Here is a 71,312-nt window from a genome sequence, read left to right on the forward strand (position 1 = left end):
ATTACCAAATGCTATTACAATGATATAAAATAAATTTGTAGCAATTAAAAACAAAGAAAATATATTGGGATGGGACCTAGATGGGACACCCCCATCTCGCATCCCATCCTGTTCCAAAAATATCTTGTCCTGTCCTGCTTTCGTCCCTTTCTAAAACCTTGGAGATAGGACTGTCTTGTCTCAAAATGATTGGGACAAAGACAGGACACGAGGACAGGACACTATTGAACATCTCTAGGAAGAAATGAAACAAACATGAAGTTAACGATTTCACGAGTATGCTTAAGGTATTTTTTTCTGATACGGCAGCATGAAGTGGAGAGTCACCATTTGAAATATCCTTGCCTGAGGGGATTGGAATGTCCAAGAGAGGATGAAGAACTTCCCTAACGCTTGTTGGGGCTGCCAAATACATTGGCGATTTACAACCATAATCGTAGTTCCATGTGCAATAGGTGGTAATATCACTTTGCTTATCTACAGATAGAAGGAAACAAACCACAGAAGAATCCTTGCTCAAAACAGCTTCGTGCAAAGCTGTCATCCCATAATTGTTGCGTAACATTATAAACTCTACGTTATCCATAGATACAGCCTCCTCCTCCTCATCAACATCAAAAGTCAACATGAAATGTTTTTCCATGGTGAGAATGTTCTTAATCCGACAAGATTCTTAGTTCTTGCTGCAACATGAAGCGGAGTATTGCCTTTCATATTTGTCGGGTACAAAAGCTTAGGATGGTGAAAAGCATTAAGCCTTAAAACTTGTTCGCTCCCACGTTGGGCTGCAACATGAAGCAACGAATCACTTGTGGGAGTGACATGGTGGCCAAGTCAACCTTATTTTCTTCACATAATTGCTCCAGTACATAAACAAATCTATCTGCATCTGCATTTTCATCAGAAGCCACCTCGTGCAACTCGTAATAGATAACATGTACCTTGTTGGTATGAAATGGAATATCATCCTCAACCGACGAACTGAACTGCCCTTTCATGAGTTCATGCATCTTCTCGTTGCCACGAAACTGTACATAATCAGACTGACGCTTGGTCTCTTCCTTCTGCTCTGAAATATCTCCCATCATTTGGTTGGGAATCGATTCATCAGTAGCCACATCTAAGGTAATTTCACCAGAACTTGAATCGCCCATTGCTGCTAGCTGGCTGGAAGCTTCATTAATCAATGCAACCCAAAATGATAAATCTCTCGTAATTGAGCACCAGATTCAACTAAGATAGTTTCAGCAGTAGGGAAAGATTTATGCTTTATTATATGCATTAAGTAATTCAAGTAAATGCAACTATGCAGACAAGTCACATGATGGTTTGCAAGAGGGCACGCTAAGATATTAGAATATCGTGGGATCACATTCATTATGATTTTTTTTTTTTTGGGTCATCTTATGAATTCATTTTTTAATAGCATTCCGTTAAATATCAGCCCGTGATATAATGGTATCTACTTCCGACAACATAAACTTTAGTGGACTAAATTAAAATCCATCTGTGCCTTTCTACACTACTAGTTAATAATAATAATAATAATAATATATATATATATATATAAAACATAAAGATACATTATCTATTATACTACATATAAGCAATTATTGACTACAGCTGGCAGTTATTACACAATGTTGTATTTAATCAAGGAAGAAATCGAGGATAAAAATAGGGTTTACTTAATATAGTCTTCTTGCCTATATATAGATGGTGGCATTTATGAATATAAACAAAAGAGAAAGATAACTTTACTGTGATCTGCTAAAATATTCATATTACCTCATCTTTTTAATATGAGATTCCAATTCACATTATATCTAATATTTATTCATTTTGCCTTCAAGTAATCCCCATGGTAATTGCAAGTGTCAAGGAGTTACTATCAAGAAGTAATTTAAATGCACATGATTGATAAGGGTATTCTTGGAACATCTAGTTATTATAAATAATTAACTTAATTAATTTTTTAATATTCACAAATTAGTTATCTAATTCTTATATTAAGAACTGAAAATACTATAATCAACTGGATATCATTATCACGTGATGATAATGTTTGATGAAGTGTGTTATGACTAAATTGTCTATACACTGTCCAATTGTTTTTATGAGAGATAAATAACTTATTTATCAGGATTAAGAAATACGATTAAAAGTAGTTGAAATTAATAAATATATCAGACGTATAAATTTATTTAAAAAAAATACCCTCATTCGATAATTGATTGGAGGCTTTTACAATTGGCCTCATTAATAAATACATCTTTATAGTGAAAATAAAAGGGGAAATTTTAATAAATAATCCAGACAAAAGATCGCTGTTTCTTATATAAATAGGGCTACGAGAATCCTTCCAAATTCCCTTCAATAAAATACTAGAAGTAGTATTAAATATCAATTTTCTGGCCTCTCTATCTCCAATGCATGAAACATTATTTAGGCTGTCATACATCAAACATTATCAGCTTGGTCTCTCTCGTTTAGGGTGTTGTATATCAATGTTAGTTCTGATTATCACAATAGTTAAAATTACATATCAAATGCTTAATGTTAATTTTTAATTGAAATGGCATATAATTTAAAAATAAAAATTCGTCATAACCAAAATCGTTAATTTTAACAGTAGCTAAACATAAAATATTAGGGTCACTAGTTTAAAATTTTATCAAAACATGAAGTATTAGGGTTTCTTAATTAAAAATTTTAAAGGTTAAGGAAGTTATACACAACTGACTCAATGTTTAGGAGGAGAAAGTTTTGTGTGTTGGCCTACATTTAATCATTTCAAGAGAACATATATAAAATTATTGAGATGATTCGTATTATTTTTTTTAGGAAAAGGAATTGTAATTAGTCTTCTATATTATTTAGGTAAATCTTGTACGTATATGGAGGTTTTAATTTGTGCAAATTTTCACAAAATAATTAAAAAAATATGATATTTTAATTACAATTAATAACAAGTATCATTTCACCTGTTACAAATAAATTATTCAAAATAAAAAAAAACTTATTAAAAATGACAATGTTGTCGGCAAAAAACAAATGCACATAGCTTAATATTCCAATCATAGATTAAAACAAACTCACATTTTTTTTCTAAGAATGATATCAACTAAAATCAATTACTAGAATGATTTCCAACGATTAGAACAAAGAATCTGCGTTACTTAAAGTCAATTACACATACAACACAGATAGTTTATTATATTCCTTGGTCAAAATAAAAAATAAAAAAGATAGTTTATCATACTATGGGATACCTTTGATCTTGTTAAGGTTCTTTTTTTTTTTTTTTTAATAAGATTCATTTCAAGCATAAACTTTATCACTGCCAGCCAATAAAAACAGTATAAGAGCGGCATCTTCTTACAAGTTCATGAGCTCACAGGTAACGGGTCGTCACATTGGAGGCACAGATATGCTTGAAAGCAAGCATGTACTCTCCGGTCAAAAAAAAAAAAAAAAAGCAAGCATGTACTCAGAGTTAATCAGGCTGAATTTGCAACTGTGATTCCTCAATTGGTGGTGAACGACAAGTCGTTTTTTGAAAACTCAACAAGAAGAACAAAGTGGCTAAGCCTGGAGAAGGAACCATGGCGATGCAAGGATTATTATTTCTCTCCATTGTGAGCATTGATACTTGTGAGACTTCTGGCTTTGTAAATAGTATATATAAAGAAGATTATGCGGGAACTAATAATGTTCATATCTTTCTAGTCTAAAAGGGAACGCGGGAACAAATATGGTTTATGAGTCTATGTGGTAACTGACGAGGTTGTAATTTCATGATTTAGAGGTGTTTGAGTAAGATGAAAACCATGGTTTCAGAAGTGCTTTTACGATATACGAAGTAAATATGTGAAAGAGTTTGTCTCAATTTGTGAAATAGTACTTCTGAAAAGTGATTATTGAGGTATCCAAAAACCCCCTTAGTTACATATGTGGCTTGTGTACGAGATAATGTCATACACTAGTTATGGACAAACCCAAAGAGCACCAAATGTCTTCCTTAAGATTTTTTTTTTTTTTTTTAGTGTAATGCTGTAAGTTTAAACTCTCCATAAAGGATATATTACCTCCAGTGCTTAATATAAAAGTTAGTTTGATATTTAATTTGGTCTTAAATATGAGATCCTAATTCGTTTTATCTCTCATATTTATCTATTTTTTCTAAGATAGTCCTTCTAGTAGTTACATACATCAAGTGGTAGTTTTAGCTAATAATATACATGATTAACAAGGGTATTTTAGGAAAGACAATATCTATTTGTTACAAATAATTAACTTTAATTTACTGAAATTAATTAACTAGTAATTATATTAAGAATCAGATATAGTAATATATACGTGAGCATTGGGGGGGAAGTCCACAAAAATTTCATACTATTGTCATATGTATGCAAGCTCGAATTATAGATATCTTTATTTTAAGGGATGTTTAGATTAACTTTTTAGAAGTAATTTTACAGTGTTTGAAGTATACATGCAAAAAAAAATTTTTATTTCTACTTACATAAAAATACTTAGTTATTTCTTGGGTTTAAGAGACATGCACACAACTCTGATGAGTGTTTAGATAAAACCAAATCATGGTTTGGAGAATAACTTCTGAAGAATAGATTTTGGAGAGAATAAATTTTATGAAGAATAGATTTTGTGAAAAAGTGATTCCGAGAAGTGAGAGTGTCTAGATAGTTGTTATCAGAAGCACTTTTTATATATGCAAATTACTAAAAAAGACATAAATTAATATGATAATTACATAAAAGATAGATTTTATGATATATTTTAATTTGAAGGAATAAAATGGTTAATAATATATTTTTACCAACATAATTAATAATACATAAGATAATATAATTAATGAATAATTAATATGTGTATATATATTTATAAAATATAAGATTAATATGTTTATAAAAATTAATTGAGAGATGTTAAAGTTATATTATTGTTGAGATCTACTCTGACAGGCATAATCATACTTTCCAATTTGAGCCAAAAACAGAATGGATTCACTTCTCCTGAAACCATGGTTTTGGATTCCAAGACCATAGTTTTGGCCCAAAAGATGGTTTTAGATTATGACATCAAAACTAATGCTGTTTGGGTGACATTCCACCCAAACCATGGTTTTGCCTTCAAAACCATGATTTTGAAAGTCACCCAAACATGCCCGAAATATTTCTACCGAAATATTTCTACTTCCCGCTCAAGTCAATATATTTCCCTTAAAAAAAAAATCCTTGTGTCATTTCCCAAAAGCGTATTGCCAATTGTAACATGGACCCATTTAATTAAGAAATTGGATCATTCTTCAATTTTAATCCTTACCGTGCACGGTACTATTCACTCGTCAGTGTACCCCCGTCATTATTGCATGCAATAATAATGCATGTGCAGGGCAATAATGTACATATGGAACCCATATGATCGGTCACCATCAGGATAAATGCTGAAGACGTACTGAAATTTTAAAACCCCATCAGAGCTGGGACCACCACTGACGTGGAAATGCACAAATTTTCTTTGCCTTTTTTTTCTTTTTGCGAATAAAGGAAATGCACAACATCAATAATGGGTTGTTATACATCAAAAATTGCCAAATAACTGAAGTAAACAAACATATCCTACTTGCTACTCAAATTTGTCCACTCCCGTGCTAAAATAGACATCGTTATCGTAGATGAACCCTCTTCACTAAGAGTTTTAGCAGCAGCGTCTTTAAACACTTGAATTTTTCTTCGAAGTTCTCTGCCTTCATCATCTTCCATTAATATTTTCACAACTCTTGCAACTTCCTCTCTCGTTACAATACCATTCTTATTCCCGTCACCTTTCGGCCTCAATGCAACCTTAAATTGCTCAGTTAGCATCAAGGAATTCATCCTCTGCTCTGCAAATAATGGCCACACGACCATTGGTTTGCCATAGACGATAGCCTCGAGCGTTGAGTTCCAACCACAATGAGTCAAGAATCCACCGGTAGATTTATGTCTCAGAACTTCAATTTGTGGGGCCCAGGATGGGACCACAAAGCCTTGACCTTTGGTTCTCTCTAGAAACCCTTTGGGCAAGAAGTGGAGGGGCTCCTCCTTTTGTGCACTCAAATAAGCCGAATTGGCCACTCCACTGGGAGCCCTCAAGACCCACAAAAACTTGTGGCCACTCATCTCTAACCCAAAGGCCAACTCATCAAGCTGCTCTTGTGATAATGTTCCACCACTCCCAAAAGAGATGTATAGAACTGAGTTTCGTGGCTGATTTTCCAGCCATGTTAAACACTCTGAATTAGATTCATTTATGTTTGTCGATCTTGTCTGTATAATAGGCCCCACAGCATAAACCAAGGGCCAGTTTTTATTACTTTCTTGTAGAGTTGTTAGTACCTCTCGTTCCAGATCTACGAAGCTGTTCACTAAGATTCCATCTAGCAAAGAAACTTTTTTGCATCCATGAAGGACTGTTTTATAAGCTTCACTCGATCTTTCTTGAAATGGTTCTGGGAGATCCTTGCCTTGAAAGCTTATGCAACCTACAGAAATTTTTAGATCGATGTCAATGCAATCTTCAATTCAACATAAATTTAAGTGACTTCGTATGTTATTAAAAAACAAAAAAAAATTGGCAACCTGGAAGTTTCAAGGGTTGTGACAAATCTCGGAACCCAGTAGGAACCATCTCGTGATCTTCATCAAGCTCTGGAAAATGGAGCAAGAAAGACAGAAAAGTTGTTGGTGAAGGAAAGAAAACATAGGATTTGAGTTTGAGTTCTTTTGCCAAGTCTATTGCATCTGTTGAGAACATATCAACAACCATAGCAACAAGACGATGAGTTGGAGAACCGAAAGAGCTCAAAGCATGACGGAGTGATGGAAGAGAGAGTGTGACAGTGCGATAAATTTGTGTTACTGGGTCTTCAGCTTTGATGTCTTCCAAGTTGATATGTGGAAGAATAGTGAAGTCTATGTTTGGTGGGAGAGATTCCAAGATGGAATTCATAGTTGGAGAAGGAGGGCCAAGCGTGGGGATGAAGAAGGCGATGTGGAAGTGAAGGTGACGAACGACAAGTTGTTTTGAGAGCTCGATAAGCGGAAGGAGGTGGCTGAAGCCTGGAGCTGGAACCATGGCAATGCAAGGCTTCTTTTTCTCCATGGGAGAGTGATGTAACTTGGGATCTTGGGGAAATTGGCAAATAGACCACACTTTTCGTAATGATGGATGCATTTCTATTGATGGCTTTTTATAGGCTTTTTTTTTTTTAGTTTTTTATCTTTCTTTTTGTTCACATGTTTAAATAGAAAAGAATCATTTTTTCTCTTTGTATGTTAATATAGTTGATGATGCATTTCGAGCTTTCACCGACAAAAAATCTAAAGTGGAGGGAAAGCAGAAATATATATGATGGAGATTTCTCTGAAATTTGAGTGTACACATATATACAATTTTTGGTCCCTCGAGTTTGGATAAATTTTGCTTTTAGCCCATAGAGTGTCAGAGCATAGATTTTGGTCTCTTAAGGGACAAAATAATCTAATTTTTATTAAATTATAGGAATTAATACTTTAAGTAGAAAGAAAATTAAAGGATCAAAATTTATAGTTTGAAACTTAAAAAACCAAAACCAAAATGAGGACAAACTTAAAGGATCAAAATTTGTATTAAGCCTAATATTTTTCACACTTCATAATTTTAAAATGCTTCGGAATTGCATATGATGCTATATTGATGTTAACTTGCCCTTAATTTGTCGCTTTGGAGTTACTCTAAAAATTAACCGAATTAATGCAATATAGTGCAAAACTCGGGTCGTTTCACTTTGAGGAGCCGAAAACGAAATTAAACCCTAGTAAATAAATGCAAGTAATCTAAACTATAAAAAAAGATTTTGATTTTGAAGAATTGCTAACTAAATGCCTTGAATTAAACTTAAATTAAAATATTTTTTTTGTTATTTTTATATAAAAAATGATTGAAATAAATGAAGATGAAAGAAATGAAAATGAGACACACAAGTAACAATGATAATAATCAATCCTCCAATTCAACAACGCAGGCAATCCTCACTCCAAAAGATACGGGAGTTAAAACAATGAATTAAGAATTATAATCAAGCTTTTAATCCAACAACCGAGCCACCTCGAATTGTCACAAAATATTTTCCCAAAATCCTAATTTACTAACTGCAACCAGAATAGTAAAATAGAATTAAGGATGCTAAAAACCAATGCTTAATTAAAATTCTCAAATCCAAAATAATAGAATTAAAGCTAGCAAAAGACAATATGATCCAAGATTCCAAGCCACCTCAGAAAATCACAATATATTAACTCCAAAATCAATACAAATGTCATAACCACAACATCATAATTGAAATCAAAGCTATAAACAACTCAATGTTAAATGCTAAACAATAATCCAGCCACAAAAATCTTCACAGATAATCAGATTTAACAATACAAAATTTTCTAATAGTCAGAATAACTATCCTAAGACCTAAGAATTGTTAAACAATTATTAGACAAGAAATTAAAGCAACTAAAACTCCCCTTTGATGATCCAAACTCCTGTCATTATTATTGAATTAGAGGATTAATGAAGCTAGCCACGGACTGCCATAAAAAATACTGCCATATTCAATACTCTGTTACAAGGTTCCATGGAGGATACTGTTCACGCTTAATCCTTCACGCTGCTGTCTCTCTGTTTCTTTTTCTCAGCGCCGTCCAGCTCGTGTGTGTCGCGTTCTGCCGTCAGCCCGTGTTGTCTGTGTGTATCCGCTCGTGGGTTTGTGAATAATAGGTTTAGTGGGGTCTTGTTCACGCCGCCCGCGTCTTCTCCCTCAGCGCCGCTTCACCCAGCTTCCCCTGAAGAAGAAGATTCAATTATTAGATATTAGGTTGGGGGGCAAAACGTTGCGTTTTGCTCCTCCTTTTATTATTATATTTTTTTAAAATTTATTTTTCTTTTATTTTTTTTAATATTTTTTTCATTTTTTTAATTTTCATTTTTATTTTTAAATCTTCTAAAAACCTGCAAACAAAATTAAAAAATAAGGTAGCATTAATTGTCCTCAAAAAATCACTTACTCACAATTAAACCAAAATATAACAATTTTGCCCCCTATAAAATAATAATTCAAAATAAAATAAATTAAATCAATTAATAATCAATTAAGGCTAAAAAGACTAATTAAGTTGACAAAACCCATATAAAAGATATCAAAATATATAAAAATAATTGAGTTTGTCATATATGCATGAGAAGGTAAGACAAAAATAAAAATAAATATGTATATAAATAAATAAGATTCCTACATGTGCATGGAATGTGTTTAGCCATCGAGAAAATGACATGAGCAAGATATGTTGGAAATTCAATTATTTACGATAATGTTTCTTATCTTCCACAAATGAGAATAGCCACACCATACATTATATACTACCTACTGTCCTTAATGCAAGCATGATGTTGTAAGTTCGAATCTTCGGTTAAAAAATACAGTGGAAAAAAATACAGTGGAAGCATGAGTTATATAGATGTCTTTATTTTAAACTTACAAGGAAAAACACACTTGCGATGTGGGCTTAAGGGAGACAAAGATGGTAAAAATTTCTGGCTGCCACTCAAATTTTTTCGAACTCAATTTCTGTCAATATATATTTCCCTTAAAAAAAGTCCTTGTGTGTCATTTCCCAAAAGTGCATTACCAATTACATCAGCGACCCATTTAATAATATTATGAAATTGGATCATCGGCCTTCAATTTTAATCCTTACAGGTCACAGTAGTGTTCATTCGTCATTGTCCTCCTTGCATTATTTATTGCAATAATTAATGCATTTACAGTGCAATAATGTACGGAACCTTTATGATCAGCCATCGAGATATATATTACAGGAAGATGTCCTGAAATTTTAAAACCCCATCAGAGCTCGGACCACCACTGTACTGACGTGGAACTGCACAAACTAACTTGGTTTTTTTTTTTTTTTAATTTTATTAACGGCAGCAAAATGATCATTAAAAATTGCAAAATAACTGAACTAAACATATTCTACTTGCTACTCAAATTTGTCCATTCTTGTGCTAAAGTAGACATTGTTCTTGCACATGAACCATCTTCACTTAGGGCTTTAGCAGCAGAATCTTTAAATACTTGAATTCTTCTTCGAAGTTCTCTGCCTTCATCATCTTCCATTACTATTTTCACAACTCTGGCAGCTTCCTCTCTCATTACAATCCCATTCTTATTCTCGTCACCTTTTGGCCTCACTGCAACCTTAAATTGCTCAGTTAGCATCACTGCGTTCATCCTCTGCTCTGCAAATAATGGCCAAACAATCATTGGCTTGCCATAGACCATAGCCTCAAGTGTTGAGTTCCAACCACAATGAGTCAAGAACCCACCAGTAGATTCGTGTTTCAGAACTTCAATCTGTGGGGCCCATGATGGGACCACAAACCCTTGGCCATTGGTTTTCTCTAAAAATCCCTTGGGCAAGTAACTGAGGGGATCATCCCTTTGTGCACTTAAATAACCCGAATTGGCCACTCCACTTGGAGCCCTCAAGACCCACAAGAACTTGTGGCCACTCATCTCCAGCCCCCAGGCTAGCTCGTCAAGCTGGTCCTTCGACAAAGTTCCACCACTCCCGAAAGAGATATAGAGAACTGAGTTTCGTGGCTGATGGCCCAACCATGTTAAACACTCTGAATTAGACTCATTTATGTTTGTCATTCTTGTCTGTATAATGGGCCCCACATGATAAACCAAAGGGTGGTTTTGATTACTTTCTTGTAGAGCTGTTACAACCCCTTGTTCCAAATCTACGAAGCTGTTCACTAAGATCCCATCTAGTAAACAGTATTTTTTGCATGCATGAAGGATTGTTTTGTAAGCTCCACTGGATCTTTCTTGAACTGGATCCATAAGATCCCTTCCTTGGAAGCTTATGCAACCTGCAGAAATTTAGATGTTAACACAATACCCAATTCAACTTGAAATACTTCGCCCCGAATTAAAAAAGATGTCTTTTGGTGTGAGAATTCAGCATATATTTATTTTGGAACCTGGAAGTTTCAAGGGTTGTGACAAGTCTCGGAAGCCAGTAGGAACCATCTCGTGATCCTCATCAAGCTCTGGAAAATGGAGGCAGAAACACAGTAAAGTTGTTGAACAAGGAAATAAAAGATATGACTTGACCTTGAGTTCTTTTGCTATGTCTATTGCTTCCATTGAGAAGTAATCAACAACCATAGCCACGAGGTGATGAGTTGCAGAATAGAATGAACTCAAAGCATGACGAAGAGATGGAAGAGAGAGTGTGACAGTGTTGTAAATTTGTGTTTCTGTGTCTTGAGCTTTGAGGTCTTCCGTGTTGATTTGTGGAAGAATAGTAAAGTCTATTTGTGGTGGGATAGATTCGAAGATGGAAATCGTAGCTGGAGAAGGAGGGCCAAGTGTAGGGATGAAGAAGGTGATGTGGAAGTGAGGTTGATGAACGGCGAGTCGTTTTGAGAACTCAATAAGTGGAAGGAGATGGCTAAAGCCTGGAGCAGGAACCATGGCTATGCAAGAGCTCTTTCTCTCCATTGGAAGAGTGATAGCTTGGGAGCTTTGGAAACTGGAAACTAGAACACACTTTTCTAAGTGATGGAATATGGAGTTCTTTTGATGCGTTTTTATAAGATCTTTTTAGCTAAATTTTTTGTATATAGAAATATGGATGATGCAGATTCAAAGTTTTACCGACCAAGCAGTGAGAGATAAAATATGAGACCCACATAAATTATTCATTAGATGTGTCATACTCATAAGTCTCTTTCGTTCACTTTGCACACTTTGCATGTGTTCCTTATAAATGATACTTCTCGGATCCTTAATATAATACATAATTAATTAATTTTGATAGATTAAGGATGTTAATTAAATTAGTTAATATGATTTTTTTCCCCTAAAATACCCTAAAAATTTTCCTAGTTTCCTTTCTATCTATTTTACTTGATTATTGTTAAGGAAATATTAAGAAAATTAATTTATAAAAAATTGATAAATATATGAAGTAAGTCTTACATATAGGACCAACATCAACTCTTCAATCAAGTCCTATAAGAACCAGAGGAGTATTACAATTCATTCATTTCTATAATTCTTTTCATGCACTGCAATATGTATTGAACCTTTTTAGCTTGCCCCCATAGGGGAAAAAAATGCCACCCCAACTTATGACACTAATTTTAGTTTTTAAGATTTAAGTAATATTAGGAACAAATTATTTTATGATAATTGAGACTTATCATGTAAGTAACTGGCGGAGAAGAAATTTATCCGAAATATAATTTATTAGGATAAAAAATATGAAGTGATAACAAACAGTATTAATGGCAAAAATGAGATAATAATTATATTGAAAAAAGTAAAAAATAAACGATATTGGAAAAAAAATAAAAAACGTTTTGGAAGGAAAAAAGAAGGAAAAGAAAAACCTGAAGAGTTTTAAAAAAATAACAGAAAGAATGAAAATGATAAGCCAACAAGAGTTGGTCCAGTTGATAAGAAATTGACTTATAACTCACAAGGCCATGAGTTTCAATTCTGTTGCTGATGTGAGGACCTTGTTTGTAGACAATCTGTAAATATTTCTGTAAGCGTTGTATGAGCGTGAAGGCATATTCTGGCCCAAAAAACTCCTTGAGATCCAACTTGTCTAAATTTTATTCATGTCTTACCAAAAAATAAATGACCAAAAAAAAAATCAAAAGGCGTAGTTTAGAGCTTACTTATCCAACGTCTTTTCAATTTCCACGGCAGTACACTGGCCTTTTCGGTATTCAAATCTAGCCTTAGTCACTATACTCCCTTCATCAATACTCCCTCTGGTTTTTAATGTTAATTCTATGGCTTCATTTTCGTGCTTGTTATGCTTCGTTTTGTTAATTTCCTGTCAAGTATTAGAATATGAGAAAAGTGCGTTACATCTGTATGGGTCGGAAAAGGAAAGTCCAGTAAATCGATTCCTATATCATTTAGGAACTCTTATGTTCTTCATTAACATATACGAATATAAAACTGTTATATATATTGTGATAGCTTGGACACGAACAAGAGATCAGGAAGATCAAAGATGTTGATTAGATGGGTATTTTGCCTCGTCAATATATATATTCCACGGTTTATTTCTGAGTATGTTTCTCTCTCTCTCTCTCTCTCTCTCTGATTTTTTTGAAAGCTATAAGAATTTGAGTTCGATCGTCCAATGAGAATGTATGAGGTATGGTTTTCTTTTATTATCATTTATTTATTCATTTTATCTGTGTGGAAATATTCTAGAATTAAATAATTAATGTTATATTTTATTAACGTTAATTCTAGCATATTTCCATAATCTGTTCCTTAAATTGATGTCTCTGCATTGTTAGCTTGCCAATTTTCATATGGAATTGAGTCCTCACATAGTCCGAAGAGTCATCAAATAAAGAAAAGGAACACATTTTGTAGGATTTGAATATATAGATACACAAAATTATTCTGTAGAAAACCTATTAGGATAAGATAACTCACTGATGAAGGAAAAACTAATGTTACTCAAATCTTTTTCATTCAAACGCTAAGTTAGAAAGCATCCTCGTAGAAGTTCCTTCTTCACTAGTGGCTTTAGCAGCAGTTTCTTTAAACACTCGAATTCTTGTTTGAAGTTCTCTGCCTTCTTCACCTTCCATTACAATCCTCACAACCCTAGCAACTTCCTCTCTCATTACAATCCCATTCTTATAATTCTCATCACCTTTCGGCCTCACTGCAACCTTAAACTGCTCAACTAACATAACTGCATTCATTCTCTGCTCTGCAAATAGTGGCCACGCAATCATTGGCTTGCCATAGACCATAGCCTCAAGTATGGAGTTCCAACCACAATGTGTCAAGAACCCACCAGTTGATTCATGGCTCAAAACTTCGATTTGTGGGGCCCATGATGGGACCACAAAGCCTTGACCCTTGGTTCTCTCTAGAAACCCTTTTGGCAAGTAGTCAAATGGGTTCTCCTTTTGTGCACTCAAATAAGCTGAACTAGGAGATGCACTTGGGGCCCTCAAGACCCATAAGAACTTGTGGCCACTCATCTGTAATCCTAAGGCTAGCTCATGAAGTTGGTCATGTGAAAGTGTTCCGCCGCTACCAAAAGAGACATATAGAACTGAGTTTTGTGGCTGATTTCCCAACCAAGTTAAACATTCTAAGTTCGACTTGTTTATAATAGTTGAGGTTGTCTGCAAAATGGGTCCTACTGGATGAAGAAAAGGGTATTTATTATTGCTTTCCTGCAAAGCTTCTATTGCCTCTCGTTCTAGATCTTGGAAGCTATTCACTATGATACCATCTGCAAAACGGAGTCGTTTGCTTGCATGAAGGAATGTTTTGTAGGAGTCACTCGATCTTTCTTGAACCGGGCGTGGAAGATCCTTGCCTTGAAAAGCCACACAACCTACAGGATTTTTTTTTTTTTTCCTGAATTAGAGGATGGGCACTAACGTACAGTCTGAGATTAATTGAACCTATAACCTCAGTTTTCATGTCATTAGACTATAAAATTAGACTATAAAATCATTAGTCATTTTTATACAAGTTGAGATAAAAATTTTCTCACAAACTTATTTTGATAATCATAAAACACTTTTAAAAAACCACTACAAATACCCCTTTACACTAATTCCCAATCCCAATATAAGTTCACTTTTTGAAATTTCTTTTAATTTATATGGCCAACATAATGACGCAAGTTGTTTACTCTTTCATAGAAAAAATAACAAAAATGATTACCATATGAAACTAAATTTATCACTGTTAAGTACATATTACTTAACATACGATCACTATCTATGTGATTTTATGTTTTGAAATTTGTTGAACAATCAAGTCATGGCTAATACCATTGAATTATAAAGACAAATTATATATATACACACATTTTATTTGCCTTGGCACGTCAAGGTCAAAAGGTAACCAAAGCATACAAGAAACAAAGAATATCTTTCAAAATGTTACCAGAGCGTTAAAAAAGGGACGCACAGACACAAACACAAAGTTATCTCTTTTTTTAAAAAATAATATATAAATTCATTACATCCATATCTAAATTGGTTCAGATAAAAGTTTTGCGACCTGGAAGTTTCAGAGGTTGTGATAACTCTCGAAAACCTGTGGAAACCGTCTCGTGATCCTCATCAAGCTCTGGAAGACGCAGGAAGAAAGATAGCGAAGTAACAGATGAAGAATGAAAAACATATGACTTGATGTTGAGTTCCTTTGCTATTTCTAACGCATCTACTGAGAACAAATCAGCAACCATTGCAACAAGATGATGAGTTCGAGAACTAATAAATGAGCTTAACTCACGACGAAGAGAAGGAAGAGAGAGAGTCACAGTGAGATGCATTTGAGTTACTGGGTCGTTATTATTAGCTTTGAAGTCTTCCATATTGATATGTGGGAGAATAATGAATTCTATTTGTGGTAAAAAGAGAGATTGGAAGATGGAATGTGCAGCAGGAGAGGGAGGGCCAAGTGTGGGGATGAAGAAGGTGATGTGGAAGTGAGGGTAGAAAACGACGAGTCGTTTTGAGAACTCGATGAGTGGTTGGAGAAGGCTAAAGCCTGGAGATGGAACCATGGCTATGCAAGGGTTCTTTTTCTCCATGGAAGATTGTTGATGGCTTTGTTACTACTAAACGACGCTTTTCCTGAAGATGGACGGACTTGGATGGATCACTCTGAGTTGTCCCCCCCCCCCCTTTTGGGTATATGTATACATATATACACACACATTTCAATGAACACATAAAAAGCTGAAGTCGAAAAAGAAGATAAGAATGCTTTCTATCTTGCTGCTGTTGCTGTTCACCCACTGAAATTTGACGAGCTATTGGCAAAAACTATGAGATGAGAAAATATATATATATATATATATATATATAAAATGAAAAAAACTATCAGCATGAACCGATCGATTCCCAAAGCCGGCGCCAATTGTAACTTAGCTTGTACGGTCCGCAATATATTGCACATTTTTTTCTTATGGGTATATATACACACATATTGCAATGTACACATAAAGAGCCGAAGTCCAAAAAGATAAGAATGCTTTCTATATTTCCGCCGTTTTTCACCCACTGAAAATGGATACGAACTACTGACAAAAAAAATCAGCTAAAATAAAATAAAATAAAAAATTGCGGACCACAGCTTGGGATTTAAAACTATCAGCATGAGCCGATCGTTTCCTAAAGCAGCCGCCAAGGGTAACTTGTGTGGTAAGCGATATGTTGCATTCTTTTTGTAATAAACAAAATCGTATTAACAGCTAAAAGATAAGGTACATAATTATAGTATTTTAGCTGAAGAAGAAAAAGGCAAAAAATAGAGAAAAATACATCATCATGCAGTGCAAAAACTTCAAATCATGACAAAAGACTGAGTAGAATCAACGGCAATGATTCCATTTGCTCTAAAAGAATTTCTTGACAAAAAGTTTTCTTCCTTTTTTTCAAATTAAAGGGGAGACACTAACAATATAAAATTACAAGCGAAATAGAACTTACAATCTCCCATTTTTAAGAGCTTTCGTGCCATCATATACTTACAAATCGCCTACCAACTAGGTATTCACAATAACAATTAGATTCGAACTCACTATTTTATAGGTTATGAATTAACCCATTACTAACTGAACCAATTCTTGTTGGCTCCTATGTGAGAAAGTAATTATAAAGTATTGAGCTTACAATACATGGGGCTTGGAAATATTTCATAATGGAGGCCTGATGGGATATGGAGTAATAATTAATTAAATTTTTTAGGTATTTCAGTTATTTAGTATCAATTGTTACTTGCATTTAATTTTGAAATTCTAGAATGGTTTGTTATTAATTTCTAGGGTTAGCTTGATGCCTATAAATAGCAACTCAGAGCATATTTACTTTATAGACTTTTGATTAAGAATTGAATAATATTGAATATTGAGTTTTTCCCTTTTCCCTCTATTTGTCTAGTTTCCCTCTCCTATCTTGTTATCCTCTCTCCTCTAGTCTCTCTCCTCTCCTTCTCTTTCTCTCTTTTCTCTCTTTCCCTTTTTATTTCCTGCATCAATTAGCATCAAAGCCTGGTTCCCACTATTAATGTAATGGGCCAGAATACTGGGCCCTAGGCCCAATTTGTGTTACTTAACAGCATCTAGTTACACTACAAAAAAAAACAGCAAATTAGTGATGAAATTTTTATACGTAGTCAAAATTAACGATGGACTAGTGACGAAATTTAGTTAGTGATGAAATTTTTTTAATCACTAATTCCATCATCACTAATTATTTAGTGATGAAATTCAAAATTAGTGACAAAAATTTTTTGTCCCTAATCCATCGTCATTTAGTGACGGATATCTAATGAAAATCTTATCACAAAATAGTACTGGATTTGTATGAAAATTTCATCACAAATTAGGGATGAAATTTTCGTCACTAATCCGTTGCTAAAATTTTTTTTATTCTGTAAATTTAAAATACCATGTGGCAACCATCACCTCATCACCTCCTCTCTCTCCCACGCCACCACATTATCCCCTTGTCTATATCTAGGGGCGTTCAAGGCCGGCCCGTCCCGATTGGCCCATTCCGGTTCTGGTCTTATTGGGACGGGACGGATCCGTCCCGTCCTAATAAGACCGGAACCCGTCCCGGTCCTGTCTTGGTTCCTTTTTTTTTTTTAATTTTTTAATTTTTATCCTATTTATATAATATTTTTTTTTCATATTTTTTTAAGATTTGAAACTATTGTATGGAACTATGGAACTATGGATATATTTCTTTAGAGTTTTTATATTTGTTAATGATTTGAGATTATTGATGATTAGAATTTTTATCAAGTTTTTATTGTGTTAAAAGCTTTTGTTTAGAGTTTTTAATGACTATTATATGTAATATTTTGAGTTTTTGTTTAAGAGTGGCCAAACAAATAAAAAAGAAAATAAAAAGATGTTTTTATAAGGTTTAAGTCCAAAAAAATATAATTAAAAAAATCAGATTTATTAAAAAATTTAAAAAAATAAAAAATATTCGGGAAGTCCCCGATCCCGTCCCGTTCCGTCCCGTCCCGACCGAGACCGGGACAACCCCAGGACGGGCCGGGACACGGGATAGATTTTTTGTCCCATTACTGTTCATCGGGACGGAACTAGGATGGGCATGTCCCGGTCCCGATCCGTCCCGTGAACAGCCCTATCCATATCATTGCCATGTGTTCGTGACCACCACCTCACCACGTCCTCTCTCTCTCATGCCACCACATCATCCCCTTGTACACGTCATCACCATACGTCCATTATTATAAGCTATCATGTTGCCACCTTGTCCATGTCATTGCCATGTCACAAATTGAGCCAATTTGTGAAGGAGTGGTGGTTCGAGCCCAGAACCTCTTGTGCATGTGCTGAAGCCTTTGCTAGTTAAGTTTAAGCAAAAATAAATAAATATATAATATTTCTGATGACAAATAAATACATATAATAAATATTATATATAAAATCAAATATATTATTTTTATTTCAATTTAATTTTTGTATTTTATTAAAAATAACTAATTATTAATATTTTTATTCAAATATTTAATAAAATAATAAGTATATTATTTTTTTAGTTTTATTTATAATACTTGTATTTTTATATTTTGGTATGTTTTTGAAAAATTATCATATATGATATTTTTATTTTAATAATAAATATTAAAAAATAATTTTTCTATTTTTATAGTGATGAAATAGCAACTTTCATCACGAATCTTGTGACAAAATGTTTTGTGGTAGAAGTTAGTGATGGATTAGTCATGAAAATAATGATGGAACAATTCCATCACTAATTTTCACCCCCAATCCTTTTACAACAGAATTAGTGCTAGATTAGTAATGAAATTTAGTGACGAAATAAAGTTTTGTCACTAATCTGTCGCTAATTTAGTGATGGAATTTTATTTGGTCACTAAATTAATGACAAAATTTTTCCATCACTAAATTTCATCACTAATTTTAGTGATGAAATTTGACATAGATCGGTGATGGAATAAAATTCTGTCGCTATTTATTCCATCACTAAATTTTATCACTAATCCCTTGTTTTTTTTGTAGTGTAACTCGGTTGACTTATAAAACCAGAACTATTGTGCATTTTAATATGAGTCTTTCATCATAATAATAAGTTAATCAGTTCTCTTTGAACACATCTTTCTCCTAAATTTATATTCGTGCATGGTATCAAAGCCAGGCTCTGATACGACCTAGGAGGAGATTCTTCAGCCACGCCTTAGCACTTTCCTTCAATGAAAATAGAAATAATCAAAGGTATATTACATCATTAAATACTCCATTGATCTTAAAAGTCAGGTGCAACTGTAAAAATTCTCTTATGTGCTCAAAAGGATCCTTTGTTTTTTTGCCTTCAAATTGAAGCGTTTGTATCAGCATGATAACAGTTGGATTAATCTTAAAATGAGTAGTAGGAATCGAAGGTAGTGTGATGCTTGACTAAAGCACATCAACTGAAGGCACACTACAAAAAAAACATATGATTAGCGACAGAATTCAGTAACAATTTTTATTTAGCAACGGAATCGTATTAGCGAGGGAATTTGTTTAGTCACTAATTCTTCTATCATTAATTGGATTATTGACGGACTAGTGACGGACTTTTTTTGTTGCTAATCTAATTTTTAAAAAAAATTAAAATGCCACATGGCGCCTCCATCAGTTGCCATCTCACCTCTGCCTATCACATGTTGCCACCTTGCATGCTGCCTTGCGCGCGGCTTTGCCAGTTGAGCTGTAATAAACTTTCTGATTTATTATGCAAAATTATATATATATATATATATATAATATTCTCTTACACAAGCAATTATATATACACATATATATTATTAAAAACTAAAAATAAATTATAAGATAATTTTAATCACAACTATTTTTGTGACAAAATAATTTTTAAATATTTGTCTTACTATTTCTTTCATAATATTTTATCTTTTTAGAAAATTTTTTTTGGATCTAATATTAATTTTCAATGACCCTAATTTTGAATTTTAAATACTAAATAATTTTTTATAAATATATTTTTAAAATTAATTTTTTAATTAACATTGATAAGATATATAATTTAATTATATATGTATTATATTATATTATATTATCTATATGTGTTTTATATATTTGATGAAAACCATTTATAATTAGTAAGAAAATCTTGTTATTCAAAAGATAGCTACCATAATAAAATCTAATAGATCATTCTATACACAAAACTAAATGATTTGAATAAATTATCATAAACAACATTCTCCTACTTATATATGTATCTTATATAATTTATTTTCTTAAATTTTTTTCTATATACCATTTGTTTTTGCGTTGAAAACCAAAATCAATCTATATCTTGGATATTAATTATATCATGAATTTCAAAATTCAAAAATTAAGGTGTTCATATAAATTCATTTTTTGGTTTTTAATTTCTATCACATATTACATCTTTCAATATATTGTATACATAATATAACCATTTCTTCATTATATAAATTTGCATAATAAAATTATTAATATTCTTATGATATTTATTTAATTATTATTAATAATCAAGAGGAATTGATTTTAATGAAATGTGAACAAGTTTTCCAAGAAATTGTCTTCCTATTCTTAGTATGTATCTAATGATGAGATACATGATAATAATATCTTCATTAAAACCAACTCCACAAATACATCAACTTATTTTACAATTGAAAATATATTTAAATCAATATATTCTTAATTATGTTATTATATAAATTGTTATAAGATTATAGTCTAAAATAATAAAATTTAAAATTAACGACAAAATTAGTGATGAAAATTTTGTTGACAAACAATTTAGCAATGAAATTAGTGATGAAAATTAGCGGCAAAATTTTTCCGCCTCTAATTCCGTTACTAAAATTTTATAATTAAAATTTTTGACAGAATCAGTGACAAATTTCCGATCAAAAACTTATTGTCGCTAATTCTATCGCTAAATATTTACTAGAGGATTTTTTAACGGATTAGCCACAGAATTTAGTGACGAAATTTTATTTCCATCGCTAATAGTGACAGAATAATTTTTCATCAGTAATAAGCTGTTTTTTTACAGTGACACTAGCTGGGGCTGTGGCTATGGCATCTCCATCTCTTCCAAAGCATGTGCCACGCTTCTAAATTCCAGCAGAAGCAGATAGAATCACAAGGGAGTCTTCGCGAAGCGAGGGCCCCGCGTTGCTACATTCAAATGCCGGCAAAAGCAACGCAGGTGGTGATATGGCCGAGGCATAAACAAAAGTAAAAAACAAGATCCAACACACTGTCTATCATTGTAATGGCCCAAAGTATTGGGCCTAATCCTAGTTCTTATCAAGGAGTTTGCTTAGTTTACTTAACAACATCTAGTTACCCGGTTGAATTATAAAACCAAAATTAGTGCTCACTGTAATCTGAATCTTTCATCATAATGAGAAGTCAATTACTTCTCTTTGAAAACTTCTTTCTCCTAAATTTACATTCACGCACCGACTTCTCTTCCACTGCATCCAAATACATCCTAACTCTAAAACACTCCATAGCCGCTAGCCAAATGCGACATAAACTCTAAAACCTTTAGAATAATTGGCTTTATTATCTCTATTCACCATGCTACTTAGTTGCAAATATGGGTTATAGAGGATGTCTGTGTAGGAAGTGTCGATGAATATGGCACTCCATCCCAACATATTTAGCATCGACGTGATTATAAAAGTTTCCAAAGCTACAAATATGAGGAACGTATCACTATGGTCAAAATGAATATGCTGATGAATGATGATATGAATATGCCTATTGTCTTCGATATGAATAGGTTCATCAATATGGGTATGTAGATCATCATCATGAGTATGTCAATCATTGCCATTGTGAATTTGCTTTAAGAAAATGTTTATGTAATTTGATTTCAAAGAAAAATTCATATAGATTTTTAAAATAAAAGAGAGACGTCTGTGATTTAGATTTGAATAAAGAAGAGGCTAGTGTATTACTCTGATTTTTTTATATGGTAATTAATAATTATCATTGTCCGGAAAATAATTATTATCAAACTATAGACAAGAACAACTATTTACACCATCAACATGGAACCAGTTTCAGTGGTTATCATCTTGGTGAGCACCGTAAACTCATAAGATCTAGACTATTTATATTTGATTTGAGCAGTTCATATTTAAAATTTTTAATTAATTATTTTTTAATAGAAAAATCTATTTTTTAAAAAATGATAGTTAATAGATTATCTCTTTTAAATTCTATACATATTAAAAAAATTATTTTGAATAAATAAGAATAAAAAAATTAAATATGAACCATCCAAATAAAATATAAACAATACTGATATGATGAGCTTAAAATATTCATCAAACTGATGAATACCGAAATTGGTTCCCCATCAAAATACCATTTCCACACTTCTTTTACGCCATCAACCACAGTTTCATACAACCACAATATAACATATGGACACGAATTATAGATACATTTATTTTCAACTCACAAGGAAATACACACCATTTATATGGATTTCAGAGACACGAAACTGAGGGCAACACTGGAAAAGCAGTTCGTCAAGAGATATGCAACAACATCAATAGGTTTTTTTTTTTTTTTACCAGAAACAACATCAATAGGTTGACACAATGAAAGGCATCCAAATGATCATTAAAACTATTGCCAATAAGTTGAAGTCATAAAATTTTCTACTTGCCAATGAAATTTGTCCATTCTTGTGCTAAATGAGATAGCGTCCTCGCAGAAGAACCATCTTGACTTAGAGCTTTAGCAGCAGCATCTTTAAACACTTGAATTTTTCTTTGGAGTTCTCTGCCTTCATCACCTTCCATTAATATTTTCACAACTCTAGCAACTTCCTCTCTCATTACAATCCCATCCTTATTCTCATCACCTTTCGGCCTCACTGCAACTTTAAATTGTTCAGTTAGCATCACAGCATTCATCTTTTGCTCTGCAAATAATGGCCACACTATCATTGGCTTGCCATAAACGATAGCCTCAAGCGTTGAGTTCCAACCACAATGAGTCAGAAATCCACCAGTAGATTCATGTTTCAAAACTTCTACCTGTGGGGCCCATGATGGGACCACAAAGCTTTGACCTCTGGTTCTCTCTAGAAACCCTTTGGGCAAGAAGTCGAGGGGGTCCTCCTTTTGTGCGCTCAAATAAGCCGAATTGGCCACTCCACTGGGAGCCCTCAAGACCCACAAGAACTTATGGCCACTCATCTCTAACCCAAAGGCTAGCTCATCAAGCTGCTCTTGTGATAATGTTCCGCCGCTCCCAAAAGAGACGTATAGAACTGAGTTTCGTGGTTGATTTCCCAACCATGTTAAACACTTTGAATTGGACTCATCTATGCTTGTCGACATTGTCTGTATAATAGGCCCTACATGATAAACCAAAGGATGGTTATCACTTTCCTGTAGAGCTAGTGCTACCTCTCGTTCCAGATCTACGAAGCTGTTCGCTAGGATACCATCTGTTAAACGAAGTTGTTTGCATGCTTGAACAATTGTTTTGTAGCCTCCACTCGATCTTTCTAGGAATGGATCTGGGAGATCCTTTCCTTGAAAGCTTATGCAACCTGCAGAAATTTTTAGATGTTAATGCAATATTCAATTTAACTTGGAAGCATTTCCTCCAGAAAAATGTCTTTATGAAGTGAAAATTCAACAGAAATTTATTTCGCAACCTGGGAGTTTCAAGGGGTGTGACAAGTCTCGGAACCCGGTAGGAACCATCTCATGATCCTCATCAAGCTCTGGAAAATGGAGGCACAAACATAGTGAAGTCGTTGAGGAAGGATATAAAACATATGACTTGAGTTTGAGTTCTTTCGCTATGTCTATTGCATCCATTGAGAAGAAATCAACAACCATAGCAACAAGGTGATAAGTTGGAGAATCAAATGAGCTCAAAGCATGACGAAGAGATGGAAGAGAGAGTGTCAAAGTGTTGTAAATTTGTGTTGGTGTGTCTTCATCTTTGAGGTCTTCCACGTTGACTTGAGGAAGAATAGTGAAGTCCATGTGTGGCGGGGCAGATTCCAAGATGGAAATCGTAATTGGAGAAGGTGGGCCAAGTGTAGGGATGAAGAAGATGAAGTGGAAGTGAGGTTGATGAACGGCGAGTCGTTTTGAGAATTCAATAAGTGGAAGGAGATGGCTAAAGCCTGGAGCCGGAACCATGGCTATGCAAGGCTTTTTTCTCTCCATGGAAGAGTGATATTGGAAGCTTGGGAAACTGGCGATGGATTTTTATTGAGAGCTTTTTATAGGATTTTTCTTTTTGATGATGCCTGTTCAAAGTTTTACCATTATAAGCTGGTCCAAAAAAGTTTTACCATTATAAAAGACAAAATAGACGGGACCCACAAAAATCAATGATGAGAAGTGTCATCCTCATAAATCCCTGGTTCTCTTGCCCCACGTTTTCTACAATACTTTCTCATCAAGGTCTTTTTGTCTTTTTGTTCCCCACAGGTCGTTTCCGTTTTTAGATGAAGGTATTTTATTATGGATTGTTTAAATATTTCATGAGGAACAATTGATATCCTTGAGTTTCAAACGATATTAGAATATGTAGATTGGACCCGCGAAACGTCAACAAGTGCCAATGTGGCATGCCTACGCGGAAAATGTCTTGGGTCAAAGGTGAATACCGCTTTATAACTTTAATTCTTGATATATAAGTTAGATAATCAATTTAAAACTACTAAAAAAATTAATAAGTTAATTATTTATAATAAATATATGTTTTTTTTTAAATTATCATATTTAGTCCCGTAGAATTCAATAAGTGGAAGGAGATGGCTAAAGCGAGGGGCTGGAACCATGGCTATGCAGGGACTCTTCCTCTCCATGCCAGGGTGATAGCGTGGGAGCTTGTAGACGAGCTAGCAACTAGACCCCCCTCTTTTTGCTTTTTGCTTAATGATGGATGGATTTTGGATTTCTTTTTATGGCTTTTTATAGGATCTTTTTAGCTTTCCTTTTGTTCCCATTTATAAATATTAAAAAAAGAATAATTTTTTTTGTGACAAAAAAAAAAGAATAATTTTTCTTCATAGTAAATTAGTAATATTGATTATGCATATTGTAACATTTCGGCTTTTTGAATAAAAACTAACTGCATAATTAACAGTTAGTTGAGGGCTAAACGAAATACTAACCTTAGAAAATAAATTAAAATTTAAAGTAATTTAGTAATTATAGAATTTGAAATGGTTTTTAGTTAATAATATTAGATTATCTTTGCCTAGAGATTGGCGTGTTACTGTCAACAGAACAAATAAAGAAACTTTAAAAGTCTTACTTATTATTTAGCTAAAACCTTTCACAGAGAGCGGAGATTGACTAGGAAAGTTAGCTGCGGAGTTGTACTTCTGAAACTTTTTTTTTTTTTAATAATAACTGAAATCTTCCTTATAAGTAAAAGGATTAACCCCCCCTCTCTCTCATCAAGCCTAGCAGTACTTTTGCCACTCCCTATGAATAATGTTCCTAACATCATCACCCATGTCCCTGAAGAGGTGGTCCCCGTCACGTGCAGTTTATTTATTCTTCAATTAATAATTTTGCTCTTACTTAGTGAGATGTCACACCGGTTGAAAGCTCTGTCAATAAAAGAAGGGACAAAATATACGGCACTGATGAGTTGTCTCGGTCATCCTCATAAATCTCTTTCGTTCTCTGGCACTTTTTTCTGATTTCCCACAGTACCCTCGCATCAAGATTTTTTTTTTGTCTTTCCTTTGCCTGGCTTTCGTTTCTGTTTCTTTAAACGTGTTTTGATTCTTCTCAAGAAAAAAAGAGAGGCATTTTTATTCTTGAAATATGTCATGAAGAGCAATTGATATCTTTTAAAAACTGAAATGGTCTTGCATTAAAACCCTCGTATCCAACTTTTCTCTAAGTTTCACAAAGAGTGTTTAGATAGAAACCAAACCACGATTTTAAAAATATTTTTACAATTTACAAAATAAATATATAAAAGAGTTTGTCTCGTTTTATATAAAAATGTTTTTAAGAAGGACTTTTGAGAGTTGCCAAATACCCTCGCAGAACCCCTCCGCACGTGCTGCTTCCATCCTGACGTACTGATCCGTCCACCTCCAAGTAAGTGCGGTTCCCATCCTCATTACTTACCTCCATTAACCATGATATTCTTTGAACGTTGAGGTTTTTTTTTTTTTTTTTTTGGGTAAGGTTTAAAGTATTTATTACTAGGGAGAAGGGAGGGGCTGGATGTGAATGGAGAGAGGTATTAATTTTTTTTGTGGAGTGCAATTTATTGAACCTATCTAACGAGTCAACGAGATAATTGAAGACGTGAGCAAAACGTGTTAAAAATCGAAACGTACCTCCATGCTGGGGCCACCAATGACGTGAAGGCCTGTAATTTGTATGCCAAATAATGGCCAGGCAATAACCTGCAAGAAGAGTTAGTACAAAGATATTTTGGTTCTAAGGGAAAAATTCCAAACTCAATTCATAGGTGCTTTGATGAAGGAAATGGGGAAGACTAGAGTAGCATAGCGGCAATTTCAAAGATAGTTTATGTGCTAAGAGAGAGTTTTTGAAGAGCTCTTTGTTTATGAGAAGTATTCAACAAATAAAACAATGTAGAATTTCATAAACTCATCAAATAATAGGCAAGATTTCCTTGGATGGATAAAGCTAGAAGAAATGACCATTTTAGTCACAAGTTGACATCAAACCTCGTAATGTTTTCCAAGATCATGACTTTCTTCCAAAAATGAGTGATTCTGAATCTGTCTAACCGTGTGTTAAGGATCAAAGCATAGGGCCAATGGCCTATTATAACAAATAATTCCTGCACTCATATAAGCAGCTCTCCTCCATGCAGAAATAATTGAGCACTGTCATTTTTGACAAATTTACATGTGGATCAATCAGAAATTCTGCAATACGGAGAGAAAACAATTAGAAGTTAAACAGTATGTCCTTTAGTAACTCTGTGAGGTAAAATTGCAATATTTTCAAATCAATTGTCACTGGCGAACGTAGTCCTCATGGCCTTGGTTCTAATGCTTGAAGCTGGCCTCCAGGGTCCAAGTTTAGTTGCTGGAACCTTTTTTTTCCCCCCAAAAAAAAGGTCAATTCTCACCTAAGTAAAAAGTCTTACTCCAATGTGTTTCCTCAAGCAGGATAGCATTCAAGTCTCGAGTTAGTTCTGCAAAACCTTATCTGGCAGAAAAAGTACCAATACAAATCCAAGGAGGGGTAATCCTGTTTCGGCTTACAGCAGCACAGAATAGACAAATTTTACATTTGCAACAACGCAGCAATCAATCAACAAAGTTTATGCTTAACTCACTGTGAATAAACAGGGGAAATGCCCCCTCCTTCTATATTTTGAATTCCTAGTTTGACTATGAGGAAGATTTCATCCACAGACATGAAGTGTGGTTCCGGTCCCAACCAATGCTTCCTATCATGTTTTGCTGGCGTCAATGGTTTAAGCACCTGGGAGGATATTACCAGTGCCGGTTTGACCAGAACGAGTAAGCACTTCGAACTCTCCAGCAGTAAAAGATTGATCTTCCTTGAAAATGGGTCCTTTAAGTTCTACATACGCACAGTAGTCTGCTTCATATACTGTGGCATTCTTTAAGAAAGCAGCAAGAGCCACTCTAATACATTCCCCTGCAAAGAGCACAAATCATTAACAATTCAAATTGGAACTCTTGCTACAAAAAAAAAAACAAAAAAACAAAAAAAGGAAGCAAATCTAGATGACTGATTTGCATTTTCCCGAACAGTTAGGATCTATCCCTAGTTAAGTTGGTCAGTAATCAGTTTACCTCCTAGCGACAGAAGTGTATTATTTAGGCCCCTATGGTATATTTAAACACCCTTTGGTATTCAGCTCTAACAGATATAATCGTGTGTGTGACAAAGTGAAGAACAATTAGATTGTCAAAAGGATATTCACTTATACATTAAATAGTTTCAGTCTTCTCAAGCCATGTAGGTGACATTTCGAAACAGAGTATGAGCATAGTCCTAGTTTTAGTCTCACAACATTATAAAATTGTTTACAATAGACTTCTAACGCTCAAACTATTAATTCCTATTTAAGAATCACAAGAGTAATTTCCTCAAAACCTCGTTGTAATTAAATAATAACAGAGATCAGAAGAGGGTTCAATGGCACACAAATTTAAAGCAAAAGTGGCAAACCAATTTAGTGCCAAATCAAATAAGAGAGCAAACTATAATCCACCCTTTTTGTTTTATTAAAATCTTTATTCCCATGGTAAATTCTGTCATGCAAGGGGAGGTAAGAAGAAATTTGTTCATCATGAAAAGGTCCCTTTGCCAAAAGTTGAACGTAAAAGAAATTAGAACCTCACCATGTGTGACAAGCAGCAAGTTCTCGGATGATAATTATCTGCAAGGTCCTTAATCACTTGCTCATATCTAGCTCTTGTACCCAAAACTGGCTCTTCCCATTTGGGCAACTGGTGTTTATCAGGCAAAAATTCCATCAGTCACAATTAAAATCTGTAATTGCACAAACAAGTAACAGCCAACAAATTCTGAGTTCAAAAATATCAAGTCCTCAAGCCGTACTTCTTTATACGTCCTTTTTGCATTCTTATCCACTGTCCCAGCTAAGAGAATTGCTTCACGCTCTGCGGCATCAAAACCCCAATTACCATCCTTAGGAGCCAATGCAGGACTGATAGCTTCTCTGCTCATCATCTCGCACAATCCAAGTTCAACAGAGACCTAAAGTTGGTTAAGACCAATAAGAGAGATAACTTTAGCACCTTATTGTTACCAGAAATTATTACTTGCATCATAAGTATATAAAATAAAGACACTCTCAATTCTACATATTAATCAAACCCATGTTCTACTACGTATCCAAGCACATTTAACCAAGAAGCCAAGTCTGAAATGTTACCCGAATATGTACAAGTATTTCACACACACATATATAAATTATAGTAATTTATTAGAATGTAACAACCAATCAGAGGTAAATCTGTGTGTGAGCACTATTCTCACTAAAAGATTATTCCAATCATCCAATACACGTGATTGACTAGTATAGTTTAGGGATATCAACACACATGCATGACAAATAACCACCTTAACTAATTTTATTAATATTCCAATATAAGAGCTAGATAAATAATTTGGGAACTTTATAAAAATTAGTTAAATTAGCTATTTATCACAAATGTGTGTTGATCTCCTTAAGCTAGCCTATTTAACTATGTGTATTGGGACCACCCTTTGGTGGTAATTTCCTACAATCAATTGGGATATTTTGGGAGGAAAATAAAAAAATAAGGAGAATTGAGGTCTTGTATTTAAGACAAACAAGTCTTTTGAATCAAAACCTTTTAGAAAGTTGACAAGAAGAAGACATAGATACTTATAAATCATATCTCTTGCCGTGCCATTGCAATTCTACGTACCTTGAATCTGAACAACATCTCGAGCTGTTAAATCTTGGTTGTTGACTAGGTTGACATTAATCATTTTGTTTTGTGACACAAAGAGTAGAGTTCAAAGACGCAATTCTCTTGAATCCAAATAAGGAAGTATCTCCATTTAAATTTACATCTCTCTTATTCACAGTATCATGATGAATCTTGAGGTGCTTCAATAGATATTTTATCACATCAATTCGTCCCTTCATTGCGGCAATGTGAAGACTGTTCAGACCTTTATTATTCGACCAACGTCCAGCATTAGGCCGCTCTATTTCAGGCAACTTTTTGACCATTTTAACACTTCCCTTTTCGCAATCGAGATGAATTGGAAGATTGCCATCTGAGTTTCGTTGAAAAGAAATCATGGAAGAAGTTTCTAACATTATACAAACTCCTTCCATGTAACTGAAGTATGTTGCATAATAAAGAGGAGTATTATTGTTGTTCTCTTCTCTTTGATACAATAACTCTTCCTTTGTATTAACGATCATCTTCAATAGGTCTTCACGCCAAAAAAAAAAAAGAAAGAAAAAAAACACATACATTAGGGAAAAAGTAAAACAAACACAATTAATTACTACTTCAGTCTTGTATAAGACTCGGTTGGCTAATTTGAGAAAATTAAGAATCCTAAAAAATATTTAATTATATTATATGTTACATGTTCACTTTAAAATACTTATATATATTATTATTATTACTACATTATATATCAATTTATAAGATGGACAAATTAGTTTAGAGAACAATGATGAATATAATACTACTCCGGTCCTTAATGTAAGACTAAATTGATGAGTTGATATTGGTTCTATATGTAAGACCTATTTTATGTGTTTATTAATTTTACCCAAATTAACCCTATTGATATTCTCCTAATAATAATTAAGTAGGAGGAGGAGGAGGCAATTAAGGAAAGATGCTTTAGATGTTTTAGAAAAAATATATATTACTAATTTAACTAACATCCTTAATCTACTCAAATTAGTTAATTAGATCTTACATAAAGAATTGGAAGAGTACTTTAAGGCAATTTATTTAAGTTCCTTAATCTCTCCAAATTACACTATAAAAAGGGTTTTATATTTAAAATCAGGAGAGTATAAAGTATTTCAAGAGTACACTTACCTTTATTTCGTTCTGATATTGCAACATGAAGTGGGGAGTCACCATCTGAAACAGCCTTACCCGGGGGGATTGGAATTTGACTCAAGGGAAGACGAAGAATATTCTTAGCCCTTGCTAGGACTGCTAAATACATTGGCGATTTACAACCATAATTATAGTTCCAAGTCCAATAAGAGGCCAGATCACTTTACTTACGTTCAGCTAAAAAGGAATGAACCACAGAATAATCCTTTCTCAAAACAGCTTCGTGCAAAGCCGTCCTCACATAATTGCTGCATCACATTAATTATAAGCTCCACTTTATACATAGATTTAGCCTCCTCTTCAGATGTCTTAAAGTGCTTATCCAAGTCCAGAATTTTCTTAGCCGCGACAAGATTCTTAGCTCTTGCAGCAACATGAAGTGGAGAATCATCATTGATATTTGTCTGTTACAAAAGCTTAGGATAGTGAAAAGCAATAAGCCATACAACTTGTTCACTCCCATGTTGGGCTACAACATGAAGCAACGAATCGCTTGTGGGAGTGACAAGATTGAAAATGGCGTCCAAGTCAACCTTATTTTTTGTAGCTAATCAATATGATACTTTTCATAGACGACTACGTGCTATCAGTCTTTCCTTTATTCTTAATTTCACGTCAATACGAACATGAAAGACCAACCCATTCATAATTTAAACAAAGTTGTCACAAATAATTTATAATACTAACCATCAATAAAATATTATAACACGTATTAGAGCGCGTTACTTTGAAAGCTTAACTAAACAAATTTTTTTATTTTTATTTTGTGTCTAGATTATTCATCCAATAGTTTTAAAATCAATATATATTCTACATCATGCGAGAGAAGGCACATCATTACATTAAGAAATTATTTGCTACAGCCGGTGGCCACACTACGTTGGTTTAAAACTCAACCGACAAAAACTCCTCATGCATGGATTCAGTGGGCAAAGGGGTTGGACACGCTCATTGAGAAAGCGAGTTTTGCATTGGAAGAGACAGTTTTGAAGCCAATGTTTCAACTCGTAAATAACAGGATCCTCATTCTAGTTTAAACTACAACGCTGGGTAGGATTGGGGTCAATGATTAGTTGTCCTGCTCTTAGATTGTGAGTGAGTCCAACCCTTTTCTTAAAATTTGTTCAACAAAAAAAAAACTCAACTGATAAAAATAATAAAACATTTTACTATGTCATTTGATCCTAATCCAATTTCCCAAATTTCTTTGACTGAACCAAACTTAGAAATGGAAAACATCATCCTAATATTCTCTAATTTGAATAAAGTTTCTCCGAAAGCAGTTTAATCCATTTGCGTTATTTCTGTTGTTTGACTAAAGAAGATGAAATGTATAGGCAATCCACTATTTTAAGTTTTGTAAGTATCTCTGAAGCTTAAAGCACAGCTTCTTCCTCAAATATGAGCCAATGAACTGAATTTATTACTCGCATCATAAGCATACATAATAAAGACACTCTCAATTCTACATATTAATCAAACCCATTTTCTATGACGTATCCAAGCACATTTAACCAAGAAGCCAAGTCTGAAATGTTACCTGAGTATGTACAAGTATTTCACACACACACATATAAATTATAGTAATTTAGTAGAAGGCAACAACCAATCAGAGGTAAATCTGTGTGGGAGCACTATTCTAATCAGCATCTGGAGTTCCTTTGTCTAATTAATCATCTAGCAGTGACTGCAAGAATCACACTGGAAAACCAGTGGCCATTTTCTATATATATAGACGATATGAGGTATTTCTCACTTTCTCATGTCCATCACAAATTCACAAATAACAAAATAGCACAATCTACATGCAAAGAGTACAGGAAGTTATCCAGTCCCTGTGGTTCTGTCCTACAGAAATTGTTCAAAGAGAAAAGAAGAATAATAATGATTGGAAAACGAGACTTGATCTGAGAGAAAACAAAAATACAGAACAGTGGTTGGAGTTGCTGCCAACTGAAGGGAGGACATAATCACAAACATAAAAGGGAATAACAAGGGATGAAATATAAGAAAGTCAGGTTTATTAAGAATGCTTGAACAATTGTTTTGTAGCCTCCACTCGATCTTCCTAGAAATGGATCTGGCAAATCCTTTCCTTGAAAGCTTATGCAACCTGCAGAAATCTTTAGATGTTAATACAATATTCATTTTCACTTGAAACATTCCCCCCAGAAAAATGTCTTTATGGAGTGAAAATTCAACATAAATTTATTTCGCAACCTGGAAGTTTCAGGGGGTGTGACAACTCTCGAAACCCAGTAGGAACCATCTCGTGATCCTCATCAAGCTCTGGAAAATGGAGGAACAAAGATAGTAAAGTCGTTGATGAAGGATATAAAAGATATGACTTGAGTTTGAGTTCTTTTGCTATGTCTAATGCATCCATTGAGAAGAAATCAACAACTAGAGCAACAAGGTGATGGGTTAGAGAATCAAATGAGCTCAAAGCATGATGAAGAGATGGAAGAGAGAGTGTGACAGTGTTGTAAATTTGTGTTTCTGGGTCTTCAGCTTTGAGGTCTTCCATGTTGATTTGAGGAAGAATAGTGAAGTCTATTTGTGGTGGGACAGATTCAAAGATGGAAATCGTAGTTGGAGAAGGCGGGCCAAGTGTAGGGATGAAAAAGATGAAGTGGAAGTGAGGTTGACGAACAACGAGTCGTTTTGAGAATTCAATAAGTGGAAGGAGATGGCTAAAGCCAGGAGCTGGAACCATGGCTATGCAGGGACTCTTTCTCTCCATGGCAGAGTGATAGCATGGGAGCTTGGAAACTAGCCAGCAACAAGACCACACTCTCTTCTTAATGATGGATGGATTTTGGATTTTCTTTGATGGCTTTTTAGAAGATCTTTTTAGCTTTCCTTTTGTTCCCATTTATAAATAATTAAAAAAAGAATAATTCTTTCTGGTGACAAAAAAAGAATTTTTCTTCGTAGTAATATTGATTATGCATATTGTAAAATTCGGACTTTCTGAATAAAAACTAAATCCACAATTAACAGTCAGTTGAGGCCTAAACGAAATACTAACCTTAGAAAATAATTTATAATTTAAAGTAATTTAGTAATTATAGAATTTGAAATGGATAAAAGTGATTTCAAAATTGTGGTTTTAGTTAATAATATTAGATTATTTTTGCCTAGAGATTGGCATGTTACGGTCAACAGAACAAATACAGAAACTTTAAGTCTGACTTATTATTTAGCTAAAACCTTTTACAGAGAGCAAGCTTTTATATCATTGATCAAACCCCTTTTTTAATCGAGAGAAGGAGATAGACTAGGAAAATTAGAGGCGGGCTGAAATCTTCCTCATAAGTAAAATAAATAAATAAACCTCACTCATGAAGATCCACCTTTTTAAAAAAATGAAGATTGATGAAGAATATAAAAATTAGTTTCCATCTCATGAGAAGCCTTGGCCAAGTAATCAATACTGAAAAGATTTTTCCTAGCCGTATTTTTGCCACTCCCTATGAATAATGTTCCTAACATCATCTGTGTGGTCAATGTGACGTACTTCTGAAACCTTGAGTTGCAGTTTATATATTCTTTAATTTTGCTCTTACTTAGTGAGGTGTGACACATGCTGAAAGTTTTATCTGTAAAAGAAAGGACAAAATATATGGGACCCTCATAAATTATTCATGAGTTGTGGCGGTCATACTCACAAATCTCTTTCGTTCTCTAGCACCTTTTCTGATTTCTTACAGTACTCTAGCATCACGAGTTGTTTGGTCTTCCCTTCGCCCACCCTTCGTTTCTGTTTCTTCAAAAGGTATTTTTATTCTTGAAGTATGTCACGAAGAGTAATTGATATCTTTAAATACAAAAAAAAGCTATGTCCTTGAATGTGCCCTAACCCACTCTTTAAGATATTTTGAAGATTAGATTGAATGTTTTTCTATCATGCAGACTTTTCTTACCATAGTAGTGTTTTGTGAAATTTTATAATCATATTCCTCTAGTTCTAAATATAAGACCCTTTTTAATAATATAATTTACATTACAAAAAAAGGTTTATATTTAGGACTGAAGGAGCAATTCATTTTCTATTTAATCATGATATTCTTTGAACATTGAGTTTTCTTTTCTTTTCTTTTTCTTTTCTTTTCTTTTCTTTTTTTTTGGTTTCCTTAGGTTTAAAGTCTTTATTAGTAGGGAGAAAGGAGGAGTTGGATGTGAACGGAGAGAGGTATTAAGATTTTTTTTTTTTTTGGTGGAGTGCAGTGTATTGAACCCATCTAATCAGTCAACAAGATAATTGAAGACATGAGCAAGACGTGTTAAAAATTGAAACCTACCTCCATGCTGGGGTCACCAATGACGTGAAGGCTTGTAAGTTGTATGCCAAATAATGGCCAGGCCATAACCTGCAAGACGAGTTAGTACAAAGATATTTTGGTTCTGTGAGGGAAAGATTCCAAACTCAATTCATAGTTGCTTTAATGAAGGAAATGGGGAAGACTAGAGTAACATAACAGCAATTTCAAAGATAGTCTGTGTGCTGAGAGATAGTTTTTGAAGAGCTCTTTGTTTATGAGAAGTATTCAACAAATAAAACAACGTAGAATTTCATAAACTCATCAAATAATAGGCAAGATTTCCTTGGATGGATAAAGCTAGAAGAAATCACCATTTCAGTCAGAAGTTGACATCAAACCTCGTAATGTTTTCCAAGATCAAGACTTTCTTCCAAAAATGCGTGATTTTCGATCTGTCTAACCGTGTTTCAAGAATCAAAGCATAGGACCAATGGCCTATTACCACAAATAATTCCTGTACTCATATAAGCAACTCTCCTCCATGTAGAAATAATTGAGCACTGTCATTTTGGACAAATTTACATGTGGGTCCATCAGAAATTCCGTAGTACAGAGAGAAAACAATTAGAAGTTAAACAGTATATACTTTAGTAACTCTGTGAGGTAAAATTGCAATATTTTCAAAGTAATTGCCACTGGCGACCGTGGGCCTCGTGGCCTAGGTTCTGATGCTTGAAGCTGGCCTCCGGGTTCCAAGCTCAGTTGCTGGAACCTTTTTTTTTTTTAAAGAAAAAAAAAAGTCATTTCTCACTTAAGTAAAAAGTCTTGCTCCAATGGGTTTCCTCAGGCAGGATGGCATTCAAGTCTTGAGTTAGTTCTGCAAAACCTTATCTGGTAGAAAAAGTACAAATACAAATCCAAGGAGGGGTAATCCTATTTCGGCTTACGGCAGCACAGAATAGACAAATTTTACATTTGCAACAACGCAGGAATCAATCAACAAAGTTTATGCTCAACTCACTGTGAACAAACTGGAGCAATGCCTCCTCCTTCTATATTTTGAATTCCAAGTTTGACTATGAGGAAGATTTTATCCACAGATAGGAAGTGTGGTTCCAGTCCCAACCTATGCTTCCTATCATGTTTTGCTGGCGTCAATTGTTTAAGCACCAGGGAGGATATAACCAATGCCGGTTTGACCAGAACGAGTAAGCACTTCGAACTCTCCAGCAGTAAAAGATTGATCTTCCTTGAAAATGGGTCGTTTAAGTTCCACATACGCACAGTAGTCTACTTCATATACTGTGGCATTCTTTAAGAAAGCAGCAAGAGCCACTCCAACTCCTTCCCCTGCAAAGAGCACAAATCAGTTACAATTCAAACTAGAACTCTTGCTGAAAAAAAGGAAGCTCATCTAGATGACTGATTTGCAAGTTCCAACACGCTCCCCCCCCCCGGGGAACAGTTACGATCTATCCCTAGTTAATTGGGTCAGTAATCAGTTTACCTCCTAGAGGCAGAAGTGTATTATTTAGGCCCCTATGGTATATTTAAACACCCTTTGGTATTCAGCTCTAATAGATAATCGTGTGTATGACAAAGCGGAGAACAATTAGATTGTCAAAAGGATATTCACTTATACATTGAATAGTTTCAGTCTTCTAAAGCCATGTAGGTGACATTTGGGAACAGAGTATGAGCATGGTCCTACTTTTAGTCTCACAACATTATAAAATGACTTCTAACACTCGAACTATTAATTCCTATTTAAGAATCACAAGAGTAAGGTCCTCAAAACCTCAGTGTAACTAAATAATAACATAGATCAGAAGAGGGTTCAATCGCACACAAATTTAAAGCATAAGTGGAAAACAAATTTAGTGCCAAATTAAATGGGAGAGCAAACTATAATCCACCCTTTTTGTATTATTAAAATCTTCATTCCCATTGTAAATTCTGTAATGTAAGGGGAAAGGTAAGAAGAAATTTGTTCATCATCAAAAGGTGCCTTTTTTTCACTTTTTGTTGACAATCAAAAGGTGCCTTTGCCATACGCTGAACATAAAAGAAATTAAAACCTTACCATGTGTGACAAGCAGCAAGTTCTCGGTATGATAATTATATGCAAGTTCCTTAATCACTTGCTCATATCTAGCTCTTGTACCCAAAACTGGCTCTTCCCATTTGGGCAACTGGTGTTTATCAGGCAAAAATTCCATCAGTCACAATTAAAATCTGTAATTGCATAAACAAGTAGCAGCCAAAAAATTCTGAGTTGAAAAATATCTAGTCCTCAAGCTGTACCTCTTTATACATCTTTTTTGCATTCTTATCAACTGTTCCAGCTGGGAGAATTGCTTCACGCTCTGCAATATCAAAACCCCAATTACCATCCTTAGGAGCCAATGCAGGACTGATAGCTTCTCTGCTCATCATCTCGCACAATCCAAGTTCAACAGAGACCTAAAGTTGGTTAAGACCAAAAAGAGAATAACTTTAGCACCTTATGGCACCAGAAATTAGTACTCGCATCATAAGCATATAAAATAAAGACACTGGACTGGAATGATGACATCGAGACTCTTCAATTCTACATATTCATCAAACCCATTTTCTATGACGTATCCAAGCACATTTAATCATGAAGCCAAGTCTGAAATGTTACCTGAGTATGTACAAGTATTTCACACACATATATATAAATCATAGTAATCTATTAGAATGCAACAACCAATCAGAGGTAAACTGTGTATGAGCACTTTCTAATCAGAATCTGGAGTTTCTCTATCTAATTAATCATCTAGCGGTCACTGCAAGAACAATCCTGGAAAACCAGTGGCCAGGCAGTTCATGGCATTGTGGTGAACTCAAATTTACACTCTTGTGTTGTAGGTAGAAGAAACAGAAATCTCTGCAGTGCCATCTAGGCCTCTAGGGTCACTTCATCATAAATTCATCACTTTGTGAATATTTTCTTCAAAGAGCATCGTTTATGAAGAAAAAGTGAGCTAGAAATCAAGGGATGTCATCCTTGCTCAACCCACAACGTGGAGACTGAAGGTTCACTGAACCTCTTTCCCGAACTAGTAGTAAATACATAATTGCAATGCCATTTTCAGATAAAAACTCATAAATCAGAATATAGCATAGCTTAAGTCCCAACAGATAATGTGTAAATTACTTTTAACATATGCGAGACAAAAGGAAAACCTTCAACAACAAATGACTAAGAAAGATCATGATAATACCCATAAGCCAACAAACTCGCAGTGTCTCTACTGTAGTTTAAGTTCATGATATTTCCGACGTGTTTGCTCTCAAATTTCAGAAAACTCAGACTATTTCTGAAATTTCCTTGGCAAATAACTTCGGCTTATCTTATAACCCAAGAGTTAGATTTTAAGCATGGTAAAATCCCCAGAACACTGTTCTAGCAAAAGCCATTACTTTTTGTTACTGGTGCTTCTGTAAGCATGTTCAGAAATGCTTATAGTCGTAAATCCTATTTCAGTACTCAGAGAGAAGATTCCTTCACAAAGTCACAAGAAAAGGACCAAAGGATATATCTGTTTATTGCCACATCTAATGGCAATGGAGACACGTTACTTTTGCAGCATTTTCTAAGATAAGCAAAGAAGTATTAACACTGACATAGATCGTTGAACACAATATAAACAACACCACATAACAAGACATCAAGCAAGTATTTTATCTTTTCTTTGCTTAATGAGTCAATTAACTGTAAGGAAGATTTCACCTAGCTAGCCACTAGCAAAAAAGAACTATTCTAATATGAACGTATATTAAATGCCTTTCCTGAAACTTCAAGGTTATGTTTGGTGTCTTCAAAAGATTTTTAAGGGCATGGAATGAAAAGGAGTATAAAAAGATAGGGTTCAGTATGCATGAAAATCGGAGGTGAACATTTATTTTAATGATGTTTTGTATAATAAAAACGGAAGAGGATTGGATATGAACAAATGGAAAAAGACAGAACTGTTTTTCACAAAATATAACAAGTGCAGGAATTCATTGGGGCAATTTTGGAACTTTATATCGGTTTTGTTAAACAGTAGCATTCCCTCAAATTTTTTGACGGAATGATGATATTATGACTTCTGGAACCCATAATAATAAGAGAAAATGTTATTAATGCATTCCAAGCACAGTTAAATTGATTCCATTGACTTTGCAAAGTTGATTAAACTCATAAATTACTTTAGGTAGAGAATTAAGTATAAATCCTTTAAATCGATGACAAAAAAAAAACTCCTTTAAATCATAGTAGGAAGAAAAACCGTTTAAATCCTGTATGCAAGAATCTAGAATGCCATTCTATTTTTATCCTTCTATAATTTAAAAAACAGATGTGAGGGAGAGAGAGGACATGACGACTTGACTTGATGAGTTACATGTTTGTCACCTTCCAAAAGTTAAATGCGTGGACCAATTATTAACAACCAACCTCTAATACAATTTAACCAAAAAACTAATTTTCCAAAGAAAACATAACCTTGACTTTAGAAGAATCGATAGCTAAGCCATCGCCGGTGAGGATAGTGGGATCGTCGTGGGGGACGCAGAGAGCAGAAATGACCTCAGATGCCGTCTGGATGCAGCGAAGGAAGGGGGAGACGAAGACGCGATCGATTGGATACCCGAGACAGTGGCGGAACTTCCGACCCGTATTGAAAGCCCGAACCCGTCCATCATGGGTCAGGGGCGGATCCCAAGGCCGAGCTGCCGTGGTTACCCAGTGAGGATCGAAGTTATCGATACGGTCACCGTGCCTCATGACGACGACGTTTTGGTAGAAATCTGGACGCTTGTGGGGAATTTCCTTGGAACCCATTTCTACAGAATATACAGATAAGAAGGAAGAGATCGTAAATGTAACTTTATTGAAGATGGATAGTTGGGTTGGATCGATGAGAAAGGGAAGGAAGTTTAACGGGATGGTGATTGCCTGATTGGTGGGTTGGTTACTTGAAGAATAGTGATAGTAATTGGGGGCGCAAACTGAATCCAAAACAGAAAGCTCCCAGTAACTGTTTTTCTTTTAAAAAATTTTGGTACAAAACAATTTTTTTATTAAAATAAGATAAATCCCATAACTAATTAATTAATTAATCATTCTTTTTTGTTCAGTCAACTAATTAATCATTATGGTCAAAAAGAATTAAGCAATTAATCATGAAGATGGCTTTCAGCGTCCTAGACTTGCAGTATATTGTTCACCTCTCCTCATGTCGATCGGATTAGTATTGGAAGTTCGTGTTTAGCCTTGACCTCAGTTAATATTCCCGGCAATTATTTTTTTTGCAGAATACAAATAATAAAATTATGTGGATTAAAAGTTATATTTAAAATTGGTTAAAAATATGTAAAAAAATAATAATTTATTTTTCATAAATATTTTTATATATAAAGTGAAGGAGTGAGTGGGTAAAAGAGGGAATGATTAATACAATGAGAGTAACTAATAATTAATAGGAGTAAAAATTAAAAATAACATTAAAAATTTTAAACAGAGTATTATAAATAGAAAAAAACATCTTTTAAAAAAAGGGAATGGAGGGAGTTAAAAAAAATCTAGAACAATCAACGATTTGCAGGAGTCCCTTTTAGCTATTTGGATTTACAACCATGTCATATTATATTTACAATAATCACTTTATTTGAAATTTACAGAAGAAAGCATCCTGGGTATAGTTTGTAGGGAGCATCACTATGAAATCTAAAAATATATATAATTATTAAAAAAAATCTCTTAATAAGTGAATAAGATGCAATGACAATTTTTGATAAAGAAAGTGGCAAAAACTCATATTATTCGCTTATTATTGAAATTTTTTAGTAATTTATATTCTTTTTTAAAAACCTCATAATAACTTTCCCTTATTTATATCGATTTTTGTGTATCGCTACTCAATTAAAGTTTATAATTTAATTGTAGCAAATTCGACATTGTTCTTTTAAAATTTATTAATTATTTGCCTTTTTTTTATTTGTAAGAATTATTTGCCTTTTTGAAATGAAAAGAACCCATATTGTAAAACCAACTAACTTTGTAGATCCATGATAGGTTGGGTTGATAAAATCCTAATCCATCAAAGAGTAGGATGGATCACATTCTTTTTCTCAATCCTTGGTGGGCCATTATAGATGGGTTGGATTGGGCCACATTTCAATTACAATTGAAGTTGGCAAAAAAATAAATTCTATTGATAATTTACAATTCATAATCAATTCTTCGCTAGTGATCAAAATGAAGAGGGCAGAAGTACAATGGCAAATGAGTAACAGATTAACACACAAGCTTATGAACCACTTGATCAACCACCAACAACAAACACAAAAGGTTTGGTTTCATTGGTTGACACACAAACAGGGGAGATTAACACACAAGCTTACTAACCACTTGGTCAACCACCAATGATAGACCAAAACCATTCACCAAATCAACAAATAAACAGGTGAAAACACAAATTAATAGACAGACACTTCAGCGATTCCACTAAAAAAGCAAGAGAAAAAAGAAATTCCACCGACCTGTACCAGATTGGCGAGAATGAAGGCTAATAGAGATAGATCAGAGAGTGTATTCTACTAGGAGGCTAAGATCTCCACACACAACTCACATGCACCAGTCAGATGGTGGTGACCAAGGCTTGGAGACGACAATTGCATATCGGACAAGGCAAAAGGTTTGGAGAAGAGATGACCAAACACGAGACGACGGAGCTAAGGAGGAGGAGGCGACGAAGCAAGCTTTGTACAGCGGTGACACTTTTGAGCATATGAGGAATGAGTGGTTTGAGTGAATATGAGAGAATAATAAGGGAGGAGTGAGAGAAAACTAAGATAACATCTAATTATTATTCTAACGGTCTATCAACCATAAGCACAATTTTCACTTCAAAAAACTATCTCAAATTCACTTAACATATTGTGCGTTTTAATCTAGCTTTTGGTCCCCAAGTAAGATGTTTCAAAAGCTCTCCCAAACGAACTCCAATTTTCCAAATGAACTTATGGTGAAATAAGCTACTTCTGAGCTACCAATCAGTGACCCAAATGGGTTGAATATGGTATGTGCCAATGATAGTCTCTTAATTTAAGGAAATACGAGGAAATATTACTTCTGTTTTAAAAGAGAAAACGCACATGCACGCAAAAACTCTCATAGTCTCTTAATTTGTTAAAATTAATAACTATAACAAATTTGCAATTCCCCACATTATAATTTAAAAGCCACATATTGCTCTTAATTATCTTCCCTACTTTGCTAAAAATGTCATTTTTTTTAAATATTTGTGTTTGGTTGGTTATTAATACATTTAACATATATATATGTTGTGGGGAAAAAAAGAAGATAGAAGAATACTTATTTTTTAGTATTTCTTATTATTTTAAAAAATAAGTAAATTACGATAAAGATTATGGAGTAAAAATATCAATATATTTTTTATTTTGATGTTAAAATTTTAAAATAAATTAAGGTATTTTAAAAATATCAATTAACTTTTATTTTTTGTTCATTATATACTAGTGATAGGGAAAAATGATACATTTGACCATAAATATGATTGTGTCACATTATAAATCTAACGCTGGCAAAAAAAAAAACATTGTAAATCTAATACTCTACCAAAAACGGGAGAAATGCAAATTACTATTTGGAATTAAATAAACTACTGTTAAATATTTAATAATTTTGGATGGCCACCACCTAAAATGTATCAAAGGGAATCCCATATATAAACAGTAAATATTCCCACCAACCAGACAAAATAGCATAGTGATTTAACTTTAGCTTTAACTAATTTAATTATTTTATTCCCTCTTCATGGGCCATAATTTTTTTTTAAATTATAGTTATTTAAATTTAACTAATTTAATTATTTAAATTTAACTAATAATTAAATAACTTGGATTTTTTCTGGCCAAAGGACTGGTGCGGGGTAGAGACCGCTGGGTTAGGGTGACATTTGGCAATGACTAGCTCGCGTGAAAGGGCCCGGCCGAAAGCATTTTTTAAATTTATTGTTTATTTATTGTTTTTGTCGTTTGACTCATTTCTCCACACACATCTACACCACACTCCTTGGAATGTTCTCCCGTCCCGTGAAGTGTGTGATAAACGACACTGCATCGCACAAAGCGACTGCTAAACAAGCTCAACAAGAACCCACAGTTTTGCTCTTAGCAGAACCCAGAATTGGAGACCTAGATCTGGACCATGGTGACTAACAGCTAAGCAATCCTACTCAACATTTCTGGGAATCTTTGAATCGCACAAGTTGATCGTGTCACGTTCTAATCTCCAAGGTTATATAAGATTCGTTTAATGATTAATTTGCTTAATGCGCTCACTCTCACACACACACTCTCCCTCTCTCAGATCTGTATGTATGGTAGATTCATTGATTTGGTTTTGTTTCTTTTAATCTAGTTTCTTCTTCTGATTCTTCCATTGCCTTTTCATTCTCAGGGAATATATAGGAATCTGTTTCTCATGGAGTTGGATAGCAAGTTTCTGAACACTGGTCTTCTTATAGTGGCCACGATTGTTGTGGCCAAGCTGGTTTCTGCTTTCATAGTTCCAAAATCGAGGAAGCGTCTTCCTCCTGTGGTGAAATCATGGCCACTGGTCGGTGGCTTGTTCCGATTTTTGAAGGGACCGATCGTGATGCTGCGCGAGGAGTATCCTAAGGTTGGGAGTGTGTTCACGTTGAGGCTGTTTCATAAGAATGTAACGTTCTTCATTGGACCTGAGGTGTCTGCTCACTTCTTTAAAGCTTCAGAGTCTGATCTTAGCCAGCAGGAGGTGTATCAGTTCAATGTTCCTACGTTTGGGCCTGGAGTGGTGTTTGATGTTGATTACTCCATTAGACAGGAGCAGTTCCGCTTCTTCACTGAGGCTCTGAGAGTGAATAAACTCAAGAGCTATGTAGATCAGATGGTCATGGAAGCTGAGGTAAAACGTGCTTCTTATAAAACTACTGAAATTGGTTTCATTGTTTTGCTTGCTTTGTATATGCAATTGTGTGGGTGTAAACCATCAGAGCCCAATATTTAGGAAGCCGATTGGTGAGGTTTGGCAGTTGCGTAAATTGCAGATTGTTTCAATTCAATCGTAGTCGATGCACTTAAATTAGTAACAACACTCGTCTGAGATGTGACAGAGTCAGATTCATTTGGGCTTGGACCGAACTCGGACATGGCTGGCCCCTAAAAAAAATAAATAAATAAAAGACCGGTGAATCCTCCGTGATGTTATAATTATAGTGCTTTTCTGGTTGTTTGAATTAAAGATGAATAGATTGACTGTGATAGATGAACAACTTATTATTTAAGTCTGAAATAACAGTGTAGGGTACTTGAGATATAGGATGATGCTGATTGTGTCTTTATCCAGAAGTATATCACTATTCAAAATTTCTAAATCTATATATTATATGTTCTGTTATATCATCCTTTGCATCTTTTGAAGTTTGATGCGCCAGCACGTCCATGTCATTTCACGTGTCTTTGCCTTGCGATTTGGTACCCTTGTGTTAACCACAAGCAACGCTGTGACAGTGAGCTGGTTATATTGCATATTGTTGCATGTTTCCTACGTTCCCGCTGTTCTGATTTGAGAAGCTGTTGAGGATCGACTTGACATGCTTATTTTCAGAATATAAAACCTGGCATTCCTATGCTTCTTTATGTTGTTAATTTTTCCTATTGGCTTAAGTTGAAATTTGAGTTTAACTTCTCAGTCAAAGTTATGATTATCACTTTAGAAAATGTTTCCTTATAATCCGTTTGATGACTGAACATGGTCATTTTGCTTCTTCTGTCATTCTTGGTGCAACATGTCATTTTAGGATACAGGTATTTTCACCCCAAAATTCGGAGCCACGTGGTTTGAGTCCATAGAATTGGATGTTGTAACTGATTATCAAGACCTGAGATCATAAAGCTGCTAAGCTTGATAGACCTCAAACCTCATATCAGTGCATAACACATAAGATGACCTGCTTATGGTGCAGATTTACTGGATCCTTTTTGTTTTTTCTTGGCTCCCATTGTATACTTAAGTCTTTGAGAAGCTCACAAGGTGAGGGTTCATACAATTAATGCAGTAGATGATCATCACCTGAGATCATGAAGATGCTAGGTTTTATGAAATAATTGGATAGTCTGTTGAAAGTTTCAAGTTCGAACCTCATATTATATTCAGTTCATGTTGAATAAGGTGATCTGTTTATGGCACAGATTACTGCATCTTTCTTTTGTTCCCAAATTGTTGTTATGTTTAAGTCTTCGAAGAGCTGTTGACTTTCTTTGGGATTTGATATTTTTATGTTTCAACTTCCAACTTTCGACCTATTTTTGATATGGCAGAAAACTGTGGACTTTATTGTTATCATTTATGTTCTGTGGGAAATTTGAATAGAAGTGACTGTTTGAAGTATTGTTCATAGTTGTTTCCTTCCTCTGCCTCTTGTTATTTCTTCATCTATGCACTAATTTGACATTCAGGACCGTCCTATCTAAAATGTGAACTTAATTTGCAGGACTACTTTTCTAAGTGGGGACCTAGTGGTGAGGTGGACTTGAAGTATGAGTTAGAACATCTGATCATCCTGACAGCTAGCAGATGTCTCCTGGGCCGGGAAGTTCGTGATAAGCTGTTTGATGACGTTTCTGCTTTGTTCCATGACCTAGATAATGGAATGCAACCTATCAGTGTCCTCTTTCCATACCTGCCCATCCCAGCTCATAAGCGTCGTGATCGAGCTCGCAAGAGGCTCGCTGAAATCTTTACCAGCATCATAGCATCCCGCAAATCCAAGGGTGTATCAGAGAATGACATGCTGCAGTGCTTCATTGATTCGAAGTACAAAGATGGTCGCCCAACAACAGAAGCTGAAGTAACTGGATTGCTCATTGCTGCACTTTTTGCGGGACAGCACACCAGCTCAATTACATCCACTTGGACAGGGGCATATCTCCTGTGTCAGAAGCAGTATCTTTCTGCTGTATTGGAGGAGCAGAAGGAAATAATGGGCAAGTATGGTGACAGGGTTGATCATGATATCTTGGCCGAAATGGACGTCCTGTATCGGTGCATTAAAGAAGCCTTGAGGCTCCACCCTCCTCTAATCATGCTGATGCGAAGCTCACACAGCGATTTTAGTGTCAAAACACGAGAAGGGAAAGAGTATGATATTCCAAAGGGTCATATAGTTGCTACCTCCCCTGCTTTTGCAAATCGCTTACCCCATGTTTTTAAGGATCCTGATAGGTATGATCCTGATAGATTTGCCCCAGGAAGGGAAGAGGACAAGGTGGCCGGGGCCTTCTCTTACATCTCATTTGGAGGCGGCAGGCATGGATGCCTCGGAGAGCCCTTTGCGTATTTGCAGATTAAGGCAATTTGGAGTCATTTGCTGAGGAATTTTGAGCTGGAATTAGTGTCACCTTTTCCTGAGATTGACTGGAATGCCATGGTTGTTGGTGTGAAAGGAAAAGTGATGGTCCGATACAAACGCAGGGAGCTTCAAGTTCATCAATAAGAGCACATTTTCAGCTTTTGTCTTAATAAGTTCGTTGGTGAAATCAGACAAAAGCTCAAAAATGCTACTTCTCTGCATAGCTAAACTTTGATGCAGCCAAGTGCAAAATGTTAGTGATCGTGCTTCTCCGGGTGAACTCCAACTTCATTGTTTGTTTGACCATGAATTTCAAGAATCTTGATTTTGTTTTTTTAACCTTTTAGTGCGTTAGACTGTGGAAGTATCCACCAAACTTAGCTCAAGTGGTTGCTCAGGGTAGTGTTTTGTGTAGTGCCCTTAAGCTCTAGTGGTTTAGTAAGAATCTGTTTGATGTCAGCTTATAATGGTTCTCTCTTTTTTTTGGCTAATTGTGAAGGTGCACCCTGCAATCTGTTTTGATGCTTCTGAAGTATCTGAGCAAGAAAATGAAAAAACATCGATTAACTCACGTTGTGGTTTTGGGTTGGGGGGGGGGGGGGAACCAAGTTACATGTAGGTTTTCAGAAATAAACCGAGATATTAATTCGTGTTCTATTTGTTCTAATGTAATTAAACTGTAATGGTGGTCATAAGATTCGTGAATGTGTTATTTTGAGTGTTGGAATTTCATATAATGCAAGAAGTACGGAGTTAAAAAAAAGTGAAATTATTTTACCATTCTAACAAAAATTTTAGGAAGTACGTGTTAACGCCCGAGCACTGTAAGCGGTTCCAAGTAGAAAATTTCATTGTTTATGGTTGATGCCTTAACTTTTCGCTCAACAAAAAGTGGTCGATGTATTAAGTTGGAGGGCATTTTATGATATGAGATTTTTTTTTTATATTAAAAATGTGAGTTATATGGGTTAACTTGCTCAATTCGTTTCTTTTGCGGGCTTTGTATTGAAGTGGTACTTTTTGGTCTGGGGTTGTGAAAGTATTGTTTCTAGTTCGCATTAAAAAAAAAAAAATCCCAATTCACTAACAAAAATAGGTTGAGTTGAGTTAGTTTGATCATACTCAAGGATTTCCAAGTGAAGCTTGAACCCAATTTAATCTATCAACTTGAGGGATTTAATGTGTCAGTCATCCAAGCACAAGTTACTTGGATGGCACAATCATCTATACGTATTGACCAAATAATGAATTTGTTCCCGAGAAATAATTGTGGTTTAACATTACATATCTATTACAAATGTAGACATTGATAAACAACCATGTGATCCACACTTTAATTTGGGCATTTGTGCCCAAAAAACAACCACGATGGATAAATCATGAGGGGAAACAAATGACAACTTTTTTCAATGCAAAGAAATAAGTCTAATCACATAAAATGCGTCTCTAGAGGATGATCAATTGGTGGATTAATCGCGGAAGGGAGAAGGCTAATGAAAACTAAGCCTAGCCGTCACACACACACACACACACACGAATATGATAATCTGGCATATTATGTAATGGCTCTCTGTGGATTAGCAAGGGAGATTTCATTTTGAGGAGAAGCTAATCCTAATAACATTCTAAAGTTACTCATTCTCTTTAAGATGTCTTTATCGGATAAAATAATTTCTCTGTAGACTATTTGGTCACTGATGTGAACTAATTTTTTTCAATTAAAAAAAGTTTTTAGGTGCCTTGTACGTTATACTTTGTACTTCCGAAAGACTGCTTTCCATGTTTACTTAATATTCAGCTTCGATTAGTTTTTATGATGTGTTTGGTTTGGGGGGAATTATGTAAGGGAGGCGGAGTATAAAGAAGATTTTAATAAGTTCATTTTTCAAACAGGAAAATGGAACAGTGAGGCTGAAAATTTTTTAATTAATTTTTCTTGCTTTTTTATCTCTTGCATCTCTTCCTGAAAATTGTGCAACTCCAATACCCTTTTTTTCTTTTTTTCCAAAATTGAACCTATTAAATCCCCCCTCCCTTCCAATCCCCTCAAACCCCTGTCATCGGCATATCACAAGACAATCTATGCAATAGACATTTCACCGAAATAACAAAAAGAATCTAACGTAGTATTCGCTCTAATAAACCGTAAGAGTTTTTTTAAAAACACTGATAAACCATAAGAAATTTATTAATATAGATAAATGCCAGTGATGTTTGAATGCCGCAAATAATTTGTTGATTTTTTTGGGGGCAGGAAACAACTCCAACTCGTATTACTATATAAACCGAATCTCTACAGAAGCACAAAAGGTGCAGGGTTGGCAATAAAAAAACAAGAAGTCCAAGCCCAAAAATTCAAAATCTCGAAAAGCATATTGGCAAGAAGAGACCATAGAAACCTCAAATTCATTGTTGGACAAACATGATTCCTTCCTTCTTACTGATGCTTTCTTTCTTGCTATCGCTGATGATTGAACTTCCTAGTTCCTTCTTTGAAGCAAAACCTCACAGACCAACCCTGGACGCAATCCCTTGGACAAACAAAATCAATGATGGCCTGCAGATGTTAACTGCAAAATGAAATGTACAAGGAAATATACCATAGCTTCAGTGCTTTACCAAGCTTTCCCCCACTTTCTTTTGGTTCTATTTCTATGTTTTGCTACAATTTGTGCAACTGAAGAACGAATCTTCAGCCTTTCAACCACAAATTTCATCTCCTCTTTCCCTATTTTACAACTCAGTAAAACAATTCCAAAGAGAAAGCCTAAAATCCATTCCTTGAATGCTTTCCTTCGCCATAGCTGAATAATAGAAAGTCCGACAAGGCTAAAACATGAGACCATCAGAAACATGTCTAGCTCCATAAATTTCCAACACATCAGAGTACCACAGACTAATAATAAAATAAACCACGATTGTTTTCCACTCGATTGTTTCTTCCTTCTCCATCCATTCAAAACTCCCCCTCTAAGAACTCTTTGGAGTTCGGATAAAATCCCTTTTCCATCTCTTTGGGCAAATTCTCCGATAAGAGAATTTAAGGGTTGCGGTAAGATATTGAGATTCAATGCAACCATGGACGCTAGCTCAAGCATCAATTTTTTTGATGAATGAGAGCCCCCTCGCCTTCCAGTCTTTCTAGCGCATATAACTGGTACCCGAATCAAAGAGAGAAAACAGTGATGGTTTGCTACAGAGATGGAATCGCAGAGACGATAATTTGTTATGCTACTTGTGCGTGATACAATTGGGTGATTGCAGTCGCTTTTGAAGACGCTCACTGAAGATAATCCCAACGCCATTAATCGGATTTCAGAAACACACAAAACAAAACAGCAACACTGCAATAAGAAGACAAGAATATTAGGGGCAATTACAGCAGAATCGCAAAAGGTAGGAACCTACTAGTTCCATGTAATTCCATGTAACTAATAAACAAAACTTTGCAAGATATCTCCACAAATGTACGACGAACATTTCAACAATACAGCTTTTGACATTTGATACCTTATGAACAAAGTCTCCTGGATAACCTATAGCGGCTAGGAAACGTGTCATATAAACCATGTGTGCAAATTTTTGGGGTCCAAGGGCATGTCTAATGAGAACATGGTAAAACTTCTGGCCTACATAAATTAAGACCAAATAATCTCAAATCGATGTAGTATAGGCCTCCCTGGATGAACTAAAGTGAAAGCACTTTATGGTGTTCATATTTTCTTTCTTACAATCAAGAAAGTTCAAACAACGCCTGCACATCAAAAGATAAAGGGATTTGGATCCCTCAATTGAAATAAGTTAGCGATTAGATGCTAATCTAACGGTGTTGAGAATGAGTTGTAAATTGATTTTAAAAAATGCTTTTCATCGTAACTCCTCTTTCGACACTTAAATCTAACGGTTAATAAGCCGGTTGAATTCCGAGATGAAGTGCTCAGAAACCCGATATACAGAAACGAAAGTTAAACCCAAAATTAGAAGCAATTCAAATCCTCTATGTTCACTAGACTGACAAGAATAAAGAGTGAAATTTGTATTACATTGAGAGGAAAATTATATAAAAAAACGAATGTACTCAATCACATTGTCAATTTAAATGCAGGCAAAGCATTATAAGCGCAGAGAATTCGTATTGAATATGGAAAAAAAAAAACAAATTCCTAGATAAGTTTAGTGACTCACATTGAATTTTCCACAATGGAAGATGAGAAAAACCAGAACACCAGGGGTTTTGAAGTTTACGATGCGGATCGGGAGGACCAGAGAGAGTATGGGGGTGGGAGGGAGGCGGGGGCAGCGATGGTTGCTCCGTCGTTGGCGGTGGAGGAAGAAGAATACTTAGGTGTGATGCCCATGCAACGGGCACTTAACTACTGAAAATCGATAAAATGGCAGCGAACCAGAAACTAGGCTTTGGCAGTAGCAGAAACAGAAGGGGGAAACTAAAGAGACGAAATTTGGGTCATTCAAATTTTAAAGTCGTTTTAACGGAAGGGGAAGAAGATTAAATTTGGGCTTTTCAAATTTCAATGTCGTTTTTTAAAAAGGAAAAAACAAAATATCTCAACCGCTCATCTGGTAATCCAATGGTAGAGAAGAGATAGGAGAAAATTAAGAGAAAAAGAAGACGAGGAGAGGATTCGCATGTCTGTATCACGTAGCATAGATCAACTTCCAGTGAGTATCAACTCAGATTCTCCCACCCGGTACGCTTCTTTTCTTTGTTTTTTTCCCTTTTTTCTTTTTTCTTTTCCTTTCTTTTCTTTTTCTTTCTCCCCAGCCAGGAGACCTCTCATTCGTAATTGAATAAATCTGTAATTGGCATAGTTTCATATTTTAATATAAAAGTTAGTTAAATAATTTGAGTAGATTAAGAAAATAATTTAATTTAATTATTTATAATAAATAGGTATTGTATTTTTTAAAATATTCTTGCTAATCAAGTTTATTGGGCTAGAAAGACTATCTCAAAAAAATGGATAAATATAAAAAATAAAGTAAATTGAGGTCTTATATTTAAGATCAAAATAAAAATAAAATAAGATCTTATATTAAGGACCCGAAAAATAGTAATTCACATCATTTAGATGTTTTTAAAACAATGAGAAAAGTATAATGAGTTTCTAAAAAAAAATGATTACAAAACAAGTCTCAAAAGTTAGCATTTTCTATTCTGGAACTTATCATTATAAGCTTAGGTTGTTATTGAGACTTTTTAGTTATTATTTTTTTCTTCGAGACTTTATTGTAATTCTATCTAAAATAAACCATATACCCTGTTTTTGAGTGGTAGCCGTCTTATTCCTGTAAAAAGGAAAAAAAACACAAATTTAATTTAAAAACGTACACTTGTTGGGGGAGAAAAATCCTTTAGGTCTCGTTTGGTACAAAGCATTAAAAATAAGGAATTGAGATTGGGATTGAGATTGCAATTAAGAAAAATCATTAAAATAATATTTAATATGAGTAATTACTTGTTATATGGGACTAGGAAAACTCATTGAGATGGGATTGGGAAATACCACATTTTTTCATGGTACTTCTCAATCCCACATACATGGATTTGACTAATTCTTTACAATAAGTAATCTCTTATACTAAATTTTTTTTTAGTAGATTTTATCAATCCCAATTACAATCCTCACTCTTAATTTTCAATATTTGTTACCAAACGATACCTTAATGCCCTCGACCCTCGACTGGTTTACCACTTGCGCGGATAAAAAAACTGAGCCAAAGAAGCCCAAGGTCAAGATATTGTGTTGGATACCTGTTATTTAGCCCCCAAAAAAAAAGTTAAAACAGACCATATCCTTATAAGGGGCGAGAAGGATTGATCGCATAAAATTAATTTATATATTAGATTTTTTACATTGTGATTTATAAAATTGATTATATAGAATCTCCTTTGAATAGCTTATGGCTAAACCAATGTTTTAGCTCAAAAATAAATTTTATCAAAATCAAAGAGTTTTGCCACATATGATTGATTGAAAATTCAATCCAAACAGCTGGTGTTTGGTAACTTATTAGATAACTATAGTTTTGAATTCATAATTGATTTTGATATGGGTGTTTGATTTTGTGTTCATAATTAATTTTAGCATGTATAGGAGTGTTTGGATGTTAAAAAAAACATAATTGTGGCTTTTATAAAATTTAGATTAATATCATTTTTAATTCTTAACATTTAGTTTCATTTTGATTTTAGTCTCTCAAATTTGAAATCAGTGAATTCAATCCCTTAAATTTAATTTCATTCTTCTCTGGCTAAAGATTTTTGGTCCCTAGAATCGTTTGATCTGTTGAATTTTAGTGACCAAAACTTTTTAAAAAAAAATCAAGAACTACAGATAATATTAACTCTATAATTAATTATGAAAGATATCTCACATCCGACAGAAGTGAGAAATAGGTCTCTCCACATTCCTTTTCCTCCACTTCCACACACGTTTCATTTTAATTATGACATTGAAATTTGAATATTAACTTTTCATAGTTTATAAAATAATTTTATCAAATTATTTTCCTTAACTTGTATCAATATTTATCATACTTTTATTGTTCCTAACCATCCTTTTAAAGGTGTTCAAGTTCTCTAACTATAATAATAAAATAAAATTCCTAAATTATCCGTGTGATGTGATAATGTTAAGACTTTGATTTGTCCAACAAAACCCTTCTGCGGATAACTACAACAGTGAGTGAAACAACAACTGCCTTTCATGACATCTAGCTGAGATGAGTAGTTGTTGACACTTTTAACTCAACTGTGCAAGATCTTTTTTTTTATTTTTTATGAAAAGAATATAAGAGAATGTAAATATGAAGAACGATACCAATTAAAATATAGCATGAACATACGTTTTTTTAATTCAATTTGGAGACAATATCGATTAGGATTCATTTGTTATGTCAAATACATTTTTTTCTTCTGGAAAACAAATTAAGTATTTCAACTTAAATAATGCATTGTTTTCAACTTAAGGACGACTAGATTATTTCATTTCTTTATTTATTTTTATTTTTCAACTTGCCCCTATCTCTAACTTTTGCATTGCATGGGTACATTGACGTAAGTATAGAATGAACTCTATTATCTAAGTTAAATTTAATTGAAGGTAAAATGTATAAAAAAATAATATTAATTATAAGTTGTGAACACTGCAACTTATCTTGAGAATGACATTCTACTTACTCATAAAAAAGCAAAAAGATAATCCCAAAGCCAACTAATCATCAAATAATAACCAATCAATCATGTAGGTCAAGGAGTCATATCATAACATAATTACTACATTGCAAGAGTTATGTGGGACTAATAAACACTTGAAACTGAGCTAACAAATGTCCAAGAGATTGAGGACATAATTAATAAAATTTGCTCGCGGCTAAGGGTAAAAATTGAGCAAAACAATAATGAAACCCAATGCACCGAACAAGCATTCAGTGGTTGAGCTAAGGATGGTGAAGTGCATGACACATTAGAAATTCAAGGTTCCTTGTCAGGCAACTTTATTTGTTGAAGCCTTCATTCTGTAAAGGAGGAAACCACCCAATTACCAGTGACATTCATGACTGAATCTTTTGTCATGAATCATCCAGATCTCTAAATAGACCCAAAGAAATATGCAATAGTCACTACGTGGAGGACCTACCAAAAAAGAGAGAACACCATAAACACACAAGACCATGCCCCAGCATACACACACAAAAAGAACAAGTCCGGGAGGTATTCAAGAAAGGAAATAAACTATTCATTCTCCGTGTGTGTGTGTGTGTGTGTGTGTGTTTTTAATTTTTCTTGAATTAGAGGAGCAAGCACTAACAGATAATGAACCCATGATCTTCTACTTACAGGGAGCACCCATGCCACTGGGCTATAAGGCCATTGGCTCCATGCGCATATATTAATATGATATTATTTGACATGCTTATCCACTACATTCTGCCAACCTTAATAGTTGTTACACAGGCACACCTATACAATACCTTACTCGATAATATTAAATGCGAGGTTTACAATATTCCTAATATGAAGAGAACAACAACAGCTTATTCATCCATTTACGCACATGCACATATGCTGCACAGCTCCAAAACCATGAATAAAATGGCTCCACCTTAAAGGCCTACATATCAGCTTTTTATTTTCTTTTTCTTTTTCTCTTGTTTGCTGGCCGTTTTTTCCAGATCACTACATGGTTCATACTCCATTCCCCCTTTGTAATAAGTTCTATCTTACATATTGACAATGTGAATTTTATGTACATGTATTGGAACTTCAATTTTCAAAGACAAACTACAGTCACAACTTTTTTGGGCACACTCTTCAGACCACCTAGATGAGTGGTAAAGAAGATGTTGGAAATAAGACATTCAAGTGTATTTTGCATTCTATCCCTGAGGGGGATTATTGACATATCAATTTCTTCTTTCTTTCCGCAATAGTTGTTGAATATGCACAGCTAATCATTTCAATAAGCAGTTAGCCAAACACTGACAAAATTTCTACATCAAGTATCAACATGAATATAGAATATTTACTTATCCTGCGCTCGTGGAGGTAGCCCAAGTCTTTTTCTTATATTTGCACCTACTTGCATGACATCTTCCACCTAAAAACGAGAGAAGTAAATTACTCAGATGCTTGAGGGAATGAAACATCTAAGAATGGCTCAAAATAAAAGATTTCTTTGATTAAAAACAATTATGTGATGACATGGCCAGTGGGGGCACAAAGTTAATTCCAAGTGCCATTTTCCAATATTTTCCAGCTACACATAAGACCACCATAAAAGTCACTCGAGCCAGGATCAGTCTGTACCATTGGATACCAAATAGTTGTACCAAAAAAATAAGTTAGAAAAGGCAAATGGATGCCCCAAAATTTGATTTTCCTTTTTACCTCTTGCCCAACAATATTTTATACCAGCTTTGAATCATTCATGCCAAAAGGCCAAATGAGACAACCGAGCATTGGACAACTTTTCCTGACTGGGGAAAAATGAATAACTGAAGACACTTCATGTTCCCAAACAGAAGAATAAAATGAATTACAGATAACCAGACCCTAAATCTGGACTAAGTAGGATGAAGATAAATCAACTAGAAGCTCAGCCCAGCTTACATCATAAGAAAGCAATTGATTTATACCTAAAATATTTTTCAGTTTTTGGCCCATTTGTCAACTTCATCTTCGACATGAGGGACGGTAAAATTACACCTGAAAACCATGAGTTTAATGCTAAGCTCACAACTGGAGCCAAAGTTATATTTTTCCTAACGCACATATTTTTAGATGCTTAATATAAAATCAACCCAGCCCTCGTTTGATGTCACACAATTAAGTCACCTAGTTGACCTATTTTTGTTTTAGACACAGTTCTAGCTTCTTCTTGTTTTTTTTTTTTTTTTTTTTGAGTACATATCTGTATTATTTCTCAACGTGTCACTATTGCTAGGTCTTAATTCAAAGGATAAGCCCATCAAGAAGGAAGGCAGTTAGGTGAGTGTTGGTTACACTCTCAAAGAAGGTATATGCCAGGGAAAAATATATTATGAAAGAAGTTTAAAAATCTAAACCAGAACCAACAAAATATGTAAAGCCAGGTTTGATAGCTAGATATCATTCAAGGTAAAGAACAGAACGTAGATGAGATAGGGAAACGATAGCTTTAAACACTACTTTTAATATAGTTCAATGAAAAAATTGGCCTACTTTCAATCCCATCAATTCCCAAAGCTTTTTCATTATAACAAGAAGTTATACGAGACCTCAGGGCTTGTTTCACCAACCCACGAGCTACTGATCACAACAGATAGCCTTCATGTGCCTGCTTACCACACCAACTGACAAAGAAACCCTATTTTCTCCCACTAAAAAGCTTGGACTAGTGTATTCTAGGAAATAAAAATGACCCAAATTTATTACCGATAAAAGATGACCCAAAGCAATGTAGGGTCTCTCATAGTATGAAAAAAATCCCTATGTGGAGCTGATAATATGATTACAAACTATGACAAGGATTGCTCAAGAACAAAATGGAGAAGGAACAGAAATCATAGATGTTTCTTAAAAGAATGATCCAGTTTTGCTCAAGACATAAAGCTGATTGCGTTGGATGCTCCTCCACTTAATCACATATCTCGAGCAAAACTTTATCATTCTTTGAAAACCTTTAGGATTCTTATTCCTAGATCATATACTTCATGCGGCAAAAAGTGCAGGAAATAGTTCGTTTTTATTGACTGAGAACAGGATAATTGTTTCAATTATTCACATCAGTTCTGGAATTCAGCAAACTCATCATCTTTAAAGCAATGAAGCGATTCACCGATTGTTCATGTCCTCCATCCTTGGGAATTAAGCATTTGTGTTCACAAATAGTAGGGAGTATTAAAAGAAATGGCCGAAAAGAATGCCGAAATTTGACATCACTAATAAGGAACCAAATAGAAATTAAGAATGGAATAGAAGAGAGAACTGAGATTGATAGATTCCCCATAGCTGAAAATCTTAGTGAGTTAATACAAGTTACGATCTTTATTACATTTCGGACAACCTCTTAACAAACACATGCTAACTTATCTACATCACGCAGACCATGTCTACTATAGAGCATCTCATTACAAACAATCAACACAACTATCAATTATGTATCAAGATTCTTACTTGAAATCACCAGCCAAAAGTAAATTAAAAAAAAAAACACACACACACACACACTCTCATTATCGCCCAGATTACTGGAATTTCAGCCACTGAATCGGAACAAAACCATGAGACATTTTATTAGATAGGGAAATAGATGATACCCTATGGATCCCGTGAGCTTGAAGGACACCGAACGAGGCGGAGGCGGCGGCGCCGACGAAGAGAGATGCAACGGCGAAGGCCTTGAATGGCATGAGGCGTGAATCTCCGGCACATCCTTTAGCGTAAGAACGTATGCCCCATCCGAACTGAGTCGCACTTGCAAGAGCCCACCACCAGTGATGCCGATCACCACCGCCAACGACGGCTCCGTCCATCTGATCCAATCCCTCGTCGATCCCGCTTAGCACCTCGACCCCGGGAACGAACGAACTCGATCACAGAACATGGGCCTCAAAGGCATTTTGGGCTTTGCACTCCGTTTTTGGGCCTTTCTGTTGGATTTAATTTTGAATAAAATTTAGTCCTCACTAGCAACTACTTAAAAAATTATAGCCTTATGATATGTAAGCTCCCATAAGTTATGGGTTTGATCTTACGTGTAATCTCAGATTGTCCCTTTAAATTCCAAAATATATATATATAAAGGCTAATTAGTTAGCTCTTATATTGAGTAGTGAGGACTAAATTTAATATTATTATATTCGATCCTTAATACAACAGCTAGTTTAACTTTGGATTTGTCCTAGATAGAATACTCCAATCTACTTTATCTCTTATATTTATCTATTTTTTCAAAAGTTTTTGTAGTAGTTACAAATTTAAAATTTTTATCACATGGTAGCTCTAAAAAATATATATAATTAGCAAGGGTATTTTAGAGAAAACAATATATATTTATTATAAATAATTAACTTAACTAATTTTTTTTACTTTAATTAAATTAGTCAGTCAGTTCTTCTACTAAGAACCGGAAGTAATAGTTAGTTATGCACCGTCCGTTCAGCGGATACTTAGGTAAACGTGTGAGAGTCTATTTAGCATTTTGCTTGCATGGATCTAATATGTGAGTGAAGGTGCTAACCACAATTCCTTGTGTCTATTCTAGTAAACGCGCTTTTACTCCTCAAACTCAGACTTGTATATACCAATAGGCATGAGTGGTTTTTGATTAATTTCTTTGTTTAGTGATAGCAAGCTAGTGGCGAAGGTTAATTCAATTCTTAGTTATTCTTAGCTGTCAAAATTATGGGAATCAAACACGAATACAAGCTATGGTTCCCGTTTTGTCTTTTTAAGAAAGATAAGCGAAATGGTGTTTTGATTAATGCTTATATGGCAATACGCAATTTGAAAGAGAAGCTAATGATGGCGGCATAGAGAATCTTCACGTATATATGATAGAGTGGCATAATTTAGTGCAATGGTTTATTTTGTATCTTATTCTTGACCCTTTTTTTGTACTGGTTCGCTCAAGTTGAACTGGAAAAAAAATAGTTGATTTGCCAAAAAGAGAGTAGTTTATTTGCTCTTAATACAGTGGGATTTATGATTAATATTGGGTTTGTGGTAATGATTGCATCTACGATTTCTTTTCTCTGTGTGAAATTTCTCCCTCAATTAATTATATCTTTAATTGGCATTAAACCGTTGCTTTGGCCGGAGCTTTTCAATCCTGATTTAAAGTGTATAAAAAAAACATATGAGAAGAGTTTTGTCTAATTATATAAATGTATCCAAACAAATATCACCATATATGAGTACGTTTGTGTGTGGTGCGGGAGAGAATAGACGTACACACCAAATTGGTATTATGAACAATGGTACTGCCGTTACTGTTTGGTTTCTTTGATAGGAAATGTTTAATCTTGTGATAATTTCTTTTATTGATGTCTGGTCCTTGCTCCTATAAACGAAAATTGATGTTGGTAGTATAGCCGGGTTAATTGTTGGATTTGTCCTCTTTTGACTAGTCGGCTGGATTGGTTTGAAATTATTATTATTTATTATTATATTACCCTCATCATAATCCTTCTTATTTACTTGAGGAAATATCGTTTGTACCTTTCTCACTTTTGAACACATCAATTGATTATACCATTCAACTAGAACGCAATACTACAAATAATTGATGCCCCACTCCAATTCATGCTCATCCTTTTCACCACTCTCTCTACCTTTTCCACCTTCTCATGTGGCCACAAAGACTTGGCTTTCTTGGTTGTTATGTCACAATCTTTGACACTATAAAATTTTTTCAACAATTATCACATCTCTTCTTTTCATTGCTTTTTGACAAGTCTCTCCTGTGCTCAGTGCTAACAACCATTAATTTGCACATAAATATGGTGGATTATATTCAATTAATAACTACATGTGAGTCTGATTTTCTACATGAAATCTCATCAATAAAAGATATTATTCAAAAGTGATATGAATAATTTAGCTAATAAGTTGTGGGCTATAAGGTGATAAGTGACCTCACTCTATGAAAAAAGAATTTATATATAATACAAGTTCAAATTTTGAGAAGCCTATTTGTTGAAAGATATGAAAACTCTCTGTATTTTAAATCTCAAGTGAAATTAATCTCAAATCCAAAATGATTGAAGATATCTTTAATCAAATAAAAAATGATATGAATAATGTGATTAAAATTTGATGATCAGTTAATATATTTAAAGGCAAACCCACTTGTTAGAAAGAGTTGCTATTGCATATGTATGTTTCCACAAAAATCATCAATTTTTCTGTCATCTTATTAGCAATATCTCTATAAGAAAAACACCGATTTCGATCCTTTCTCTATATAGAAAAAAAAAGGGAGTAATAGTTGTGAAAAATTCAAGGAAACTCTTTATTAAAATATTGGTGAGGAAGGTGGATACTAATAAGTATATTTGAGACGAGAGAGATAATTAACTACAGCATTCTTATCCATTTTAACAATAATTAATAAATAGATTTTTTGCCAGCGAATTAATAAATAATTGGACCACCCAACATCAGCGTTTTGATATCAATAGTGCTTGATGTTTTCGCTCCTTACCTCTATTCATGCTCGTCTTTTTCTCCCACACATTTTTTCCCGCGGGGCCGCTCTCTATCCCTCCACACTCCACTGCACATAAAAAGACAAATCACGTTGGGAGAGATATTCATTGATGTTATAAATGAAAAGGAAAGACGTTCATTGCATTACTTATTTTCTTTTATTTATAATTATTTTCTTCCATTCATATAAATGTCGCTTTAAATGGAGCATCATGCTCCTTTTGGTTCATGATATAATACATTGATTAAAAGAAAATTATGATGCCAAATACTAAAAAAAGACAATAAAATATTCTAAAAAATGATAAATGATATTTTAGTGTTGGTGAATTTTAAAATCTCAAATTAGACCTCTTGTACTATTTTAAAATTTTTAAATATTGTGAAATAACACAAATTCCCTTCACTATTCTTTTTCTTTTCCTTTTTTTTTTGGTAAAGATTTGCCACCTCAGTATCCTCAGTCTGTTTCTAGCAGCTGGGGTTTTTGACGCCCCCATACCCTTCAATGGCGGCCACCAGAGCTCAGACAACATGTTGTGGACCTCCGATAACAATTTTTTCTTATGTATTAATTGCTTTTTTTTAACTATTGACTATATTTATTTCTAAAACTTGATGACTAATCTTGTTTAGCAATTGGATACTCTAGTATCATGATTGATTACTTTCATTTTAAAAAATTTGGTGACTACTTTTATTTAGTTGTTAATTATTCTAGTTTTGTTATTAACTATTTTTATTTCAAAACTTTAAAAAATACATTAAGTGTTGTTGGAGATCTAATAACTATTTTTATTTAGTTATTTACTATTTTTGTATAGCCAATAGTTATACAAAAATAATTACTGCAATGATCTCATTTTATAACATTTTAAAATTCAAAAATAGTACAATGGATCTTATTTAAAATTTTAAAATTCACCCACCCTGATTTGTCTTTTAGTATTTTTGAGAATATTTTATTATTTTTTTCTCAAAATATAAGACATCGTCAAGATAATCAATGTGATTTTTCACTTTTTGCTCCTATTAAATATAGGAGAGAGATGAGAAATAATAAAAGTATAATATTCAAGGTAACTTTATCATTTTTAAGGGGTGAAATAGGAAAAATCTATCATTTTAAAACAAATTTAATTATATAAAAAAAAAATTTAATTATTAAACTTTTATTTCTTGATATGTGAGAAAAGTTAACTAACTTCTTATATTGTGAATCGGAGTACAAAACAAAAAAGTCATTAAATAATCAAAATTGATTTTTTTAAAAAAAATGTCCTCTTTTTTTTTGGGAAAAAAGATAATTTTATTTAAACTAAAAGGAGTAATTGGGTGAAAAAAAAATATGATTTAAAAATATTTTTACGATATACGAAATAAATATATGAAAGAATTTTGTGTCGATTTGTGAAAAAGTGTTTTTAGAAAGCATTTTTAGCCAAATCCAAATGCCTTTTAAGTAAAACGGTTACACATAACAGTACACCCCCAATTTGTTTAAAAATGCCCCTTTATTTTAAGTTACTCTTTAAATCCATTGGGAAAAAAACATTTAATTCATTGGGATGAATTGGTGAAAAATATCGGAGTTTTTAGACAAATTAGATTGTCACACTAATTTTTATTTGTTTTTAATATGTATAAAAGTAGTCAAAAATGACATGCAGGATCAGAGTAGTTAAAGAAAAAGAACAAGGTCCTTAATGTATTTCAAATACTGTAATTATTTGTTGGCGGGTCCATGTATGACTGGTGGTCTATAGTTAAAATGTTCTCAATGAACTGACATGAAATAAAAATAAGCAAGTAGTTTTTAAACCAAAAAAAAAATTGAATGTTAAAAATTATTGAACAACTAATGAATTGAGTTTGGTGAAAAAAGCTAGTCTCTCACAAAGTAACAAATTATGATTTAAATTTTTACTCATATTTAATACCTAACAGTGTCTTGAATAAGAGAATACTGCGTTTAGGAGAAAAAAATGTTCAAAAGTTTTCCTTCTCACTTTATGATGTATAACATTCTCGACAACCTCAACTTGTCTTCCGATGTGCTCAGAAGCGTGAATTGAAGAACAGTTACTTTCAAAATAAAGGGAGAAATCTGATATTTTCACATAAAGGTGATATTAATTAATTAATCGTGTGTTGGTTCTTTCACATTTCCTCTGGTCCTGCGGAGAATTTGCCTTTGCAAAAAGAACGAAGACTAAAGTAGAAGAGAATAAGATGTCATCTCACAAGGGTGTTGAATAAAATTAATAGAATAGACTTACCATAGAATTACCTTAAAATCTTTATTATCTTAGGTGGGTTAATCATTCGGATGAATTCGGATCAAAACCTATTGATTACATATAATAAAACATTAAGTTTGATTACCAAAAAAAAAAAAATTCCAACACCTTAAGGACAAAGGGAGAGAAGAGAAGCACAAAGATATATTAAAGCCTATTCCCCTGACCTTAAATGTAAGAACTAGCCAGTAAGTTTATTTTGATTTTAAATATAAAATATAATCTAAATTTATATAATTTTTCTCTGAACTTTTTTTGTTGATGGCATATTATGAAGTTTTTGTTTCTAATAATATATATAGTTGAAAAATATGTTAATTAAATTATAACAAGTTATATCAGTGAAATTATAAATTAGCTAGTGTTTTGCATGCTAATCTTCAAGCTAGTTCTTTGTCCCCCCCGGGCCACGCTATTTCAAGTGATAAGAATAGGGTAAGATGCAGAAATAAATTAAGAATTTAAATCCTCTTAATGCAAAAAAAAAAAAAAGTCAATGCTTTGCTAATTAGGTGTTGATTTACATTTAAAGAGATCATGAAATGGTTAGTGAGGATATGAATGCTACGTGCCTCTAAACTTTATTGACCCAATTCATAAATTCCCGGGAATATGATGTTTCATATATTACGTATGCAAAAATTATAGAGATGTTGCCATTCACGTCGTCGGTCAATAATAAACTTAAATTATAAAAACATACTCCCCTTTCGATCTTTATTTAGCCTGGTAAAACTTTCTTTTTATTTAATGCATTTTGTCTGTGCTAAAAAGAAAACATATTCCCTCTAATCCTATTTGATTAATTTGGATTGATTATAAAAATTAAATAAATTAGGGAATTATAACAAATACGGATATGATTTTCTTAAAATACTTATATATACAATGTTAAATTATAAATCAGTTTATAAGTTAAAATAAATTATCTTAGAAAAAAATTAAGAAATAAAATAGGCTTATATGTTATATTTATGATTAAATTTTAACTTCTAATTATTTTTTATATTAGCATTATTCATCAAATAAATTCTTATTTAAAGAGAGGGGTAAGGGAGTGAGAAAATGAAATAGAATGGGTTGGAAATATATTTAAAATTAAAATAAAAATGACAGCAGATGAGGCGGCTAAGGGAGGGAGGATTTCGGCCCCAAGGAGGTCCAGCGTGTGGAACGAGGAGAGTATTTATTATTTTTCTGATCCTATTTATAAATTATTTTCAGCATGTTTTATATATACTAAAAAAAATTTTCAACCTCATTAACTCTCTTTAAAATTTAATAACTTTATAAATTTATTCCTATTTAATATACATTATATTTTATACTTTATGTAAACAAAGTTAACACAATAACAAATAAAAAGTAAAATTGTATATCTATACAAAAACTTTCTCTCAGCACCCTATAAATAGAATCAAAAAATATCTTCTCTCCCTGTCTTATAAATAAATTCAGATGAGTAAGCATTAACATTGATTGACTGTGGATGACTTAAAAATCACGACATTTTTATGTAATTTTAAAATTTTATTTTTTTAATTGACATGTTCACTAATGGTTAGTGCTGGTTAAGTCAATGGTTGTGACATTTTTTTTAGTTAGGAACTTTTGTGTAATTTTGTACGTGAAAAATATTATAATGTTTGGTAGCGTAGAATAATACTTGGCATGTAAATTTACATCTTAAATAAAAAAACTAAATTGATTTTTATTATCATCACTTGGAAAAAAAATATTACTCGGATGAGCTAAAGCATAACTCATTTACTTTTCGATGGTATTTTATATATAAATACACTAGTATATATTAATTCAATTAACATGTTGCTTGCAAGCACATGGGTTGTGACTTGTAATCCCGAGGCAGACCATCTTACGGCTCAAAAGGTCACAGAGGATCATTATTGCTCCGTACTTGACTTCTACTGATCCAGTGGATTAAATGCCACCCAAAATTAGGATGACATATGCGAAAATGATATGGGTGACGTCACTCAAATCCATCAACTGCTAATGCTTCGACCAGTTTTATTTATGAGCTTTTTTTTTTTTTTTTTTTTTTTGGTGACATTATTTATGAGCTTTTAATTTGAACAAAGATGTGGTTTATTTTATATCTAACCATTTAATACATTTTTTTTAACAATTTTACTCTTAATTATTTTTTCTTTTTCTTTGTTATGTCCCATTGTTACATTTCCCCATATATTTTCTTTTATCTTAACTTATGTGTTTATAAATGCTTATGAACTCGATTTTAAACAAGTCCCAACTCCAACACGGTTAATGAATATGCAAGGCAAAATGAATAAAAACATTATATTTTGAACTAAGTCTAACATTTTATTTATTTTTATTTAAGAATTGGATTGAGTCTAAAATATTAATGCCTTCATATTAATATGAAAATGGATAAGGTACTTAAATATTTTGAAAGTATCAACGAAGGAATACTTAGAACCTGATTTTTTTTTGCTCTTATTTGCCTTAAAAATTTATTTGTGTAACAAAAATATCCTAATTATTATCCTCTATTAAATTTAACTGTTTAATTATATGGTTTGACTAGTATCTTTAACAGATAATATTTCAAGACAAATATACTACGAAATGAAACTTCTAAACCACATAAAAGCCACAGAAACTTTTCAAATATTGGATGCTGATTCGTGAATATTGACATATTTAGGTACCATATGAAAAATACAAATACCAATTAGCCAGGCTCTTTTTATCATCTGGAATAGCCTAGACTCCTACCTTTTTTCTTTTTTTTTTTTGACCAGCAGACTCCTACCTTTTCTTGACGTTAGGAAAAAATCAAAACGCATACTATTTTTATTTTCATACAAGTTTAAAATCTTGAGTTAAATTAGCCAAAAATTCCAAATGCTATTTATTTATTTCAATAAAAGAATTTATACCCTTGATATCTAATGACACTTTATCTTATTGTTATTGCTTTATTACGGTCCAAATGACAAACTGAAATCTTCTTTATTTAAGTATTTTTTGCATTCTTTTCCTCCAGACCAAGTCAAATTACTTTTTGTACCTGTTTCATAAACTTGATTCTGGGAGAATGTTATTAGTTATTAATTTATCGAACATCATTTTTAAACCAGGAATTTTATTTTTCTTTTCTTATTACAAAAATTTAATTTCGTTATTTAAATATAAATATGAAAAAAATTTAACTTCATTACACATGGTTTCCCTTTTTTAAAATGTCAGACATAATTTGTTCAATCAAATTAAACATTACATTTCATTGCAAGCATGTTCTCTTTTTTTTCTTTTCCTTTCCTCCGTGCTTCTGCATATTTCTCTTCCTTCCAACCCCCCCCCCCCCAAAAAAACAAATTTTCATCTGCCTAATCCCAAGCAAATTAAACTTTCTCTTTAATAATACTGATGCGAAGTGTCTGGCTCTCCCACTAAGAAATATTTTAGTATTCATTATCTCTACCAAGATGCATCTATATAATAACAAGGAACCATATAGTGTCGTCTTCAGAATTCTCCACGCAGTTAAAGATCCCCCCCCTCTCTCTCTCTCTCTCTCTATACAGAGTTAAGGAAATTGCTCCCTGCAACTCAGATTTCAGACTGCTCATCCAACACAACAGACTATTTTCTGAGAAGAGACTACTTCCAGGTTCACAATCTCTCTCTCTCTCTCTCTCTCACACACACACACACACACACACACACACACGCAGAGTTTTTTGAGAAAAGGAAGCTTTGTTTTACTGGGTTCGGTGTTGAATAGACATAAGCTCTGTATTTTCTTGCTTTCTTCTTCTTCCTGTCAATGATCCATATTTCCATTTCTTTAATTACTGCTGACACTGGAAAGTGGAAGCCATTATTCTCAATATCTCTGTTAATTCAACTGCTTAAACGGCACTATCTTTTTTTTTTTGCCTTTTGCCTTTTGCCCAAACGCTTAAATGATACTATCATCTCACAGGGTTTTGATTCCCTCATTTTGTGTTAATAAGTTTTTATTTTACCCCAACAATATTATCTTATTATGTAAAGTTGGCTACACGCATCATACAGTTTCATTATCTTATATTAATCCGTTTGATAATTTTATTGAATATTATCTATCTTTATGTTTTTCCGAAGAATTTTGTACTGTCCTAATGCTTCTCATAACTTTCTATGCGTGTATCTGAACGACGTCAAAATGACTTAACATACACCACGCATCAGTGTAAACTTTTTCTTTTCGTATATGTTCATTGCACATTTTTTTCCAACATCTTCGATACCGAAGAAGAGAATTTTAAACAATCCAAGTTATTTCAAAAGGAAATAAATAATCTTTTATCAAATAAAAAAGTACATTAATAAGTGAGAGCATTTCAGCTCTATCTCTGAGGCAAAAAGGAGTCAAAGGGGGAGGGAGGGAAGACTTGGAAGAAACATCTAGGAGGTTTCATACTTTTGTGCGCGCGTGTTTTATATATATATATATATATATATATATATATAAGTTTACTAAAAACTAAAAAGAGTAGATCCATATGAGATCTCTGGTCAAAAAAAAAAAAATCCATACGAGATCTGAGATGATCCAAACACGACAAAATTGTAATGGTACCCAATTGTCCAAGGACACAGATTTCGAAGAAGTCTAGACAGCCGTAGCGAGAAATCAAATAGTAATGGACGAACGTTTTTCCCCCACAAGTAGGACCAGCCATGTGTAAAGTGGGTAGATAATAAAAGAGAGAATTGCAATTAGGTCCCATTCAAGAGAATTAAATGTAAAAAAGTCCCTTAAAATCATGAAATTATTCTGAAGTCTCAAAGGACCTTTTTGCAATAAATTTTATTTGTTTCATTACCAAATTACCTTTCTTTTTTTTTTAAACTTTATATTGACAACTGAAAGAGCAGTGGTTGACAACTCAGGGTGTAAGGATTGACAACTATCGCGGCTGGTTTGACAACACATTTTCTCAGCATATCACACCATAAGTTTCAAACCAGCCGTGATAGTTGTCAATCCTTACACCCTGAGTTGTCAACTACTGCTCTTTCAGTTGTCAATGCAAACTTAAAAAAAAAAAAAAAAAAAGTAATTTGATAAGTAAACAAATAAAATTTAATGCAAAAATTTTTTGAGACTTTAAAATAATTTCATAATTTTAAGGGACCTTTTTGCATTTAATTCCTTGAGTGGGACCTAATTGTCATTTTCCCATAATAAAATGACGCTCCTGCGTCTTGTTTCTTTCTTTCTTTCTTTTATTTTTTTTTTAAATCACTATGCGGCTTTATTAAAAGTATATATATAAAGCTTCATAATAAGTGAATAATAAATTTCAACTCGTTTGTTATTAAGATTTTTTTAAGTGATCATTATATCTTATCTTCATAGTATTTTTCTTTAATAATAAGTGCGTCTCTCATTCAGACCATTAATGTAATAATTGAGTAGTAAACTATAACATGTAGGTAGAACCATTATAAGTCGTTGAGTCTGACCTTGTTTGATCAATTCGATTTTTTTTAAAGAAGTATAAATGATAGCAATTAAATTTAATTATATTGTTTTAAGGAAACTAAAGATTTATAGATAAAAAGGATTATACAAAAAATCACTTAAGATTTCTACAAAACCGCCCGCCATCTCCATCTATCACCTCCTTTAGCACATTAAAGGTAGTTTTAATTATACCATAAGCCTTTCTAAACATTAGGCACTAATCACATTTCATGTTATTCTTATCATCACATGAGTTAATTTTAAATAACTCAAGAATTCCGAGAAGTCGAAGAATTTCTCTTTCAGTAAGATTATTAAATTTTTAGCTCCGAACAAGATGAAGATGGGATAAATTGATTAGTAAATTAATGTCATTAACATGACAACCGACTTAGTACTGACTCACAACGCACCATACAAGAGAGCCATGTCATATCTATCCGTCTCATATGTTTTACTAATTTTTTTACAATATATTTTTTCTGCTATAAAGGATGTTTGGAATCACTTTTTGAGCGTCAAAATGTGATTTTGGCAAAAAGCAAGGTGAAACTCAGATATCGGACTTAAAACTAATCCCAACAAAACAATGAGCTTTTAAAGTTCAATCACATTTTGACAAGATGTGATTCCAAATATGTTTTCTTTAGCCAAACACTTCTCCTGCTAGTTAATTTTTATTATAAGAGTTAGTTAATGAGCTTACACAAGACTCAATTTACTTTGGATTTTGCTTTAATAGGAATCATTTTCTCACTTTTCATTGTCATTTTAATTACAGGTTGGGATTCGATGGCATCTAGTGACCACACAAACGTTTGTGGCTCACCAAATCCTGCATATAAGCTAGTCAAAGACATTGTGATCGATATAAAAAACGAACCAGAAGATCACAACACAACCAAGTGTAACATCTACAGAGTTCCGGGCAATCTTCGGAATGTGAATAAAGATGCCTACACTCCTCAATTGGTCTCAATAGGACCCCTTCACTATGGCCAAAAAAAGCTAAATCCAATGCAAACGCAGAAACTACGATACCTTAATCTCTTCTGGGATCGTCTCAAGAACAATAGTGCTGAAGCTAAAATGGAAAAATTCAAGAAGTTCCTTGAAGAAAAAGAAGAAGCCATACAGCTACGTTATGCAGAAAAACTCAGGTACAATATCAGGAAGAAGTTGGTGGAGATGATGTTATTAGATTCTGTGTTCATCATGGAGCTGTTGCTGAGGATTCAAAAGCAAAAATCACCAGAAGAAAACAGAACATATTCAGATGATATTATACTGAAACAATCATGGCTGAAGAAGAGTATCCAGAGAGATTTGCTTCTGCTTGAAAACCAGATCCCCTTGTTCATCTTGGTGGAGCTGTACGATAATGTTGTTCCTGAGACTGATAAAATGCGTCCCACGTTTATTGAACTTGCCCATGACTACTTCGAATGTTTTCATACTTATAAAAAGGCGACTCTTCTTCTACTGGAGAAAGTGGTGGAAGCTCAGATTTCAATTGCAAGCCCTCAAAAAATTGCAATCTTAATTCAGTTTCCGGTTTTCAAAAGAAGTCGTCTTCATCAAGGTTTAAAAAGTTGCGGGAGAACTGGGAAATGATCCACAGCATTTCACTGATCTGATTAGGTACGCATTTTTCAATTACTACTGTTTTCAGTGACTAATTAATTACTGCTTGTTAGTTATAGTGTTGCTTTAATTTCACATTATCATATTCATGATTAATTAGATTCCTATCATTATTTATTACTCGCTCTGGTATTATATATAAACTTCAAATTTAGAAAGGAACGTAGTCTATTTTATAAACTTCAATTTGGATTTGTCTTAACATTTAATGTACTTTTCTGGTCCTATTTATAAAGCATTTCCAACATGTTTTACATAGATCAAGAAAAACCTTAAACTGTATTAACTTTTCATTAAAATGTAGCAACTTTTCAATTTTACCTCTATTTAATATATACACCTTTCAAAAAAACAACTATCTATACTATAATAAATAAAGGACAATATTTGCATTCATAGTAAAAATTTAATAAGGTGACTTATAAATAGGACTAAGAAAAACCTTCTTTCTTTGCCCTGGACCAAAGGAGCTTTTTTTCTTTTTTAAACTTTGTCCTTAATTATTTATTCTCTCTCATTTGTCATACCCTTTTTTATTACGTTTCCCCACTTTTTTTTTCTTTTTGCTTATTTATTATAAGGACATATTTGAAAACAAAATTATATTTTTAACCTATTTATTTCTTTTAACTAGTTTTAACTAATTGTTCATTATTCATGAATTAGTTATTTGAAGATTATAATAAGGACCGGAAGGAGTATATAATAATTTCTCTGATTGTTTAATATTTATCACTTGTTATTTGAAGCTTATAATAAAGATAGGAGAGAGTATATAGTAATTTATCTGATTGTTTAATATTTATAACTAGGATTAATATAACCTTTGGTGTCTCAAATTTATTTTTATTTTAGTTTTGGTCTTTTAGGTTTCAAACCATATATTTTAGTCTGGTTTAAGTTTTTATTGAATTATAAGGATCGATATTTTAAATAAAAAAATTTAAAAAACCAAAACTTATAATTTGAAACTTGAGGGACCAAAACAAAAATTAAGACAAACTTAAGTGACCAAAAATCATATTGACCTTAACTAACTAAATCTGAGTCTTTATAATATAAAAAGGGTTGCATAAAAAACTAATTTAACAATTTCTTTTATCTTTTTAAATTAGTTATTTATCTTCTGTACTAGGGAGCCGGAACGAGCGTAGGTGCTTGCAAACTAACATATATCTGGAACGAGCATAGGTGCTCACAAGCTAACATGTATTTGTGTGGATTTGATCTTATTATAGGTCTTTCTACATTTTTAAGAGTCTTCATCCTAACGAAAAAGGGTCTCAATTAACGACTGCAACAAAGTTGCGGGAAGCAGGAGTGAGCTTTGAGAAAGTCATCAACAGGCCCTTACTTGACATAAATTTCCAGAAAATTCGACCCTTAAGCTGGTTTCTGTGCTTGGGTTGTATTCCAAAGTTCACTCACTTCAAAGCTCGTTTACAAATCCCAGAATTAAAAATACAAGACTCAACCGAATGTGTTCTGAGGAATCTCATCGCCTTCGAGCAGTGTCATTACCCAGATCAACCTTACATCTGCAACTACGTCGCTTTCGTTGATTCTCTCATTCACACCAAAGACGATGTGGAGTTGCTGGTTGAGAAGGAAGTCATTGTCCATGAACTTGGAAGCGACAAGGAAGTTGCAACGTTGGTGAATAGTCTCTGC

The 71,312-nt window shown here is 33.6% G+C and overlaps 7 protein-coding genes and 1 pseudogene across 10 annotated transcripts; 2 read left to right on the forward strand and 6 right to left on the reverse strand.

Moving 5' to 3' along the window:
* Nucleotides 1-5,639: 5,639 nt before the first annotated feature.
* Nucleotides 5,640-7,207, reverse strand: LOC114743894 (UDP-glycosyltransferase 72B1-like). Its single transcript, XM_028932095.1, has 2 exons — nt 6,645-7,207; nt 5,640-6,547 (listed from the first exon to the last, which is right to left on the reverse strand). Exons 1-2 carry the CDS (start codon nt 7,165-7,167, stop codon nt 5,643-5,645), a joined length of 1,428 nt encoding a protein of 475 aa, XP_028787928.1. The 5' UTR covers nt 7,168-7,207; the 3' UTR covers nt 5,640-5,642.
* A 2,844-nt stretch (nt 7,208-10,051) lies between these two features.
* On the reverse strand, nt 10,052-11,627 carry LOC114743893 (hydroquinone glucosyltransferase-like). The gene is made up of 2 exons (XM_028932094.1): nt 11,086-11,627; nt 10,052-10,974 (listed from the first exon to the last, which is right to left on the reverse strand). Exons 1-2 carry the CDS (start codon nt 11,606-11,608, stop codon nt 10,070-10,072), a joined length of 1,428 nt encoding a protein of 475 aa, XP_028787927.1. The 5' UTR covers nt 11,609-11,627; the 3' UTR covers nt 10,052-10,069.
* A 1,861-nt stretch (nt 11,628-13,488) lies between these two features.
* LOC114743896 (UDP-glycosyltransferase 72B1-like) lies at nt 13,489-15,736 on the reverse strand. 2 transcript variants are annotated; one of them, XM_028932098.1, is made up of 2 exons: nt 15,176-15,736; nt 13,489-14,498 (listed from the first exon to the last, which is right to left on the reverse strand). In XM_028932098.1, exons 1-2 carry the CDS (start codon nt 15,708-15,710, stop codon nt 13,612-13,614), a joined length of 1,422 nt encoding a protein of 473 aa, XP_028787931.1. In that variant the 5' UTR covers nt 15,711-15,736; the 3' UTR covers nt 13,489-13,611. The 2 variants fall into 2 exon arrangements, with proteins under 2 accessions (XP_028787931.1, XP_028787930.1); XM_028932097.1 differs by having other exon boundaries at nt 15,173-15,736.
* Nucleotides 15,737-22,773: 7,037 nt separating this feature from the next.
* On the reverse strand, nt 22,774-24,378 carry LOC114743895 (hydroquinone glucosyltransferase-like). Its single transcript, XM_028932096.1, has 2 exons — nt 23,854-24,378; nt 22,774-23,745 (listed from the first exon to the last, which is right to left on the reverse strand). The coding sequence occupies exons 1-2, from the start codon at nt 24,374-24,376 to the stop codon at nt 22,844-22,846; spliced, it is 1,425 nt and encodes a 474-aa protein (XP_028787929.1). The 5' UTR covers nt 24,377-24,378; the 3' UTR covers nt 22,774-22,843.
* An 11,806-nt stretch (nt 24,379-36,184) lies between these two features.
* Nucleotides 36,185-40,073, reverse strand: LOC114743898 (uncharacterized). Its single transcript, XM_028932099.1, has 4 exons — nt 39,565-40,073; nt 37,356-37,514; nt 37,135-37,243; nt 36,185-36,401 (listed from the first exon to the last, which is right to left on the reverse strand). The coding sequence occupies exons 1-4, from the start codon at nt 39,901-39,903 to the stop codon at nt 36,214-36,216; spliced, it is 795 nt and encodes a 264-aa protein (XP_028787932.1). The 5' UTR covers nt 39,904-40,073; the 3' UTR covers nt 36,185-36,213.
* Nucleotides 40,074-43,181: 3,108 nt separating this feature from the next.
* LOC114743892 (sterol 14-demethylase-like) lies at nt 43,182-47,048 on the forward strand. Its single transcript, XM_028932093.1, has 3 exons — nt 43,182-43,382; nt 43,546-44,031; nt 45,620-47,048. Exons 2-3 carry the CDS (start codon nt 43,570-43,572, stop codon nt 46,619-46,621), a joined length of 1,464 nt encoding a protein of 487 aa, XP_028787926.1. The 5' UTR covers nt 43,182-43,382; nt 43,546-43,569; the 3' UTR covers nt 46,622-47,048.
* Nucleotides 47,049-53,771: 6,723 nt separating this feature from the next.
* Nucleotides 53,772-57,556, reverse strand: LOC114743901 (uncharacterized). Of its 3 annotated transcripts, none has more exons than XM_028932102.1 (3): nt 57,299-57,556; nt 55,028-55,098; nt 53,772-54,016 (listed from the first exon to the last, which is right to left on the reverse strand). In XM_028932102.1, exons 1-3 carry the CDS (start codon nt 57,512-57,514, stop codon nt 53,986-53,988), a joined length of 318 nt encoding a protein of 105 aa, XP_028787935.1. In that variant the 5' UTR covers nt 57,515-57,556; the 3' UTR covers nt 53,772-53,985. The 3 variants fall into 3 exon arrangements, with proteins under 3 accessions (XP_028787935.1, XP_028787936.1, XP_028787937.1); XM_028932103.1 differs by having other exon boundaries at nt 54,007-54,089; XM_028932104.1 differs by lacking the exon at nt 53,772-54,016 and adding an exon at nt 54,024-54,134.
* Nucleotides 57,557-66,030: 8,474 nt separating this feature from the next.
* LOC114743891 (UPF0481 protein At3g47200-like) overlaps nt 66,031-71,312 on the forward strand; it is a 5,787-nt pseudogene continuing 505 nt past the window's right edge.

The sequence above is a fragment of the Neltuma alba genome, unplaced genomic scaffold, assembly GCF_004799145.2.
Source record: "Neltuma alba isolate B1F8T4 unplaced genomic scaffold, ASM479914v2 tig00004173_pilon, whole genome shotgun sequence".
NCBI classification, from domain to species: domain Eukaryota; kingdom Viridiplantae; phylum Streptophyta; class Magnoliopsida; order Fabales; family Fabaceae; genus Neltuma; species Neltuma alba.

What these genes read in the sequence shown, in the direction of transcription:
- LOC114743894 (XM_028932095.1), bottom strand. Translation starts at nt 7,167, where the DNA reads ATGGAGAAAAAGAAGCCTTGCATTGCCATGGTTCCAGCTCCAGGCTTC. An exon ending in ACAACCCTTGAAACTTCCAG is followed by an intron (nt 6,548 to 6,644) that starts GTTGCCAATTTT and finishes AAATTTCTGTAG; the next exon opens with GTTGCATAAGCTTTCAAGGC.
- LOC114743893 (XM_028932094.1), bottom strand. Translation starts at nt 11,608, where the DNA reads ATGGAGAGAAAGAGCTCTTGCATAGCCATGGTTCCTGCTCCAGGCTTT. An exon ending in ACAACCCTTGAAACTTCCAG is followed by an intron (nt 10,975 to 11,085) that starts GTTCCAAAATAA and finishes AAATTTCTGCAG; the next exon opens with GTTGCATAAGCTTCCAAGGA.
- LOC114743896 (XM_028932097.1), bottom strand. Translation starts at nt 15,710, where the DNA reads ATGGAGAAAAAGAACCCTTGCATAGCCATGGTTCCATCTCCAGGCTTT. An exon ending in ACCTCTGAAACTTCCAGGTC is followed by an intron (nt 14,499 to 15,172) that starts GCAAAACTTTTA and finishes AAAATCCTGTAG; the next exon opens with GTTGTGTGGCTTTTCAAGGC.
- LOC114743895 (XM_028932096.1), bottom strand. Translation starts at nt 24,376, where the DNA reads ATGGAGAGAAAAAAGCCTTGCATAGCCATGGTTCCGGCTCCAGGCTTT. An exon ending in ACACCCCTTGAAACTCCCAG is followed by an intron (nt 23,746 to 23,853) that starts GTTGCGAAATAA and finishes AAATTTCTGCAG; the next exon opens with GTTGCATAAGCTTTCAAGGA.
- LOC114743898 (XM_028932099.1), bottom strand. Translation starts at nt 39,903, where the DNA reads ATGGGTTCCAAGGAAATTCCCCACAAGCGTCCAGATTTCTACCAAAAC. An exon ending in CAAAAAAGATGTATAAAGAG is followed by an intron (nt 37,244 to 37,355) that starts GTACAGCTTGAG and finishes GATAAACACCAG; the next exon opens with TTGCCCAAATGGGAAGAGCC. An exon ending in CTTGCTGCTTGTCACACATG is followed by an intron (nt 36,402 to 37,134) that starts GTAAGGTTTTAA and finishes TGCTCTTTGCAG; the next exon opens with GGGAAGGAGTTGGAGTGGCT.
- LOC114743892 (XM_028932093.1), top strand. Translation starts at nt 43,570, where the DNA reads ATGGAGTTGGATAGCAAGTTTCTGAACACTGGTCTTCTTATAGTGGCC. An exon ending in AGATGGTCATGGAAGCTGAG is followed by an intron (nt 44,032 to 45,619) that starts GTAAAACGTGCT and finishes CTTAATTTGCAG; the next exon opens with GACTACTTTTCTAAGTGGGG.
- LOC114743901 (XM_028932102.1), bottom strand. Translation starts at nt 57,514, where the DNA reads ATGGACGGAGCCGTCGTTGGCGGTGGTGATCGGCATCACTGGTGGTGG. An exon ending in AAGCTCACGGGATCCATAGG is followed by an intron (nt 55,099 to 57,298) that starts GTATCATCTATT and finishes TCTCGTTTTTAG; the next exon opens with GTGGAAGATGTCATGCAAGT. An exon ending in CCTCCACGAGCGCAGGATAA is followed by an intron (nt 54,017 to 55,027) that starts GTAAATATTCTA and finishes CCTCCTTTACAG; the next exon opens with AATGAAGGCTTCAACAAATA.